The 60,948-nt window shown below is 40.1% G+C and overlaps 1 pseudogene; it reads left to right on the plus strand.

Annotated features, from left to right (window-relative positions):
- Positions 1–42,821: 42,821 nt before the first annotated feature.
- LOC101713782 (putative ATP-dependent RNA helicase DDX41 pseudogene) lies at positions 42,822–59,645 on the plus strand (annotated as a pseudogene).
- Positions 59,646–60,948: the final 1,303 nt, after the last annotated feature.

Consider the following 60,948-nt stretch of genomic DNA (forward strand, 5'->3'; position numbering starts at 1 on the left):
GAAAAGAGTGAAATTACAACACACCCAGCAGAAATCCAGAGGATCATCAATACCTACTTCCAGAACCTATACGCCAATAAGATGGACAACACAGAAGAAATGGACAGATTCCTAGATACATATGAATTACCAAAGTTGAACAAAGAAAACCTAAAAATTCTAAACAACCCAATATCAACCAACAAAATTGAAAATGTAATTAAAACTTAACAACTAAGAAAAGCGCAGCCCTGATGGCTTCACTGCTGAATTCTACAAGACATTTAGGGAAGAACTATTACCACTACTCTTTAAACTCTTCAATGAAATTGAAAGGGAAGCAATATTCTCAAATTCATTCCTGGAAGCAAGCATCATTTTGATCCCAAAAGCAGAGAAAGACCCAACTGAAAAAGAGAACTATAAGCCAATCTCACTAATGAACATAAATGCAAAAAACCTTAATAAGATACTGCCAAAAAGAATGTAGAAGATCATCAAGAAGATCACACACCCTGACCAAGTGGGGTTCATCCCAGGGATGCAGGGGTGGTTCAGCATGTTCAAATCAATCAATGTAATATACTATATCAATAGAGCCAAGGACAAAAACTAATATGATCATCTCAATAGATGCAGAAAAAGCATTTGACAAAATCCAACATGCATTTATGATAAAAACCCTACAAAAAATTGGAATAGATGGTCTCTACCTCAACCTGATAAAAGCTATCTATGAAAAACCAACAGCCAATATCATACTAAATGGTCAAAAACTGAAATCCTTCACACTAAAATCAGGAACAAGGCAAGGATGTCCACTATCACCACCCCTGTTCATTACAGTTTGGAAACATTAGCCACGGCAATTATACAAGAGAAAGAAATAAAAGGAATAAAGATAGGAAATGAAGAAGTTAAATTGTCATTATTTGCAGATGACATGATACTCTATACTGAAGACCCCAAGAACTCCACCAAAAGTCTTCTAGACTTAATAACCAAATTCAGGAAAGTAGCTGGATACAAGATCAGCACACAAAAGATCAATAGCTTTCCTGTATACAAACAACAGACTCACTGAAAAAGGAACTCGAGAAACAACTTCCTTCACAATAGCATCCAAAAAAATGAAATATCTAGGAATCAACCCAATGAAAGAAATCAAAGACCTCTACTCTGAAAACTATAGCACTCTGAAAAAAAAGATCAAAGAAGGTATCAGAAAATGAAAAGACATCCCTTGCTCATGGGTAGGAAGAACCAATATAGTAAAAATGGTCATACTTCCAAAACTGTTATATAGATTCAGTGCCATCCCAATTGAAACTCCAACATCATACTTCACAGACCTTGCGAAAACAGTCCAAAAATTCATTTGGAACAAGAAGAGACCCAGAATAGCAAAAGCAATTCTAGGCAACAGAGACAAGGTAGGAGGTATCACAATCCCCAACCTGAAACTATACTACAAAGCTACTGTGATTAAAAACAGCATGGTACTGGCAAAGAAACAGACCTGAGGACCAGTGGAACAGATTAGAAGATGCAGAAACAACTCCAGACACACTCAGCCAACTCATCTTTGATGAAGGAGACAAACACCCTCACTGGAGGAAAGATCATATCTTTAATAAATGGTGCTGGAAAAACTGAATTTCAACTTGCCAAGGATTAAAACTAGATCTATATATACTCTTATATATCTATATATACTCTTAAGTGAACTAAATAGGACACACATGTGTAAATACCAAATAGTTTCTCTAGTGTGAGAAACTGAAAGTGTAAATAAGGATTAAAAGGATTAGAAAGTATAATTAATAATTTGAAATAGGAAGAAAAAGTCCAAAGGGGTAGGGGTGGTGGGAGGGGAGGGAGAAAGGAAAGTAGGGAAAGGAAAAATTATGAGAAAAGGAAAAAAATGGAAATGAAGTCTGTGTAAATAGGGAAGGGTGGAGGAGGTGAAGGGTGCACAGGTAATGGGGCAAAAATAAGAACCAAGATACATCAGGTACAGGTACAAGCACCCAATGACAAATGTAAATGTATTGTATACCTAAAAGGTACCAATAAAAGAATTTAAGCAAAAATAAATAGATCTACATCTCTCACCATACACTAAACTAAAATTGAAATGGAGTAGAGATCTAAATATTAAAACAGAAACTCTAAACCGGCTAGAAGAGAGGTTAGGTAGAACTCTTGAAGACATTGGTGTAGGAAAAGATTTCATGAACAAAACTTCAGTTGCATATGAACTAGCACAAACAATCAACAAGTGGGATCTCTTCTTATTAAAAAGCTTCTGGGGCCGGGGATTTAGCTCAGTGGTTCCATCGCCTACCTCGCAAGCACAAGGTTCTAAGTTCAATCCCCAGTACCAAAAAAAAAAAGCTTCTGCACAGCAAGAGAAACCATCAACAGCATGAAGAGACAACCCACAATGTGGGAAAAAAATTTTACCAGCTGTTCCTCAGACATATTTAGAATATATAAAGAACTTTAAAAAATCAGACTTCCCAAATTTAAAGACCCAGTCCAGAAATGGGCATCTGAAATGAACAGACATTTCTCACACAAAGCAGTAGAAATAGCAAATAAACATATGAAAAAATGTTCAACATAATTGGCCATTCGAGAGATGCAAATGAAAACAATACTGAGATTCCACCTCATCCCAGAAAGAATGGCTGCTATCAAGAAATCAACCAAAAATATATGCTGGTGGGGCTGTGGGGAAAAAGGAACCCTTCTCCACTGTTGGTGGGAGTGTCAACTGGTGCAACCATTGTGGAAATCAGTATGGAGATACCTCAAAGAACTAGGATTAGAGGTCTCATTTGACCCGTCTATTCCCCTGCTGAGTATCTTCCCAAAAGAATTAAAAGAATCATACCACAATGATATATGTGCACCCATGTTTATAGCGGCACAGTTTTTAATACCTAAAACTTGGAAACAGCCCAATTGCCCATCAACTAGAGACTGGATTAAAAAATTGTGTTTTTTTTAATAAAATGGAGTACTACTCAGCCATAAAGAACGAGAAACTAGAGAAATTTATAACTAAATGGATGCACATTGATACTCAAGTAAAATAAATAGGACACACACGTGTAAATACTGAATAGTTTCTCTGGTGTAGGAAACTTAAGATGTAAATAAGGATCAAAATGTACAATGGATTGGGCCAGGGATTTAGCTCAGTGGTTCCACCACCTGCCTCACAAGCACAAGGACCTGAGTTTGATCCCTGGTACCAAAAAACAATGTAAAATAGATCATGTGAAATAGGAAGAAAAGATGCAAAAGGGAAGGGGAAGTGGGAGGGGTAGGGGAAAGGAAAGAAGGGAATGGAATTAATATGAGAAAATGAAAAAATGGAAAAAAGTCTTTGTAAATGTGGAGGGGTGGAGGGGTTGAAGGGTGGGCAGGGGAATGGGGAAAAATAAGAATCAAGACATATTATGTAAAGGTACAAATCTCCAATGATGAATGTCATTATATTGTATACCTAAAATGTACCAATAAAATTAATTTTAAAAATTGTGAGTCTGGGCCAGGGATTTAGCTCAGTGGTTCCACCGCCTGCCTTGCAAGCTCAAGGTTCCAAGTTCGATCTCTGGTACCAAAAAAAAAAAAAAATTGTGAGTCTATAGTAAAATAAACACAAAAACCAAGGGCAATAGGGGAGACAGTGAACTCCTATTTTTATAGAAGTTGGCTAATAAATGTACAAAAAAATGACAGAATTTTAAATTCCTTTTGAAACGTGCAATAATTGGCTCAAGTAAAGATGATCGATGGATGATAAGATCACTAGGGGAAAGTGTGTTGGGAAACAGGCTATTCACATGGTCTCAAAGTATCATTCCATATATCACTTATTAATTGTACACAGAAAAAAGGTGCATTAACAATAGGCAGGTGTGAGGAACAGCACCTGAACCAAGCAATCAAATTGGCATCATCAAATACAATGCAAGATCTCTAATAGAATCTTGAGTGTAAAAAAGAAATTACTGTAACAGCTTGGGGCACAGGGCAGTTACAGAAATTTGAATATGGATTGTGTCTCAGATAGTATCATGTCAATATTAATTTTTTGTATGAGGTGTAACTGAAAAATATGGTGAATGTTTAAATTTTTCAAAATTATAACAAAAGATACATTGCCATTAATCTTCAAAATACTGAAAAGAGGCGGGGACCAGTGACCAGCCCCGGTGAGACAAGGCAAGCAGCTTGGGGTTCCTGCGGGGGTCCTGGGCGTCCTGGGCCACGCCCACGGCACGGTGAGTTCCTCTTAGTCGCACGGGCGCCTCCAACACTCAGTCCTGTCCCCTCCCCATGCACCGCCTACTTTCTGGCTTTTTTCCTACCTCATCTCACACTACAGAGGCAAAGGAGACTATAAAGACCCTTGTCCTGAGCGCCATAAGATAGAGCAGAAATTAGTAACAGAAAGAGGGCTTCTCAGGCTTCTGGAAGAAAACTGAAGCTCAGCAGAAAAGTAAAGAGAACCTCTACAATAAAGGTACATCAGACCACTGTACTTGGTCTGCTGCTGGTTTGCTGAGACTCATTGACTTGTGTATGCACAGAGATTCCTACATTGCCTACTGTGACAACAGAGACATACCCTGAAGGAGGCCCATAATTTCTATTGCTTTTTTTTTTAATTTTAAAATTGTTTTTCTTATTTTAATTCTTAATTTTTACTTTTTTTCTACTCTTCAAAGTTTTTCTTTTCTTTCTTTTCTTTCTTTTATCTTTTCTTTCTCTCTCTCTCTCATTCTCTCACTGTCCCACATTGCCCCTCATCTCCCCATTTGTTCCTTTCTGCACTGAAGTCAGATTTCTCCCTTACTGTTCTTTTCTTCTCTTTTTCCTTCTCTTGATTATCATTAGGTTTAAAGGAAAGTAAATTTGGTATCTAGCCTCCCTGTTGCTGTTAGGTGGTTCTATTCACATCTTTGTTCTTTCATTCTGCCATTTTCTCTTGCCTTTGACAACTTTTTAGAGTTTGTGTGATCTTTCTGTGTCTTCTGGCCTCACTGCTAATCTTACCTGTTCTTTCTACCTGTCCCTCCCTCCCCAACTCCATTTAGCTCCCCACCCCGAAGGGGAAAGATGCTATAATGAAGAGTTTATTCATTATAAACTTACATTGGGTTGGTCCTTGGTTTTAATTTAACTCACATAGTTAAAAATGAAAGTTGAATAATTACCACAAAGTGTCATTTTCTAAGCTGAGCTTGATGCTATGGTATTGCTGACTATATCATTTGGGCTAACATGTTGTGATTGATCTAATTAGTTTTCCTTCCTGGTATAAGAAAAATATAATAGCTTCACAGTCATAAGAGTCTCAAAATCCAAACACAAGCCATATCTAGAAGACACCTCTGAAAAGCAATCATTCCACAAAGGGTTTTTAAACTCGACCAACAAAGATACCTACATTAAGCAATCTTGAAATACCAACACAGGAATTAAGCCAAGGACAGTACCAAAAACAAAAATGAGAAGACATTTAAGCAAGGCAAAAACTCAGGCTTCCACCCCAGAAAAGGCAAATTCTGGGGGAAATGAGGTGGAAAAGTCTGATAATCAACCACCTGGACATCCTGAACTGATAGCACAGGAAGTAACAAAACAGACGCATGAGCCTCTAGAAAAATTCAAAGCAGAAATAATTTCCCAGATAACTACAGAGATGGTGAGCAGAGTGAAAGACATGATTAGAGGCTCTAGAACAGAAACAGATAAGAAGCTAGATGAGATGAGAAACATGCTGGAAGCCATGAATGCCCAGCATAAGAAAGAAATGGAAACCATGATCACCCAACATAAGAAAGAAATGGAATCCATGAAACAGATTCAAACAGATATTCAGGAGATTAAAAACTCCATTGAAAGCATGCAGAGCAGACTAAGAGAATCTGAAGACAGAATATCAGATATAGAAGACAGGTTTGTGGTTAAGGACCATGAAAACAGAGATTTCTTAAAGATAGTAAGGGACCATGAGAAATCAATCCAACAGCTGCTAGATGATGCAAAGAAAAATAACATAAGACTCATAGGAGTCCATAAAAAACAGGAGAAAGCACAACAGACATAAAAAACTGTTCACAGAAATAATAGTAAGTAACTTCCCAGACAGAGGTAAAGAGTTGGATGTACAGATAAGTGAGACATATAGAACTCCATCCAGCCATGACCAAAAAAAATCTACACCTAGACATATAATAGTAAAGATCCCAGAAACCCAACAGAAGAACAAAATTCTACAGGCAATTAGAGAAAAGAAACAAATCACCTACAAAGGAAAGCACATCAGAATCACGGCAGATTTCTCAACACAAACCGGCAAATCAAGGAGAACTTGGAGTGAAGTATTTCAAGCCCTAAAAGAAAATAACTTCCAACCTAGACTGTTGTATCCTGCAAAATTATCTTTCAAAATCAATGGGGAAATTAGATATTTTCACAACAAAGAACACCTGAGAAATTTCATGAACACCAAACCAGCACTCCAAACAATTTTATGCAATATCCTAGAAAAAGACAATGAAGGTCACAACTCCATGAGGGCCAACAGAGAGAAGACACCATGCAAGGTAAGGCATTAAAGGGAAAGGGGGAAAAATAAGAAAAGAGCCAACAACAATAAAACCTCATGGCAAGAATGAGTCAATATCTCTCAAGTATAACTATCAATGTTAATGGCCTCAATTCACCAATCAAAAGAAACAGACTGACAGAATGGATTAAGAAGCAAAACCCAGCAATATGCTGTACATAAGAAACACACCTAACTCAAAAGGAAATTCATGGACTGAAAGTAAAAGGATGGAAAACAGTTCTCCATGCCACAGGATCCCAGAAAAAAGCAGGCATAGTAATCTTATTTGCAGACAAGGTAGATTTCAAACCAAAACTAATTAAGAGAGACAAAGATGGTCACTACATCCTTGTGAAAGGAACAATCCAAGAGGAAGAGATGACAATCCTAAATACATATACACCAAACACAAATGCCCCCAACTATAAAAAACAAATATTAATGGACATGAAAAACCAAATAGGCACTAATACAATTGTAATGGGGGACCTCAACCTCCCTCTATCACAAATAGACAGATCAACTAGGAAAAAAATTAACAATGAAATTCTAGAACTAAATGAAGCTATTGAACAAATGGACTTAATAGATGTTTATAGAGTGTTCCACCCCACAAAATCAGAATACACATTCTTTTCAGCTGCACACAGGTCATTCTCCAAAATAGATCACATGCCAGCCCATAGGACATAGCTAAGTAAATGTAAAAGAATCGAAGTTGTCCCCTGTATATTATCAGACCATAGTGCAATACAATTGGAGATCAATAACATAAGAAACCGCAAAACACCCACAACCACATGGAAATTGAACGACACCCTCCTGAACAACCAATGGGTCACAGAGGAAATTAAAGAAGAAATTAGACAGTTTCTACAAGTAAATGAAAATGCCAGTACAACATACAGGAATCTGTGGGATACAATGAAAGCAGTACTATGCAGGAAATTCATAACAGTGAATGCCCATATTAGAACAACAGAGAAAACTCAATTAAATAACCCAATGCAGAACCTCAAGCTCCTAGAAAAAGGACAGCATAACAAACCCAAAGCTTGTACAAGAAAGGAAATTATAAAGATCTGAGCAGAAATCAATGCAATAGAGACTAAGAGAATGATACAAAAAAATCAATGAATCAAAGAGTTGGTTTTTTGAAAGAATAAATAAAATTGATAAACCTTTAGCCAACCTTATCAAAAAAAGGAAAGAAAAGGCTCATATCCATGCAATTAAGAATGAAAAAGGTGAAGCCATAACAAATCCAGCAGAAATCCAGAGAATCATCAATACTTACTTTGAGAACCTGTACTCTAATAAAGTGGAAAACACAGAAGAAATGGACAGATTCCTAGATACATATGAATTGCCAAAATTAAATGAAGAAGATATAGAAATTCTAAACACCCCAATTACAATGAGTGAAATTGAAAGTGTAATTAAAAACTTACCAACAAAAAAAGCCCAGGTCCTGATGGCTTCACTGTTGAATTCTACAAGACATTTAAAGAAGAACTATCACCACTACTATTCAAACTCATCAAGGAAATTGAAAGGGAAGCAAGGCTTCCAAATTCATTCCTGGAAGCAAGTGTTACTTTGATCCCAAAACCAGGGAAAGACCCAACCCAAAAAGAGAACTACAGACCAATCTCCCTAATGAACATAGATGCAAAAATCCTCAACAAGATACTGGCAAACAGAATACAGAGGGTCATCAAGAAGATCATACACCCTGACCAAGTTGGATTTATCCCAGGGATGCAAGGATGGTTCAACATTCGTAAATCAATAAATGTAATACACTATATTAACAGAGTGAAGGACAAAAACCACATGATCATCTCAATAGATGCAGAAAAAGCATTTGACAAAATCCTACACCCATTCATGATAAAAACGCTACAGAAAATTGGAATAGAAGGTCTTTATCTCAACCTGATTAAGGCTATCTATGAAAAACCAACAGCCAACATCATACTAAATGGTCAAACCTGGAAAACTTTCATGCTAAAATCAGGAACAAGACAAGGATGCCCACTATCACCACTCCTGTTCAATATTGTTCTGGAAACATTAGCCATAGCAATTAGAAAAGAGAAAGAAATAAAAGGAATAAAGATAGGAAAGGAAGAAGTGAAACTATCATTATTTGCTGATGATATGATACTTTACATAGAAGATCCAAAAAACTCAGTCAAAAGTCTTCTAGACCTAATTGACAGATTCAGTAGAGTAGCTGGATACAAGGTTAACACTCAAAAAACAATAGCCTTTTTATATGCAAATAGCAGACCCATTGACAGAGAAATTCGGGAAATAATTCCTTTTACAATAGCATCTAAAATAATGAAATATCTAGCAATCAACCTAACAAAGGAAGCAAAAGACTTCTACACTGAAAACTACAGCACTCTGAAGAAGGAGATTGAAGAGGATATAAGAAAATGGAAAGATATCACTTGTTCCTGGGTAGGAAGAATGAATATAGTGAAAATGGCCATACTTCCAAAACTACTATATAGATTCAATGCAATGCCAATTGAAATTCCAACAATATACTTCAGAGAACTAGAGAAAACAATCCAAAAATTCATTTGGAAGCAGAAGAAACCTAGAATAGCAAAAGCAATTCTAGGCAACAGAGACATGGCTGGGGGCATCACAATCCCCAATTTGAAACTATACTACAAAGCTACTGTGATAAAAAAACAGCATGGTACTGGCAAAGAAACAGACCTGAACATCAGTGGAATAGATTAGAAGATGCAGAAGCAACTCCAGACATACTCAGTCATCTCATCTTTGACAAAGGAGTCAACCACCCTCGTTGGAGGAAAGATACCCTATTTAATAAATGGTGTTGGAAAAACTGGATTTCAACCTGCCAAAGATTAAAACTAGACCCATACCTATCACTGTGCACTAAACTTAGATCAAAGTGGATCAAAGATCTAAATATTAAGCCAGAAACACTAAACTTGCTGGAAGATAAGTTAGGTAGAACTCTTGACGACATTGGCATAGGAAAAAACTTTATGAACAAATCTTCAGTAGCACAGGAGCTAGCACAAAGAATCAACAACTGGGATCTCATCATATTAAAAAGCTTCTGCACTGCAAGAGAAACTACCAACAGAGCTAAGAGACAACCTATGATGTGGGAAGAAATATTTAGCAGCTGTAACTCAGACAAAGGTCTACTATCAAGAATATATAAAGAACTGAAAAAACTCAGACCTCCCAAATTCAAAGACCCAATTCAAAAATAGGCAACCAAAATGAACAGACATTTCTCAGACAAAGAAGTAAAAACAGCAAGTAAATATATGAAAAAAGTTCAACATCACTGATCATTTGAGAGATGCACATGGAGACAACACTGAGATTCCACCTCACCCCACAAAGAATGGCTGCTATCAAGAAATCAACTAATAAAAAATGCTGGCGGGGGTGTGGAGAGAAAGGAACCCTTCTCCATTGTTGGTGGGAGTGCAGACTGGTGCAACCACTGTGGAAATCAGTATGGAGATACCTCAAAGAACTAGGACTACAGGTCCCATTTGACCCAGCTATTCCCCTGCTGGGTATCTTCCCCAAAGAATTAAAAGAATCATACCACAGCGATATATGTGCACCTATGTTTATAGCGGCACAGTTTGTAATAGCTAAAGCTTGGAAACAGCCCAAGTGCCCATCGACTGGAGAATGGATAAAGAAGATGTGGTTTTTTTATAAAATGGAGTACTAGTCAGCCATAAAGAATGAGAAACTAGAGACATTTATAGCTAAATGGATGCATATTGAGGCCATACTCTTAAGTGAAATAAATAGGACACACATGTGTAAATACAGAATAGTTTCTCTAGTGTGAGAAATTGAAAGTGTAACTAAGGATGAAAATGATTAAAATGAATAATTGATAATTTGAAATAAGAAAAGGTTCAAGGGTTTGGGGATGGTGGAAGGGAAAGGGGAAAGGGAAGAAGGGAAAGAAAAAAATTATGAGAAAAAAAATGGAATCATACTCTGTGTAGATAGGGAAGGGTGGAGGGGGTCAAGGGTGCACAAGTAATGGGAGAAAAAATAAAAACTAAGATCCATCATGTTCTGGTACAAACACCCAATGATAAATGTAAATGTATTTTATACCTAAAATGTACCAATAAATATATATATTTAAAAAATAAAAAATAAATTAAAAAATTTAGAAATCTTCAAAATACTTCCCTCACTTTGAATACACTTATCCCATTTTTTGCTGCTTGATGAAGCAGTTCTGGAAGTCCTTTTTCCTATGAGTCTTTAGTTGCCTTTTCCTGACTGCCTAGATGTCCTGAATCAGTTCAAAATATTTCCCTTTCATGGTCATTTTGATTTGGGGGGAGAGCTAGAAATCACAAGGCAGCAGATCAGGTGAACAAAGTGGATGAGGACACACCCTAAAGCTCTCACAAGTCTGCCTTCACATTGAATGGCATTTGCAGCAGCATTCACTGTACAGTATTTTGAACACACCTCATAAAGAAACTCACAAAAGAGGACTTCCAGAAGTGCTCCAGAAAAATGACAAGAACAATGGGATAAGTGTGTTTGAAGCAAAGGGGAGTATTTTGAGGGGAATTAATGGCAATATATCTTACTGAAATAATTTTTAATATTTAAATATTCACTGTATATTTTGATAACATCTCCTATATGATAATGATAATTAAGTGAAAGTATTCCAAGTGTTCATTTTATTATCCTTTCAACTTTCCTACAGTTAATAATTTTTAAATGAAAATTTGAATTATTCCAATCTCCTGGCTATTATGCATCACACAGTTTTGAACATTTACATAGAGATTTTTGTTCTTTTATGTGTTTTCATTTCCCTTCAGTATATACCTTGGAATGGAATTGCTTGGTTATATGATATATTTCATATTTTGGGAAGTATTACATTTGTTTGCTAAAGTGACTGTATCATTTTACATTGTCACCAGGAATATAAGAAGGTTCCAATTTCTCCATATTCTTCCCAGCATTGTTGTCCTTCCTAGTATAGCCATACTAGAGGGTACAAAGTGGTATGTCACTGTGGGGTTTTGTTCGTTTGCTTGCTTGCTTTGGTTATTTTTGCAGTGCTGGAGATCAAATCCAGAGGCTCACATGTGTAGGCAAGCATTCTACCATGGAACTACATCCCTAGCCCTGTCATTGTGATTTTGATTTTGGTGATAGACCATCTTTCTATGTCCTTATTGCCCATTTATGTACCTTCTTTGAAGAAATGTCTATTTAAATTCACTGCCCATTTTTCAATGGGGTTATTTCTCTTTTTTCACTGTGTTCTAAACTTCATTATATGTGCTGGATACAAGTCCTTTAGGTGAAATATAACTTACAAATCCTGTATTCTCTCAAATTCTGTGAGTTTTCCCTAAATTTTTTTATGTCATTTGAAGCACAAATGTTTTTAATTTTGATAAAATCCAATGTACCTATTACTTATTTTGTCATTTACGCTTTTGATTTTGTGCCAAAGAAGCCATTGCCCAAATCCAAGGTCAAGAGGATTTGCTCCTATAATTTTTTTAGAAGTTGTATAGTTTAAGCTCTTCTATCAACAATATTGAGTTTATTTTTGTGAATAGTGAGAGGGAGAGCTCTAATTTCATTCATTTGTGTCAGTATTATTTCTTAGATTGAATGGAAAGTATTACTTCTCCATTAAGTATTTTGGCTCTGTTATCAAAACTTAGTTGAGCATAACATAAAGGACTCTAGACTCTTAATTCTATTGCATTTATCTATATGTCTATCATTATGCTAGTAACACACTGTCTTGATTACTTAGGTTTTCAGTAAATTTTAAAATTTGAAATGTAAGCTTTCATTTATTTTCAAAGTTGCTTTGTTTCAGCTTGGTCTTTTCATATTTCTATAGAAATACTACAATCAGCTTGTCAATTTGTGCAACAACAAAAAAAGAAAAGCCAGATAAAATTTTGATAAGGACTATGTTGAATCTGCAGAACAGTTTGAGTAGTGTTACCATCTTAACAATATTAATGAACATGGATATCTTCCCATTTACTTGGATCTTTAATTTCTTTCAGTAGTGTTTTGCAATTTTCATTAAATAAGTTTTATACTTTTTAATAATTTTATTCATAAGTATTTTATTCTTGTTGATGCTATTGTAAATGGAATTGTTTTCTTAATTTTGTTTTTGGATTATTCATTGCAAATGTAAGGAAATACAACTAAAATTTGTATATTGACCTTAAATCTTGCTCCTTGTTAAATTCATTATTATGGTTTTAATATATTGCCCCAAAGTTCTTGTGTTACAAATTTAAACCCCAAATTCATAGGTCGATGGTACCTGGAGGTCAGCCTTTGGGAGTAATTAAGGTTAGAGGAGATCATGACAGTGGAACCCCTGTAATGAAATTAGTGGCTTTATAGAGGAAGAAGGGAACCAAGTTTGCATGCCCCACTCCCTGCCATATGATATCTTCCTTTCTCTGACATAGCAAGAGGGACTTCACCAGATTCAGCCCCGTAGCCTTGGCTTCCTAGCCTCCAGAACTATGAGAAATAAATTTCTGCTCTTTATAAATTAGTCTCAGGTATTCTGTTATAGAAAATAAACTAAGACACTTGTTTATTAGTTCTAATACTGTTGTAAATTCATTAGGATTTTCTATATATAAGATCATGTCATCTGCAAATAGAATTTCTTACTTGTTCCTTCCCAGTATGGATGCTATTTGTTTCTTTTACTTCCCTAATTGTTCTGGCGTGAATCTTCAGTACCATGTTGAACAGAAACAATGAGAATGGATATCCTTGCCTTGTTCATGAGCTTGGAGGGAAAGCAGGTGATCTTTTATCATTAAATATGATGTTCACTATAGATTTTTCATACAAATCCTTCATGAGGTTGAGGAAATTCTCTTCTATCTCTAGTTGATGAGTGCTTTTATCATAACAGAACCTTAGATTTCGTAAGATGATTTTCTATGTCTTCTGTGCTTTTGTATCAGTTTTCTGTTGCTATGAAACAAACAATCCAGAACTCAATGACTTAAAACAATGTCCTTTTTACTGACTTTTAATTCTATGGAACAGAAATTTGGCCTGGACTTGGCTGCTTTTTTAACCTTGTCTTGCCCATGACTGGCACTGGATAGTCTAAAATGTCCTCACTCACATGTATGATAGTTGGTGCTAACTGCCAGCTGGGCCTCTTTTCTTGTGGTCTCTCATCAGTGAGACAACCACACTGTGCCTCTTCCCATGGAAGTCTCAGAGCAACGATGCAAGAACACAAGAGCAGAAAGTTTTAGTCCTCTTGAATCCTTGCTTAGAAACCATACTCTAGTCTCCTGTGTTTACTGGCCAAATCTAGTTCCAAGTAGAACTCAGTTCAGCTCAGATTCATGGGGTGGGGCACTGGGTTCCACATCCTTATGGAAGAAGTGTCATTTTAATTCACCACACCCATCAAAGGTGTGTTCCACTGGTTCGTTCTTCCTCCTGCAATGAGTTGCAGCTTCCCTCAGTCATTCTTCTTCACTGTACTGTACTTGAATTTCCAAGTGCAGCATTTTCTTTGATAGATGAGAACCAATAAAGATTGTTTGCTCTATGATTTATCACTTTCTCCCCAAGAGATAGAAAGAAGATAAATAAATTTTGCTCTTGGAATATAAGTAGAGATGTCAGAACAGAGCAGTGATAAAGTACAAATTACTGTTTTGTATAAGCTCCCATAAATTCAATAGAAAAGCAGAATCTGGGATATTGTAAACAGAATTCAGCTTCTCTTGTTTGAAGCATGATATTTCTCCTAACTAATTACATTTACATGATCTGTCTATTAATTGTTTTGAAGCAACCGGTCCATAACTAAATGGAGACAATGATAGTAATTTGCATATTTTAAAACTATAATTAAAGTTCCAGAAACAATTTTGACTCTTTATAGTATAGAGTAGTTATATAAGTGTGTGTTTTATAGAATGTGTTCATGGAAAATAAAGAATGCTAACACATTAGATTGTCCAGTTGTCTAGAATCTGAAAGTTAAGTGAAGTATTTAGCCCACCATTTTAAAGAAAAAGAAAGGAAAATTATTAGAGAACACTGGCATAACTAATTAAAAATAAAACAAAATTTCTTCCTAGAGGCAATTTACATTCAATTCCAATCTTCTGCAATTAAAGAGAAGCATTTGGGCCTGTATATTAAAAAAGAAAAAGCTTAAACATTCTATTCTAATCAATATAAGGATAGATGAAACATGTTTAAAAGATTTAAGCACTGGAATGGAAACAAAGGATCCTCTGACAGTTAACCAGAAAAGTTAATTAACTTTGATGCCCTTAACAATCTGATAATGCAAGTGAAGATTTGTTCTTAAAGTAGAGCCCAATTTACTGTTATTGATCATTATAACTACCATATAATGAATATTATCATATGCTTTAGTGCACTGTATAAACTAGATTTCTTTGATCTCTGAGATGCCTCTGTGGTTTTGCTAGGACCGTCATAACCAAGTACTACAGACCAATGACTTAAGAAAACAAAGCTTGGGCCGGGGATTTAGCTCAGTTGTTCTGCCACCTGCTGCACAAGTGCAAGGACCCGAGTTCGATCCCCGGTACCAAAACAAGAAAGAAAACAAAGCTTTATTTTCTCAAAGTTCTGAAGATCCAGTTAGCCACAGGATTAGTTCCTTCCAAGGCCCGTGAGGGAAAAATCCATGCCAGGCTTCTCCTTGGTTGGGAGATGGCTGTCTTCAGTCTTCTCCCTGTGTCTCCACATTATTTTCCCTCTGTATATATCTAATATATAGTATACGTCCAAATTTTCTCTTTTTATGAGGATACCAATCACATTAGATAAGGGCCCGCCCTAATAGCCTCATTCTAACTTAATTTCCTCTTAAAAGACCCTATTTCCAAATACAATCATATTCTGCGGTACTAGGTGTTGGGATTTCAATGTAAGAATTTGAGGGGAAGGGATAGGACACCCTTCATCCCACATATATAATTCTCATTTTACAACTGAGGAAACAGTCCCAGATGATTGATACTTATCCAGAGTCTCCAGTTAATGGTGGTGGAGACAAGACAAACCCTGATCTACTGGTTTCCAAAGCCCTGCTGCTAACTGTGACATGTACTCCTGCCCTTAATAACAGGTGATTCATTAAGGTCTCCATCGGTGTCCCCACCCAGTTTCAGGTCCTGAGGACCACATGCTCATGGGTTCCTAACAGGCCTCAGTTATCCCTTCTGCACTGGCCTCTTTCCCCACCCTGTGCAGCTGAATGTTCTCACTGGGCCTTTCCTCCCCTGAGGGTTCTGTGTGGTGCCCTGCTCCCCTCACTGCCACCCTCCAGGGGTCATAAGTGGGATTTATGGGCCTTCCTTAATCATATTTGCATTATATTCTACACTAGCTCTCCAGGTCCCACGGGTCTCCACAAACTGGTCAATAAATTAAGCCAAGATATTGGACTCTGGAGTAGTCCTCTAAAGTAATGTGTCTGTTCACTGCACACCCATCTCTCACAACTCACCTCCTTCAAGAGCCTTTTGTAACCCCTTTCACTGCTGTGTATGCTGCAGGATGTATATAGACTTTTATCAAATGCCAGCAATACCTTATTGTGAGTATTTTCTGTCTGTCTGTCCATCCAACTGTGAGGTGAAAACCATGTCTCGTCTCTGAAACCCCAGTGCTTAGCAGTTTGCCTGGTATTTATTGGTGGGTACTCAGTAAGTGCTTGATAAATGAATGAATGCTCTACACTATGCTTCAAAATCCTTTCCCTACCCACCCAAATGATGCACAAAATCATAATATTAAATGCGATGATATGGTCTTTTCTTCCTTTGGCTTAAGAATGCATGCCTCATTAAAAGACACAGGCTCTGAGGGCAACAAAGCAGGAAAGTGCTTGTGTCCTTCAGGCAGTGGTGTGAATGACTTCGAAAGTAGGAATGAGAATCACTTGAGGAGCTTAACAAGGGCTGAAGGAAGGGGAGGATACGAAAAGATAGATCAAAAGACCAGAAGAGCTTTTTCCTCTTCAACAGCTTTTCTAAGGAGCAGCTGGGGTTGCCATAGTAACAGCAGCAATTTGTGGTACCTCCTTGAAGCCCCCTACCTGCTGGTGAGGAGGAGCTGAAAGGATGGGCAATCTCCTGGCATCTCCTGAGAGTAGGAACCCAGGGCAGGTCACCCAGAGACAACAGCCAGGGCTGAACCAATAAGGAGAGGGAAGGAAAGAAGGCAAAGGGCGGGAGAGAAACACTTCTGCCAGGAGGTGAAGGCTAAAGCGTGGGCACAAGTGACACAGGAATAAAGGGATAAACTGCCACCACTGGCAAATAATCACAGCTGGGGCAACAGTTCTCAGAGCCGATTACCTAGAGAGCTTCTGGTTTAATAGATTTTATACAACCTCCTGACTGCGAAATTGGGCGCCTCAAACAATAAAGGCAATTTTCAAAGGACAGCTGCTTGCTCAAATGGACACCCCACACAGAATTGTTTACTGGAGCTCTTAATGACTTATTCTTCTCAAGCAAGCCAGAAAATATCTTTCTAAACGAGAAATGGGAAGAATGCCAGCCCCATGAATAGGAGATTGCACATGAGGGTGTCTCTACGGTGTGTAATTATTAGTCTTCCTAATCAAATCAGAAGCTTTGTTGTAAGATTTGCTCATTTCTCCAGCAGGAATATGATTAGGAAATGCTAATAGATAATAGCATCTTTCTAGGTTTTTCTTTCAATCCATTCTAAGTCCTGAGTAGAACTCAAATCAATATTATTCTTTTGCAAGTTTTGAGGAAAGACAAGAAAGAATTAGGGGTAATCATAAACTAATATGATAAATTTATTAATCAATTTCATTGATGAAGACCTAAATAAATTGCAAATTCAGAAAAATATTGGGCTAATCAAAGTTTTCTTTTAGGAGAATTATTTTCTCTGTCAACCCCAAAGAGAAAAGTTATACAAACAATTCCTAGAGTTGATCATGATTCATTAAACAACAAAACAGCAGAAACATGTAATTTCATGGACTCCCACCAAGCACTGCCTCTCATTACCAGCAACAAGCCAAATAATTTACTTAGCAATCCCTGCTGCTGGCATTTAGCCTTTATCTTCCTCACATCTGGTGCTCCAAGGATGAAGCATTTAATAAATATGTTTATAAGCCAGTAATTTATTTTTGGCACTATTTTTGCTTCTTTTTACACAAAACTTCATTCATGGAGAGGAAAAATGTTAAATGTCTCATTGTTGAGTGACCTTTGTTACTATGTTGTTATGAGACTTTACAGAGCCTGAGAATGACACAGTCTTAGATAAATCTTTGCACATAATTCAGATGTGAAACATAGAGTCAAGGTTGAGGGAGCACCTCAAAACATCCCGTTATGCCTTCCTGGGGAGTCAAAATACCAGCATGTTCTCCTGACCTCTAGATGACAAGGATAGTGTTCATATTATTGCTACATGTTAAGATAAGATGGAAAATCAAATAGAATTAATTTGTTTATTGTTTATGAAAATTTTATGTAAAAAACACAGGCAGATGGAGATGCTACACAGTTGCAAACAAAATACTGTTTGATATACCTCCTTAAATAGAGATCCATCCAAAATTTAAATAGATCTTCTTTGCATAAGAATGCACATGTTCCATATGACCACTACTGACTCTCTGAGGTATCAGAAGGCACAGGAGATGACTTTTCAGAGAACAGGAGGTCAGCTCATCAAGGGGACCACAGACAGATAGAGTCAGAAGGAGAGGATGATAGACAAACCTTTACCAAGAATAAGTAAGAGCCTGATTCCACATTAGCTCTGCCACCAACAAACTGTCATGTAACCTGAATCTCTGTATAGGTTTGCTACTGCCATATAACAAACTACCCAAAAACTTAGTGGATGAAAATAATGGCCCTTTATTACTTCTCACAATGTATGGCTAGGGATTCCCGCTGATCTGGGCGTGCTCATCCACCTGTGGTCAGCTGATAAACCGCTTAGGGGTTGAAGAGTTTTTGCATTATTTGAATTGTAAAATAGTTGATATAAAACTAGTCTTTCCGGTAGCGATCTAATCACAGGATGAATCATGTGCAGAGGCCACATCTGGGTTGTGACATTAATATTATTATGCAGGAGGGAACTTATTTGATTATTTTCTATGGCCAGGGAAATTAACCAAAGTCAGTTCCAAATCACTGATATTTAATTTACACAAAATTAAAAGAAGAACACAACCCTGCTCTATGCCACCAGACACTGGAGTTGTGCCATCAAAGGTAAGACACCGAGGCTACCTCTCTCTGCTGTGCACATCGCTGGCTGATGGGAGCACTGGCCATGTATAGAACCCACTGCCAGCATAGGTTTCTAGTAAGGTGGAGGGTACATAGCAGCTTTGAGTGGCCAAGCAGAGATTGGAGTTCATTTACTCCTGACCCACAGGATAGAGAGAAGAAAGATATAATGCTGCAGCAAAGTGCCTAACATGCATGACATGATTGCCATTGTTAAAAATGTGGTCTGAGAATTGTGGACTTATATGAAGGACAATGGAATACAAGGTATGGAACAATTTTATGAACTTTGGCTAAAAAGTGAAAAAAATGAAAAAAGTGATGACATAGCCAGTCAATCAAACAAGGAAAATGGAAAACAAATTCACATGCCAACCGATTATGCTGAAGTGACTGGATTTTCACTGCTGAATGTGCGGGAAGAACTGTAACAGTGAGAAGCAGTGGCAGGGCCACATCTCTTCAGAGAAGCACAAGGAGAAGGTTTTCCACAACGAAGATGACCAGTACTGCTTCCCAACAGGATATTTCAGTATTTGTGAGAGATATATGAATAGAACCTGCACTGAAGTAAGCAGCTGTAAATTTGCACATGGGAGCACTGAGCTCCACGAATGGGAAGAAAGAAGAAATGCCCTAAAAATGAAGCTCAGCAAAGCAAGGAAAGATCACTTAATTGCCCCAAAAGATAATGATTTTGGAAAATACAGTTTTTTGTTTAAAGATTTAAGCTAATATGCTGACTTTTATGTAACCCAATCAGAACATTGAGCAGAAAAATTGAAAATGTTCTGAGGCACATAGCAGAGGAGCTGCAGGCTTTCTGCTAGTATTGATGTATATCGTTCCTCCCAAGCAGCACCCAGTAGGTTGGAAAATGGGTTGGTTAGCAGGTCTGGCCAAGCTCTCATGGAGCCATTGGCCTCAAATGGCAAAGTGACTGCTGCCTGGTTGCCATTTGTTGAACAGACTTTGGATGAAGTGTTGGGGAAAAGGATAAGGTTATGTCTAGGGCAGCTCTTTGAGTTGGTCCTTCAAGTAAGAACAATGACAGTAAGAGAATAAACACTTGTACTGGGGTCAGAATATATGATGGATGAAAATCTTTACGTGATTTAGTGGAATGAATTTAATATAATAAAGTTTGCTACTTATCTGTATGTAGGTTGCTAAAAAGGATTTTCTTTTTTTTTTTTTAAGAGTTTTGTGTATTTCATTTAACATATTTGGACCACAAAAACTTAAATCTCTTCCATACACTGTATTCATGTATCTTGGCCTGAAGTAAATGCTTACCGAGAAGCTTGTTTTCATAATTTCCTTTTTTTTTTTTTTTTGGTACCAGGGATCAAACTCGGGACCTTGCGCTTGTGAGACAGGTGACTGCTCATAATTTCTAAAAAGAATTTTCTTAACTCAGATTTTAAGCCAAATAACCATTTAACACTAGTATAGGTTAAATGGGGTATCTTTCTGTATTTATATGTTTCACTATAATAAGGGAAATGAGATAATATGAATTGAGAATATTTTGAAAAATAATCAATTGATTCAAATTTTATTTCCTGATATTTTGCTGTTTCAACGATGATTTTGAAAGATTAAACTTGTACTGTTGGTATTGTGTAGTGTCTGGACCAATATTGCCTGTAATAAAAGATTTTATATATATATAAAAAAATGTGCTCTGGCTTGCTGATTTAGTGGTTCTTTTTTATTTAGTGTTGTTATAACAAAGTATCTGAGTATGAGGGTTGCGTTTTGTTTTTAAGCATTTTACCTGCAAGAAAGTTCATTTTTGCCTTTATTTTATTTTTAAAATTTCTGGCCTCATCTGACTCAAGTACCGTAGAGCTATTTTCAACAATCATTAGCCTATGATGTTGACTAGTGCCTTTAGGCATTTAAGGGATAAAAATAAAATGATCAAGGGCTGGGTGTTTAGCTCAGTGGTTCTGCTGCCTGCTTTGCAACCACAAGGTCCCAAGTTCGATCTCTGGTACCAATAAAATAAAATAAAATGATCAAGTTGTCTTGTTTGGAAAAGTGTGTCTGTACATGGGCTGAATTTTTTCTCTCCAGAAATATTTCATAACTCTTCTTAAAACATAGCCTTACTCTTCAGCACATATTAGGGGTCTGACTTTAAACCAACCATGGAGGATGTCCTAGAGCTCAGATTCCAGCATTCAGAACCAAATTCCACTTTTCTGAAGGATCTCAAATACAGAGAACAGAAAATGCAAGGGTCCTGAAGTAGGAACATGCTTGACATGTTTGAGGAAGAATTAAAGAGAAATGAGTAAAGAAAATATTTGCACATGAAGCAGTAAAGGTGATGAGGCCACAGGGAATAGAGGGGCAGATAGGCAGACTGTATAGATCCTTGGGTCCATTGCTATCACTTTAATTTTCACTCAGGGTGAGATGGGAAGCCACTGAGGGATAACAAAAGAGGAGCAACACACAACCAAACAGATTTGCTGTTGAATAAGAGTCAAGAGTGACCTTTAAATAGTTGAGCCTGAACAATTAAAGGATGGATGTTGTAGTTACTTTCCCATTGCTGGGACAAAACACCCAACACCCAGAAGTTAAAGGAGCAATGGTTTATTTTGCCTCACAGTTTGTAGAGGTTTCAGGCCATAGCTGGCTAGCTCCAAGGCAGAGAGACATGGCAGAGGAGAAACATGCATAGCATGGCAGGCAGGAAGCAGAGAGAGAGATCAAAAGAGGATACATACCCTTCCTGGCCATGGCCACAGTGTCCCACCTCTTCCCACCAGGCTTCACCTCCCAACATCACACCCAGCTATAAACCCATCAGTGGACTAATATAGTAATGAGTGTCACATGCCCACGATCCAGTCACTCCCCAAAGCCCTACCTATGAAGGCATATGGCTTTGGGGGGACATCTAGTTATAAACCAAAACAACGAAGCTGCCCTTAACAGATGTTGAGGACAAGGTTAAGAGCAGGCTGAGAACCAAGGTGAGACCAGGAATTTGTTTCTGAGCATGTTAGGTGCAAATGTCTAAAGGACATCCCAGTGGAGATGACAGGTAGGCAGATGATTCATGAGCTGGAATTCAAAATGGGAAGTCAAGGCAAGAGATATAAATTTAGGAATGTCAGCATTTAGATGATATCAAAGCCACAAGACGGAAAAATTCACTAGTCAGTTTAGGAAAAGGAAAGTGGTCCAAAGACTGAGGCCTAGGACAATCCAACACTTAAGGCCAAAGCACTAAGGAGAAACCAGCGAAGGAAGCTGATAAGGAGTGGCTAATGAGGCAAGAGCAAAAGCAAGAGCATGGTGCCCAGAACCCAGCCCAGAAGGTGCTTAACCTGGTTCTGTTTTTGCTTTAATGCCCACCTACAAAAAAGAATTGCTCTGTCAGAGAGGCAAACTCCAGGAGCACCCAGCAGGCTGCCCTCCTCCCACTTCCCAGAAGGAGTAGGTAGAGTTAGGGTACAGACTTGAGCTGAGGGGTTAGGGACCACATGGACTTGTCATAAGGAAGTCAGGAAGATGACAGGGTGTTGAGTACATGGCAAACAAATCCAAAGGATCCAGGGGAGGTAGGTCCCACCAGGGAGCAGAGGGAGGAGAATCCAGGTAGAGATTGGGCTATGACATAGTGGCCCCCTTCAGTGCCTGCTCTGCCCCAATCAGCTGCATACCCTCAAGCAAGTTTGGAACTTCTATCAAAAGCATAGAACCAAATTGCCTTTTCCTGAATTCCTCCTAATCTCCAAATTTCTTTTTAAAGAGGAAAGAAACTACACAATTTCCCATTGAAAACCCTGATTCAGCTGCAGCTACTTAAATATAATATTTCATGGGTGATCAACAGCTCAAAAATCTTTTAAAAAATGAAATTCCATAGAAATTTTTAAAAATTAATGGGACTTTTAAACCAAGTTCTGATTTTTCAATAAACATCAATTTGCTTACTTTTCTCAGTTCTCTGATGCTCTGCGTGGTTGGTCCAAAGTGACCAAGAGCTGCAGATCCCCGTTCATACAACCCTCTACTCTGTGAATATTTACAATTTTCTGTCCTCTTGTGGAGGGTAGGGAGTGTATAAAAAAGTAGTTTACAAAGGTTTGCTCTGGGGGGGTATCTAACCAAACTTTTTGAGAAAATAAATCTTAGGAGACAGAACCAGATCATTTAATTTGAACCTAACTAAACATTTAAATGCTAAAGTAGATACTATATCAACACCACGGGATTTTGGATAAATCCAAGAAATCTGAATTGGTTATATTTCAGTAGTGCTTTAATTATAAATAAATTTTAGTTCAAACCAGTCCAATAGATTGTGTTTATGAGCCAGAAGGAGCATAATAAACAAGTCTGCTTAAATGTCCATTCTAAAAGGATTTGACTAGTGCATGAAGAAATCTGACCTGGAGCATAGATATGCTACATGGTCAGCAACTGCACTGACCTGGGTTCCATGAGTCTGCAGTAAAGAAAGGCAAGTGTAATTCATCAAAGAAAATCTCTTTCTTTGCATCTTTTGGGATAGTGGTGCTGGGACTGCACAGTCACCCACACCCAAGACAGCCCTTGTTTGAGGGATGCCCTGTTTGGATAGTCCCATAGAAAAGTCAGGTAGGAGTTTGTGTTCCGTGATCCCTGCCAGTTAGGGGCATTAGTGAGAGAAGACAAAGTTTAAATCCATCTCTATCTCTTACTAGAGCCAGCTGCATAACCCTTCTGAGGCTCAAATATTTCATCTGTAAAATGGGGATAATGCATAACACTACCAGAACAAGGTCACACACAATGAAAAAAAATCCAAGGAAAATAACATTCTGTTGGTGTCTTGGACAGAGTAAGAACTCAATAGTATTAGTCTCCTTCCTTCCAAGTTAAGTCTATATTTACAAAGCCACTAGATACCAGGGTAGACTTAGGAACCATCTGACAGTTCTGGTCTGATGATTTTCTAAGGCAGAATTTGATAGGGTACACAGAGGCATATTTAAGACCACCTGAGCAGGCAAAAAGTAAGCAACAAGCAAGGTTTTATTGTCAGCCTGGGTGCAGGTAGGTCAAAGGCAACAAGACTGTTGATTCCAGGGGCTTGGGTGAGGAAAAACTTTATAGGGGAGTTTGGGTAGGGGAGGGGTACTGCCGAGAGGAGTGGAAAAATTTTGTCTTGGGGTGGAGGAGGTCTTGCAGTCTCCAGGGTACCTAGGCCTGCAGGTGTTGCCATGTGGTTTGGTTGCTATTTATCTTGGACTCATGTCTTGGCTTCCTGTTATTTTTCACACCTTCCAGGGTGAATAATTGTGTTTTATGGGGAATTTTCTCTTCAGCCTGGGTGGGGGTCTGACATTCCTGTCTTCTTGTTATAAAATAAAGGGAAGGGAGAAAAGGGTAAGGAAGATTTTTGCATAGTTTCTCATGGCTACTTCAAACACAGCTGGGTGGGCTGCATGGACATCCTGTCAGAAAAAGAGGGCAGGGGGAAGTATTTGTTTAGTTGATTTTTTTTCCCTCAGGGGTCAGGGATAGGATCTTGTAGTAGGGTTGTGTAGCAGGAGGTTAGTAAGAGCTGTCTAATTGTTATGGCCTGGATTTCGTCTTGAATAAATTTTGTTAAGAATTTTTAAATGGGGCCAGGGATTTAGCTCAGTGGCACAGCACCTGCCTTGCAAGTGCAAGGTCCTGAGTTTGATCCCCAGGACTGGGGGAAAAAAAGAGTTTTAAAAGGCAGGGTCTAGGGCCAGGGATTTAGCCCAGTGGTTTCACCACCTGCTGCACAAGCAGAAGGACCCGAGTTCAAGCCCTTGCACCAAAAAAAAAAAAAAAGGCAGGGTCCAAAGAGGAGGATCATGACAATTGTGCCTAGGGGGCCTATTATGGGCAGGAGCCGAGGGGCCGATGAACCCCATAGGCCCCTCCAAAAGGGTGTATTTTGTTTCTCTAGGTGGTTGGCTTGTTTATGCATGTCTGTTACTATCTCCTGGATAATTCCTTATTGGTTTATGTAGAAACAGCATTCTCCTTCTAAGAAGGAACATATTACTCCCTTTTTAACAGCTAAGAGGTCCAGTCATTTCCTGTTTTGGAGTACTACATGAGCTAGGGAATCAAGCTGAGGTTGGAGGGTAATGAGACCATCTGAGATGCATCTTAATCTTTTTGTTATTTCTTTGGAGAGTGAATCATAGTTAGTCAGGGAGGTTGTGAGTCCTGCAACTCCTGTGCCAATTCCTGTGAACATTCCTAATCCCACTAGAAGTGGGATTAAGAAGGGAGGTGCTCTGAGATGTCTGTGGTTGGAATCTTATCATTGTTATTTGGGGCTATGTTTATTTTAGGGCTAAGGTATGTTAGGATGCAGGTACTTGTCCAGTTGGTTGGTAAGCATGAATAATCTGAGGAGCCACACAACCAGGAGATGGGGGAGGGAAGACACCAGGTGCTGCTTGCCTCATATTTAAAGCTAAGGGATTGATATGCTTTGAGTCTGTGCCAGTACTGCAGGGTGAGGGATAGGATTACAGCAGCAAGATCAGGGGTGTGTGAGGACAGGGATGGGTAAGAAGCATTGTTGTTCTGTTCTCCCAATAGAGTCAGGAGTCAATTGGGTTTAGTCAGAGTTTCTCTGAGTGGTTTTTTTTTGGCATGGTAATGTTAAGCTGGATTTTAACTGGCTGGATTTTAGGGGGAGAGAGAATAACAAACAGGATGGCAGAGATTTTGCTGCTCTTGATGAACCTGTATTTTTCCTTTGCAGATAAGAGAGTTATTATCTAGGAGATCTTTTGTGGATAGGGTAGGATTTTTAGTCTCATACAGCTCTTGCAGGGGCCACTGTGTGGCTTGGTGGTTGAAAGGCAGATACTCTGATCCAGGGTCTGGGTTGTATTTGATTTGTGTCAGTGTTTGGGGGGCTTGGATAAACAGAGCAAAGTTAGAGAGTACTGGGGCAAGGTGCCCTACCATGGGCCTGGTCCCATGTTGTTAGCAAGGCAGATTGGGCCTGGAAGCACATGGAAATATCTCTGGTGGTGGGTTCAAAGGAAGAAAAGTTATTCTTGAAAGGAGTAAGTGCCCTTGAGTGAGAATGCCACCATTATTGATTTTTTTCTGTATTGTTCAGTAGTAATGTGAGGCTGGCCACAAAGTCAGGGAAATAGGAGGTATTGGTCATGACTCATGTTTTTAATGGGACTGGTGTGGCCTCTATGTTTGAGAGGGAGGCTGACATGCAGAGGCGGCATCTGTCGGCAAGCTGGGGGGATGGCCTTTTGAAGTAGTAAATAAGCACTTGTGAGGATGTCATCTGGGTAGTTGGGAAGGATTGGTAAAGCAGGGTTTTGCTTAGAGAGGGGTGTGAGACAAATCTGGAGGAGAAAGATAACCAAAGGGATGGAGATGTGTGGAATGGAGTAGCAGGTTGTTATGGTGTGGTCTTTAGTATGCACAGTGGCATACTGTGCATGAGCCCAGCCAGAAAGAGGAAGATAATAGCCAGGAGTCACTTCTTTGTGGTGTTTCACTTGGCTGGGGCAACTGAAGCTAGGCTCGCTGCAAAGGCAAGGGCTAGGAGTATATAAGCAAGTAGGGAAACAGGGTGACAGTTCATGTGAGGAGGTGGTGGGTTATGTGGGGAGGGGCAGCTTTGGTGCTTAAGTGTGAGGAGTGGCCAGGCAGAGGGCAAGAAAGAAGGCAAACAAGTAGAGTTCTTCTGGGGAAAAGTCAGCGAGGGCTCCCTGGAAAAAGAGGACTTCTATCCAGAGGAGGAGGGAATCTAAGGAATTAGATTGGGGGTGGAACCATGAGAGGTCATGGCAAATTTATCTTAGGAAATTGGCAAAGTGACAGAATAAGCAAGAGTAGGACATCTATTCTTTGGGTGTCCAGGTAAACCAGAGGGAGTTTGGAAAGACTACTTGCAATTTCCAGTTTTGTGAGCATTGAAAAACCTGGAATCTGGAGGTGGAAATATCCAAAGATTCCCAAGAAGGAAAGAAGTTGTTGTGCTATGAATGGAGTTGGGATCTGGGCAATTAAATGTATTCAGTCTGGAGGAAGATCTTGAGTGTGTTTGTGGAGGATGATGCCTAGATAGGTTATGGATGGGTAGCAAATTTGGGCCTTGGAGTGAGACTCCATATCCTCTCTTTTCCAGGTGTTCTAGGAGAGAGAGGATGTCTTGGTGACAGGACTCTAGAGAAGGGCTACAGAAGAGGATATCATGGACATATTGTAATAGGTGGGAGGTGGTGAGGTATAAGGAAAGGAGGTCTTGGGCAAGGGCTTGGCTAAAGTAATAAGGGCTATCTTGGGAGCCTTGGAGCAGGACTGTCCAGGTGAGCTGCTGTGATTGGTAGGTATCTGGATCTGTCCATGTGAAAACAAAAAGGAACTGCAAGTCAGGATGTAGAGCAATAGTAAAGATGGGATCCTTTACGTCAAGGACTGAATAATGGGTGGTGGTTGAAGGAATAGAGAAGTGTATATGGGTTTAGAACTATAGGACGAATGGCAAGGACAATTTGGTTTTTAGCTCGGAGATCTTGTACTAAGTGGTATGATTGATTGGACTTATGTAGAGCAAGGATGGGAGTGTTGAATGGGAAGTTAGTGGGAATCAGAAGGTTATATTTGAGATGGTGAGTAATGGTGAGTTTTAGCCCTTGGAGGGCTGGATTGGGTAAGGGGTGTTGGTGCTGTGGAGGGTAGGAGTGCTTTTTTAGGAGGATGCAGAGGAATAAGTGATGTCGAGCAACAGAGGGAATTGAGATATCCCACATGTGCGGGTTGAGTAAGGAAGATGATAAAGAGTAGGAGGACGGCGTAGGGGTATGTGTGAGGAGAGTGGTGATAGGGTGGGGAGCAGAGTGTGGAATAGTGAGGCCAGGAGAGAGGTAGGTCAAAATATCTCATCCAAGGAGCAGAATCAGAGAGGTTGGAATGACTAGGAATGAGTAAGTAAACATTTGGTTTCCTAATTGACATAAAAGCAGAGGAGTTTTAAGAGGTGTGGATACAGTGCCATCAATCCCTACAACAGTAATTGAAGCTAAGGTTACCTGAAAATGAGGAGAGAGTGGAATGAGTCACCCCAGTATTGATTAACAATGAAACAGTCTTACCTTCCACCACAAGATTTACCTGGAGTTTGGCAACTACAATGATCCAAGGGGCATGGAGACCTCTGGGATGTGCCAACCATCTCAGATCCAACCAATCAAGTCCTCAAGAGTGTCTGAGACCAGAGGATGACCCTGGGAGGGGACCCCTGGAGCAAGCCCAGCCACCACAGGACAGTGTGACTGCCAGTGAGGGCCTCCACATGTGGGGCATGGCTTGGGAGGTTGTCCTGGGTTGGAACACTGGCCCAGTGGCCAGTCTGATGACATTTAAAGCAGGGTCCTGGGGAATAGACCCCTTTTGGGGGCTCCTGGAGGTTTTGTTTTGCCTCTGATTGGCTTTTGGCTTTTTTGGTGGGTTCCTTATGGTGGATGGGAGCAATTGTAAATCAGAAATATATTGTTGGCAAGTGGCTTCATCTCAGTTATTGACAACCTTAAATGCTTGATTGATCAATTCCGTTGGGGGGGTCTGAGGGCCACATTCAATTTTTTGGAGGTTTCTGTGAATGTCAGGCAGATTGAGTAAGGACATGCATTTTTAAGATAACCTGCCCTTCTGGTCTCTCAGGGTGTAGAGCAGTAAATTTTCTGAGAGTGGAGGCTAAGCAAGACATAAGCTGGGCTAGATTTTCATCTTGCAGTTGAAGAATTTCCTTTAATTTGTTATACCTGATTTGTGGGCTGCCTTTTTAAGACCCTCGACCAGGCAAGTTACCATGTAGCTTCAGCTCTCCCTTGTGAGAACGTGACCCTCTGCATCAATGTGACTGAAATTCCATTTGGGCTTGGCCTGGGGAATGGCTGTGTCCATCCCTTAAACTGGGCTGAAGCCACCTGCATTTGTTGGCATAGGCTTGAGCTAGGAACCAAAACAGTTCTCACTCCTCAGAGGACAGTGCAGAAGTAAGGATGATATTAATATCATCCCAAGAGAGCTTGTAAGACTGAACAAGATATTGGAATTCTTGAACATAGTTGGAAGAATCAGAAAGGAAAGGGCTGAGATGGCGGCTAACCTGAGAGAGGTCAGTAAGAGAAAAGGATACATGGACTTGCATGATGCCTTCAGCACAAGCCACTTTACAGAGGGGAAGGAGGGGGGTTGGGGCTAGAATGGAGCTGAAATGGAGACCAGGCCAGGTATGGGAAGAAATGAGGAGTGAGGAGGGAGGCAGGGGCAATAGGAGGCTGTTGAGGTTGGGGTGGGTTAGGAGTGAGCTGAAGTTGTGGGAGCAAAGAGGGGGAGACCCAGGGAGGAAGGATCAGTGGTCAGAGAGGACTCATAGTTGGGAGGTGGAGGAGAGGGAGCTGATGGAGAGGTTGAGATTAGAAGTTCCATGGTGTCACAAGAAGTACAGAGAGGGGGGAGATGGCAGTGTGCAAAAAAAGCCTGGACATATGAGACCTCAGAAAATTTTTCCAGCCAGCAGCAATAATTGTTCAGATCTCAGAGGACTGAAAAGTTAAAAGTGCCATTTTCAGGCCAATGTGACTCATTATCTAATTTGTATTGTCACCAGACTGTATTTCAAAAGAAAATTAGGCATTTTGGCTTCAAGTTGGGGTAGAGATAAAGTGGCTTGAGATTTTTTAAAGACACAGGCAAATGAGAAAGAAGGAAGAATAGAGAAGTAGGAGTTGCGTATGGTGGGATCTGAGGCTGACAAAAGGGAAGCAACTTGAGAAAAAGAGAAGATGTCTCAGGCCTGTTTCTTTGTTTGTTTGTTTGTTTGTTTGTTTGGTACTGGGGACCAAACTCAGGACCTTGCATTTGATAAGCAGGCGGTGGCACCACTGAGCTAAATCCCTGGCCCTCTCAGGTCTGTTTCTTAAGGCCAAGGACGTAGGTGGGCGCCCAAGTGGGGCATCCCTGAAATTGGGTGACCCCCAGGGAGTCAGACTCCTGAAGGTGAGTGTGGCCAGTGCAGGGTTTGGGAACACAACTCAAAAGTCAGCTAGATAGACCTCCAAGATGGAGAAAAGAGGTACTGAGAAAGGGTCAGAGCAAGAAAGAGGGGAGGAAAAAAGAACTTACTTATCCAACCTGAAGAGGAGATCTAGACTAGCAACAGACCCACGGCAGGAAAGGGCTGGAGGACTGATGTCAGCGGTGGCCTCATTTGGGCCAGGGGGGTCCAGGAAGGGAGATTGGATCCTCCAGGGAGAGGGTCTTGTCTCCCAGGTTTCAGCACCAGATGATAGAGTAGACTGGGGGCACAATCAAGACCACTTGAGCAGACAAAAAATAAGCAACAAGCAAGGTTTTATTGTCAGCCTGGGTGCAAGTAGGTCAAAGGTGAAAAACTGTTGACCCCCATGGGCTTCTGTGAGGGAAAACTTTATAGGGGAGTTTGGGTAGGGGAGGGGTACTGCCAGGAGGAGTGGAAAATTTTTGTCTTGGGGTGGAGGAGGTCTTGCAGTCTCCGAGGTATCTGGGCCTGCAAGTGTTGCTGTGTAGGTTGGTTGCTGTTTATCTCAGACCCTTGTCTTAGCTTCCTGTTATCTTTCACACCTTGCAAGGTGAATAACAGCATTGTCTGAGGAGTTTTTCTCTTCTGCCTGGCAGGAGTCTGACAGAACTGACTAGTACATGTTCCTCACTAAATTGCTTAAGCTCTCCAAACTTTTTTTTTTTTTTTGGTACCAGGGATAGAACTCGGATCCTTGCGCTTGCGCAGCAGGTGGTGAAATTGCTGAGCTAAATCCCCAGCCCGAAATTTGTTTTCTTATTTGTATAATTGAGATAGTGTCTGCTTGGCAGCCATGAAGACTGAGACTTTCTATTTTCTATTTCTGTATAACAAAGTATTTACACAAGCATAAGCAATAACATCATTATTACTATGTCCTTCAAATAAAATGGCAGATAGTACTTAAAACACTAAGATGAGAAAGAACTTTATAGAATGTGTAACTGTGTCCTAGATATTCCTATTCAAAAACTGGACCTAGAGACATGAAGTGACCTATTTAGGATCATACAAATTGTGAAGGGCACAGTAATATTAGACCTTAGCCTTTGAATCTCTGAGCAGTGCAGGCACCAACAAGCTTCAGCCAGGATGGGAATTCAATCTTAATAACTCTTTGTACTCTGCACTCTATCTCAGAGTTCACTAGATAACCCATTCTGAAATACATACTCTGTCCAGATGCTCAAATGCCTGAAGAATGTAGTGTTTTACTGGTACATGTATTCCATAGGTCTCCACAGCAGGCTTAGAACAATGTCTAAAAGACAGGAGATATTAAAAAATATTTATCAAATGAATGAATGAATGAAAAATATTTACATGAATAATAAGAATCCCTAGAGAAGCTAGGTCTGTTGGCACATGCCAGTAGTCCCAGCACTCTGGAAGGCTGAGGCAGAAAAAGTTTGAGCCTGGCCTGGGAAACTTAATGATATAGCAAAACTCTGTCTCAAAATTTAAAAAGGGCTAGGGATATAGCCCAGTGCAAAGGCCCTGGGTTTGATCTCCAGTACAGAAAAAAACAAAACAAAATAAAATTTACCAGAGAAAGGACAAAGAATCCAATTAACTATATTTTTATACATGTTGGTTTGTATGGGTATATATAAAGTAAACCCTTTAGTTACCAATAATCAAAAGTATATAAATAAACTCTATTTAAGAGACTTATTTTGATTTCACTTGAAGAAAAAGCAGAGATAGGAGGGTGATAGCTTCAAAGTGACTCTACATATTTGTAAAGAAAAAAATTATTGTCTCATTTTCTGAGAATTGCTAATACATCACACAACCAGTTGAGAAAAGGTATGGTTGTTAGCTTCTTTGTTTTTCCCAAAGCAGAGAGTGCTTAGAAAAGAAAAGCAACTGTCTGCTAGAAATCTTAATTCCCTGGGACAGAAGAGATGAAAGACCTTGTACTTTACAGCTCATTTGACATTCCAGGAAATTTTACAATGAAAGAGGAAGCAAATAATCCATAAAATATATCTCACAAAAAAAAAAAGCATTTATGCTTTTCTCAGGGAGAGAAAAATCCCAGACTCAACTTTCAGGGCTCTGTGGCTGAAACACACTTGGTCAGGGAGGGGCAGAAGAGAGGAGAATTGGGAGCAGTGGTCAAGGGACTAGAGGAGGTCATCTGCAGCCCATCACCAAGCAACAGGGATAGGAAGGACCGACTGGGCCTCCTGGGTGACATCTCAACAGTGGTCTTTTGTAGATAATGGCTAGTGACAGAACTGTAGGTCAGGGGGTGGTGAAGATATTCAGGGACTCACTTGTCCCCTGGGGCTCCTGGGAACATCTTGTTTGTCCCTAGTCCTTGGGCCTTCGGCCTGCATTCAAATGAGCTCCATGAGGGAAAACAAATATAGATAGAATTCAAATTGAGAACATGGACAAGTGGCTTTTAATACAACAAGCCCCCAGAGAAATTTCCAGAAAGAAACAACGGTACCTTGAGCTCCTTCTGTGTAGAGCTGCTTTCCCCAGTGCAGTGTGTGCAGGGAAGCTGGTGCTCTGGAGCCCAGAGCTCAAACAGAACACTCTCTCTGCTTGCCCATTTCAACATGACTGGTTCATTTCCTGTCCAGCCTAAGACTGACAACAGAATATGCTTTTATTTTTCCTCCAGACAACAAACAATTGTAAGGATTTGCACAAGGGGAAGAAAAGGTGAATGTGGCTGTTACTCCTCATTAAAGTTTTAATGTTGAGCTCCAGACATCCAGGAGAAGACAGGGGCCCACAGATGGAGATGTGGAGGGGGTAAATAGCAAAAAGCCCCCTTTAAAAAAATTATGTTAGGACAGTTGAAACAGAGGCAGAACAGGGAAGAGGACAAAAAAGAAATGAAGTGATAGGAAGAGAAACAGAAAGATACAGCACAGAAGAACATCCATCAGAAAGAGAACAGTATAGATTTAGTTACAGATAATGAAAGGGCCAAGAGCCACCCTCAGTCACAGGACAGTAGATGTAGAGATACAGGTCCTGCAAGCGGCATTCACAAAAGCTGAAACAGGAGGAAGGATGGAACACACAGGGAAGAGTGGAATGAGGCATACAAAAAGAAAGAAAACAGCAGTCTTTCACAGGACAGTATCCCTTTTAGGCTAGCACCAAGAAAAGCCATATTGCATTTAAAGAAATGTGGCACAGCCAGGCATAGTGGTGCATGCTTGTAATCCCAGCTACTTAGGACTCTGAGGCAGGAGGATCACAAGTTCAGCCAGGCATGGTGGCACATACCTATAATCCCAGCATTTGGAAGACAAGGAGGATCCCTGCGAGTGTAAGGCCAGCCTGAACTACATTATGAGACCCTGTCTCAAAAACACAAAACAAATAAGCAGAAAGTAAAACTTAAGTTTGAGGCCAGACCGGACAACTTAGTGAGACTACAACAGTCTCCTCTCCCACATTAAACAGGGAGGGGGGAAGGAGGTATGGTGGTGCACGCCTGTAATCCTGGCACTCAGAAGGCTGAGGCAGGAGGGTCACCTCAAGTTTGATGGGAGCCTGGGCTACATAGTTCAAGGCCAGCCTAAACTACATAGTAAGACCCTGTCTCAAAAAAGCAACCAACCAAATTCTATATATACATACGTACATAAAAACGATTCCTCCATCTGCCTCACAGCATAGCTGGGAGAACTAGGTGAGAATATTTTTTAAAATACATATGAGGGGGCCAGGGATTTAGCTCAGTGGTTCCGTCACCTGCCTCGAAAGCACAAGGACCTGAGTTCAATCCCTGGTACCAAAAAAAACCCCACATATTAGGGCTGGGAATTTAGCTCAGTGGCCCTGTGCCTGCCTTGAAAGTGTAACGTCCTGAGTTTAATCCATGGTACCAAAAAAAACATATTAAACTACATGCTGCACATAAAAAATAAAAAATAAAAAATAAAAAATAATTATGTTAGCTGGCTATAGTGGCATATGCCTGTATCCCAGCACCTTGGGAGGCTGAGGTGGGAGGATCACATGTTCAAGTACAGCATGGACAAATTAGTAACTTAGAGAGAACTTGCATCAAAAAATTTTTTAAAACTTTAACATTTCATGTGAATGCACTGGCTTCCATCCTCAATACCACACACAAAAAAAGAAAAAAGTTTATGTCCCTTTAGAACAAAACAACTATGCCTCCTACATTTTCTACTTGTGGAGAGTAACAGGAGAGGGAGCTACTCTGAGAATGCATGAGGAGAGAATATAATAAGGTACGGTGGCACCTGTGAATCACCACTGATTAAGACTCTATCCCTGTAGAAACTGGTATCTTCCCCTTCTCACCCATGGGAGAATGGGACTTCCCTGAGTCACAACAGCCCACCAAGCTTCTGGCTGGAATCTCTGGAAAGAAAGCCCATTTCAAGCAGCCTTTCCCCTTCCTGCCTCCCTGAGTGGCCTCCACAGACCCTCCTGCACTCCCACCGTGTACCTCAAATTGTGTATTATTGTATTTGATATACATAAGAGCCAGCTGAAGATAGTATTGTATTGTTGTGCATTAAGAATTACCCATGTCAGGTCTGGGGATTTAGCTGAGTGGTTCTGCTGCCTCCCTTGCAAGCGCAAGGTCCCAAGTTCAATATCCGGTACCAAAAAAAAAAAAAAGAATTACCATGTTCGAGCTTTGAGATGTCCAAATGGAATGCACTCAGCTCTACTTTTCAGTCTTCTGCTATTACCAAGATTTGGGCACTCAAAACAGTCAGGCAGAGAACATATTGCACACTTTTTACAATATTTCAGTTCTGGGGCAGAGAAGAACTGTGTTAGAAGGGAGGAGGGATCATATAAAATGGGTAGAAGAGTAGTTGTATGAGTGTTCAAAAAGTAAAACAATAAAAGAAAGAGAGAAAGTGAATGTGTATTTTTCATATGATCCAACAGCTCAGGGACAACACCTCAGCTCACCTTTCTCACCAAGTAGCTTACTGAAACCCACAGACTACCTCTCAAAACCTTGTCTTTACTCATTTGAAGCTAGCACTGAGGTTATCTTCAGTAATGTTTAAGTGCTTTTATCCACCACGATAGAACTATGCTTCTGAGCATTCCGTATAACACTGAGTTCTGGGGATGAGCTGTGAGTCAGGATGGAGGCTAACTTTGCGGCTCCAAGTGCTCAATGTTCTCAGTGAAAGTCTCCTATCTAGTAACACATACCTCTGCTGTGCTCAGTTTGGTAGACCTTTGAGGCTAAAAACCAAGGGAAAATGTAAAATCTCACCTTCAGAGGGTAGAATAGAGAGAATGTTAAGGGTAGGGTTCTACACTTTGTCTATGATCCTCAATGGCATTGTGCATAAGATGCTCTTTCTTGGAGGGGGTGGTAATGGGTGGAGGCGTGTGGAGATCCTGTCTTGCTGGCAGATTTCCAGGTCTTGTTCAGGGGAAGCCTACAGGTAAGAGCTACAACAGTTCATTAAGCTGTCCATTTGTTTTGTGCAGTTTTCTATGTTTGTGTTATTTTTAACAATTTTAAAGACATTTTAGTTGTTTTTAAAAAGCCCACTATGGGCAAGGCAGGTTGCTTGCTCCTTGAGTTTAAGATCCCTGCATTTGTTTTGTTCATACCCGACTCTTTAGAACCTAACAAAGTGCTTGGCAGATAGTAGGAACCCAACAAAAGTTGAACATTATGAAAATTACACACATGGAAAAGGTATTTATCATTAGACCTTTGTCCAAACCTATAGAGTGTGCAACACCAAGTGTGAACCGTAGTGCAAACTTACAGTCTCAGGCTGATAATGCTACAGTAATTCATGTTACACTATGCAGTGGGCCAAGTGTACCACCCTGGTGTGGGATGTTGAGCGTGAGGTAGGTTTTGGGGCTGTGGGTGTGGCCACGTGGAAACTCTATACCATCCTCTCAATGTCCTGTGAACCTAAAACTACTCTAAAAATAAAGTCTATTTTAAAGCTGGGCATGATGGCACACCTGTAATCCTACCATTCAAAAGGCTGACCCAAGCAGATCACCTCGAGTTCAAGGTCAGTGTGGGCTACATAAAAAGACCCTGTCTCAAAAAACTTTTTTAAAACAAAGGTTGCAAAAAGTCTATGTTTCTTTTATTCCTCCTATATTTATTAGCTATCAATCTTTAAGAAAAAAAGGAAGAGAGAAAAAGAGGAGAGAGAGAGAGGTTTATCTTATCAACTGCTCCTACTGGAAAGGCAAGTTAATCATTAATTTTGAATTATCAGTTTTCAGAGTAAAGAGTGACAAGTTCTGTTTCTTCTTTTATGGGTATCACTTTACAGACTTACAAGGTTTGTTTTTTAATATATTCAGTATATATTCCCCATTACCATTACCTTTTTGAACTTCAAATAGTGCCAGCTTCAGTCAATATGAGGTCCTCAGACTGGGTCTTTTTCTGGCACAATGCAAAGTATCTAGGCTCAATTGGCCCAATGTCTCCCCAGACCCAGAATAAGCCATTTCTTTAAAGATTCTTGATTCCTCTTAGTGGGGAATGGTAATTAGAAACCAGAACCTGGGTGGTAGGACTACTCATTGCTTCTGGTTGCCAATTTTTGTAGCCCCTTCCGATGGACAGAGGTGAAGGGAAATATATTTGCATATATTTAAAATCATATATTTATGTTGAAATTTCCAATTCAAATGTAACATTCTGAGGATTTTAATTTAAATTTAAAATATTTTAGTCTTACATTTTTCTTTCATACTAAAAATCTCAGTTGCTAACAAAATTAACATATTACTTGTTCTATCTTGCAATATATATAAAATAGTTTCAAAAAAAGAATAATAATATTATGACTTGCTTTATATTCTTAGATTAAGTTTAGGATCTCTTTTGTCCTGAGACTGTATCCCACTAAGCATGTCCAGTTAAAGTATTATCTTCTAAAACATTTAAAATAATTATTTTCTTGCTGCTTGTTACCAATTTATACATAATTAGATTTATTTTTCATTTTAGAGGCTCCATTTTGAGTAAGATATATTTAGTCAAAAAATAAAAATTTTATAAGCATGAATTTTTATTCTATTGCCGTCTCCGCTATCTTCCAATTTTTTTAAGTTTACACATTTTCACTTTTTCACCTCCCTCCTCCCTCTCTCCCCTCCCTTCCTTCCAAACTCTTTGGTCCTAATGTGTCTACAGCCATACCATACCATGTAGACCCGACTGCTCCTGATTTCCTCTACTGTCCTTAGGCAGAGGAGGAATCCAGGTGGCTCTGAGAGGGAGCGAAGGGAAATGTGCTCCACAGTAGAGGCCAGAGCCCACACAGGGTCCACAACTGCAATGCCCCTGCGTGGGCTGCGAGAGCCACAGCAGGATGAAGTGCGCTTCCACAGAGTTTCCTCCCCATGTCAGTGTCAGAGACCAGAGGCAGTGAGGACCACATCTGTACAGAGTAGAGGCATGAAGGGGGAGAGGCTTTATAGGGGAAGACTGAACAAATCAGCAAGTACATTAATGAAAATGGAACCAGGTCGCTCACTGTCAGAGGATGGAGTTACCAATATAGAAAGGGAGTACATTACAATCTTGTGACTAGATAGAAAGGAAAGATAACAGGTGAACTCAGTTTTTGAAAGCTATACATAGAAAGAGTAATGAGGTGAAAATTAAACACACGCAAACACATACATTTATTCACCTGTCCACTGAGACAGCCTGAGAGCAATGACACTCCAATAGTAATGAGCCTGCCTGTCACTTACACACCTTCATTGCTCCACCAAACAGAGCCAGGGATCCTTTGAGAAATGGCAGCATCAAAGGCAGGGCAGAGGAGGGACAGCATTAGTTTAGAGCATCTTGTACCAGGAAACAGGGAAGGACTCCAAAAATAATGAAAACATCTCAAAAGGACACACAAGCCAGCTCAAAGGGGCCCCCACTAGTCAAATCTGGGACAATGTGGGCCTCAAACTAATGACAGTAATCTGAGAATGAAGTAGGAAATCATTAATTAATCTACAGTGTATTGAGGAACAGGCCATTTACATATTCCCAAAGTACCTTCCTGCAGATATGTATTATTGACAAGGGGGAAAGGGTAACTGCAGTAGAGAGCCTGACTGACACCACCTCAATCAAGGCAATGGGACAACTCAAAGCTGTGCACCATCTGATAAGATGCAATAGGAACTCACATCCTTTGCGTGATACCCCTGCCAAAATGGCACATCTTGAACCTCTAACCATGAGGGAATCTCAGATGAGAACAAACTGAGGGACTCTCTTCAACATAACTGGCCTGTAACCTTCAAAAGGTCACAAAAGTAAAGGAAAGTCTGAGGAACTGATCCAGACCATAGAAGACTAAAGAAACTTGACACTAACTGCAACGTGTGTGTCTCAAGTTGGTGATTTGGGGCTAAAGGACACTGTGGACCCAAGTGGTGAAATGTGGACGGAGTCTGGGGGCTCAACAGTAGCCATGTTCCAGCACTGATATCCTGACAAGTGTATTACCTTCCTCGTGCACACTGAAGCTTTTGAGAGAGAGGGAGCAGCATTTCAGCAACTTATTCACTATGTTTGTGGAAAGGGTTATTTGTGCCAAACTTGCAACTTTTCTTCACCTTGGAGATTATTTTAAAATAAAGGGGTATTTTTAAAGTTTTAGGGATGATAACATTTTATTAGTTTCTGATTTAATCTTCTAGTGATTTGAGGGGAGCAAATATAAGAAAAAATACATAAATTCTTATTGCTCCCCTTCTCGTACAAAAACAGCACACCCCACGATTCTGCACCCTCCCTATTTAACAACATAGGCTGGCTCCCATTCCACATCAGCAAAAACAGAGCTCCTCCTCATTCTTTTATATGGTTGCATTCTGTTCTGTTCCCTCTGTTGAGGCTCATTTGAGATAGTTCCAACATTTCCCTATTTTTCAGAGTCATAATGAATAGCCTTGGTGCATGTTTCATTTTGTACTTACACAGCTGTAGGTTTAAAATACATTTCTAGGGGCTGGGGATTTAGCTCAGTGGTTTCACCACCTGCTGCGCAAGTGCAAAGACCGAGTTCAATCCCCGGGACCAAAAATAAAATAAAATAAAATAAAATAAAATAAAATACATTTCTAGGCTGGGGATTTAGTTCAGTGGTTCCGCCACCTGCCTCACAGGCTCAAGATCCTGAGTTCGATCCCTGGTACCAAAAAAAAAATAATACATTTCTAAGAGTGGGATTCTTAGGTAAAAAAGAAAATGTTTCTTTCACTTACGATATTGCCATAATCCCTTGCAGAATGGTGGTTTCCATTCCCATCACCAACATGATTACAAAAATTTTGCCAACTCTCAGAAATGTTTTGAGGTCTCCTCTCCCCAGCTGAATCTCACAGGTACCAGGTTTGGAAACTGTTTCATCATTTTCTAAAGTTTAGGTAGCTGAGAACCAACACTGAACTAGTAAGTGTTGCTCGTGGGTATTGGTTTTCATCAGAGTTGAGACAACATTGGAAGAGAAGTCTATCTATTGTGTTGTCTCCCCTGTGAAATCTCCCCCACCACCTCCAGCTGCCCTGGGCATGGTCCCTCTAGCATTTTGTGCATCTGCCTATTAGCACATGTCTTGCCATATGTATCAGTCAGTGCTTACTAAAGAAACAGATTTAATGCAAGATATATAGCTATATGAGGATTTGAGATTAGCTTACAATGGCCACCCAGAGTCAGGTGTGGAAGAGTACAAAAGGGCTGTCTGTGCACTGGAGACCTGAAGGATCCAGACGAAGGCCTGGAGCTCAGTGTAATGTCCTGTGTGAGTCCATATCAGAAGGCCGAAGAGTCTGGGCTGGAAGCCAGGAGACAATATCCAAAGAGAAAGTGAAGACTGGAGCTTCTCCAAAGAAGCAGAAGTGAGCGTTCCTTCTTCCTTTCCCTTTTATTCCGCTCAAATGATAAGTCTATTGGCTGGTGTCACTCACACTCAGGGTAGGTCCTCTATCTTCCGTAAATCCCTTCTTCTCCACCCAGAACTATGCTGATGCAGTTTAGTTGGGCATTTCTTACTCAAATTGATACCATCAGTTAAATATCACACCGTATCAGACCTATCTGGTTAAATGACTTTTCCACTGTGGTTTTGAACGTTGGAAGATAAAACACTATACCTTATTATTTTCCATATCATTAAGCTCAAGTCTCATTCCTGGCACATAGTAGAAATTCAGTAATATAAAACAGGTGATTGAGAAATAACACTGGTGTTAAAGTCATATTGAGGCATAGTGTGTCCTCTGAAAAAACACATACAGCAAGAAAGGAATGATTCTTCTTTCTCAGACACCATGAACTTTGAAGGACTTTATTTCAGGCTTTATTCTGCCTCTGTGGGAACATAAATTACTTTCCTCTAGAGTCCCTGATCCCTTTTTCTAGCTGGTTAGAGTGGGTTTAGAGTGGGGGCCCAGATCCTTCACAGAGAGAGTTTCTGGTGCTGCCCCCAGAGAAGACTGCACACCTGAACCATGTTTTCAGAAAGAGTGAATGCCCTTGTCACAGGATGCCTCTCTGCTATGATTTTTCCATCCTCCTTCTATGGTCTAAGGAGCTGCACTTCTGGCAGCTCATTTCATCTTTAAACTTTTCATTTCATTCATGTTAGAGCCCCATCATTTGTTCTGTCTTGACTCTTCTGGCTCCATATTTTGCCCTAAAGAGGGGAGGTCCTAAAGACAAAGCATTTGCTTACTAATGATACACTTGAGGAAACCAACCTGTCCTTCTAACAGTCTCCTCAGTCATACCATATCTATTCTGAGAGGTATTTTAAATCTCTTTTGGAAGATGGCTATATTTCTATAGAGAGTTACAATAAGAGGGTTTGCTAAAAATGTCAGGAACCACAGCTGCTGACAAAGCTCTGATGAGAGAGCCAAGTGTAGTTACATCATTCATAAGTTAATTTAAAAACATATGAAGACTGTAGCTCTGGTCTTCAGGGAAGCTGTTCTATGCAAAAATAATAGCATTTGTTATATCAGTCTCCTTTTCTTTACTTCTTCCCTTCCCCAACCTCCACAATCTATCTGTACACTTCTGGACTAATGCATTGGTTCTAAGCTACCCATTGCTATTTATTTTTTAAATTTTTTAATTCAAAATCAAAGATGTCAGTTAAATTTCCAACTTGATAATGAAGCATGCCCATTTCAGAAGCCAGACCATTTTAGAACAAAAGAAAATGGAGATGGAATTAGATGTAAAGAAAGGACAGGACAATGTGAGCTTGGCTGCAGTTGGCTCAGAGTCTCATGAACTCACAGAAGGTTATGAGGTGGCTTCCTCATACTGTTCTGTACTAGCTCCCAGTTGGGCAGCTTCAAAGGCTACCACCACCCATGCAGATGCTCCACAAAAAGCAGTGCATGTGTACACTCAGAAGCCAGCAGCTCTTCACTTGCTAGTTCCTAGCTATGTGTTCTTGAACCTCAGTTTCCTCACCTGTAATGTGGAGAAGATAAGACTTACTTTGCAAAGGAATACATCTATGTGCTCAGCAAATGTAGATACTATTACCTATCAACACCCAACAACTAACCAGAGTTTAAGCTCTAAATATGAAATAGGTATTATGCAAAGTACATCCACGATTTCATTTATTTCTCTAAATAAAGCAATGAGGTAAATAGCACTGAATTGGATTACCATTCTACAGAGGAGAAAATGAAGCTGGGAAATGTCATGTTACATAGCTAGTAAGCAGTAGAGGCTGACTTCCAGCAAAGCTGGGGAAGAGCCAACTGTGGGGGTGGCAGAGAGGCCTGAATTGTATCCTTTGTCAATTTCCAAGGTGTAAGTGGTCCCACTGATATAGGAGAAAATAACTCCCAACCTGCTAGATGTCAGATGTGCTAAGATTGTGTCCCCTGATATCAAAGAATGAATTTCAAAGGACAAAGGAGGTTAAGAATAGGAAAGATTTGTTGAGAGATAGCTCCAGAAATAGAAGAGGTCCCAAGTTCATTGCCACTGAGACCCTTGGTTAGGAGTAATATATACAGCAAAGTCACAGTGTGGATAAATTATGGGTCAAAATTGAATCAACCAATATGATTACAAGTATACCTACTTAGCTAATATTGATCCAATAGGGAACCGGGGCACATAGCAAGGGTATATGGCTGACATTATTAACTTTGGCTTATCTATGACTTTTAAAACAGGAACATTTTTTTGGAAGGGTTAGGTCCAGGTGCTCTGGCTGCCCATGTGGGTGTCTGGTGTATATCTGGACTTAATGGACTAGGTGGTACTAATTATAGTATACAAGTTACAGTCTCAAGTTCTGCTTATCCCTTTAGGGAAGTATGCAAGTCTGGCCATTGTGACTTTATCTTGACACCTTGCCTTCTTCAGATTCATCTGCAACCACAATTATGATGTCTTTATTTTTCACTGACTTCCTTGAGAGCCCAGCCCCCCTCTAACTCTACATTAATTTCTATCTCACTTAGCTGCCTATAATACCACCATGGCTGATTTCTAGTAACCAATGGTAAAACAACTGGCTTTCAAAATGTCAAAATATTTAACAATTGGCCTCAGAAGCCTGTACAAGCTGGCTCCAGTAGTGTACTGCTTTAAACCTAAATCTAACTGGCCACTGCCGAATGCTACAATCTCCTGCTGTATCAGTCAGTGATTCCTAGAGAAACAGATTTAATGCAAGATATACAAATACATAGGAATTTACAAGATTGGCTTACAATGGCCACCCAGAGTCTGGTGTGCAAGAGTGCAAAGGGCTGTCTGGGCACTGGAGAGCCAAAGGACCCAGTTGAAGGCCTGGAGCTCAGTGTGGAGCCCCATGCAAGTCCGCATCAGGAGGCTCAAGGGTCTGAAGAGTCTGAGTTGGAAGCCAGGAGATAATGTCCAAAGTGAAGGTGAAGATGATGCTCCTCCAAAGAAACAGAAGCGAGCCTTCCTTCTTTGTTTCCCTTTTATTCCATTCTGGCAACAATCTTCCCTAGGGTGGGGTCTTCCACCCCCAGAACTATGCTGAACCAATTTAGTTGGGTGTTTCTTACTCAGTCAGTTAACCATCATATCTACTGTCCCAGCAGCCTAATACAGAGGCATATTATTGGTGTGTAATAAATACCTGTCAAGCTATAAAACAGCAAGTGTCTATGTTACCAAGCACAGAAAGTCACAGTCCTGTCTCAGTGCTACTGTTCTCCTCAAAGTAACTACAGACACCTCCCCTGCCCACGAGGTGCACAGTTGTGCTCTACTGAACTGCTATGAAAACCTGCAAATTCAATTTATCACTACAAATTATGTCTTTTTGTGTTTATCTGCTGAATACAAATTATAGGAAGTCATTGTTTGAACTAAGCTCCTACACTAGGTCCCAACAGATCAAACTAAAAATTAAAATGGAGTTACTCAGGCTAAAGTTCTACCAATCCAAAAGAAAGTTGTTATCTGACCTTCAGAAAAATCAGGAGAGAGCTAACAGCCACATTTTCCAAAAAGGCCAGTTTCAAATGGCATCATAATTAAGTTCCCTCCTCCTTCATCTTTACCCCTAAAAAGTAGTCTGCAGTTACCTGATGTCCACCTATCACTTAAGTTTATATTGTTCCATTTCCCTGTCTCTGCTTTACAAGGAAAGTAACTTTGAAAAGAATAATCTTCTCTTTGTTCTGTTTCTGCTTGCTTCAACACTTTTCTGCCTATAAATCGCACCTCTTCTGCTCAGTCTATTGAAATATATTTTACAGAAGGAAGTGTTTCCCAACTCTAGATTGCAAAGAAATCCAACTAAAATCTTTATTAAATTAAATTTTTGTTTTGTTTGCAGTACGAGGAATTAAACTCAGGGCCTTCACACTGAGCTACATGCCCAGCCCTTTTTTAATTTTTTATTTTGAGACAAGGTCTCTCTAAGTCACTGTATTACCCAGTCTAGGATCAAACTTGTGATCCTCCTGCCCCAGCTTCCCAGAATTCTGGGATTACAAACTACAGACATTTACCACCACACCTGGATGTAGTTTTGTTTTGTTTTGTTTTGTGAAAGGGTCTCCCTAGCCTCAAACTTGCAATTCTCCTGCCTCAGCCTCCTGGGTAGCTGGGATTAAAGCCATGCACCACTATACCTGCCTGTAATTTTGTCTTTGACACATCAAAATATACCAGATGTGGGTGTGGCCTATTAGAAACTCTGCAGTAGATCCTAATCTCCTTCTTAGTATTACAGTGCAAGGCAAGAAGAAAGACTCAGAGACAAAATTAAAGTGAGAAATGGAGAGCTAGGATGGTCAGTGCTGAGCAAGCAGCAAAGACCCTGAATAGCCAGAACTGGTGATATTTATTAGTTACACAATCATTTCTCAAATTGGGGCAAAGGGGCTACATGAGGTTGCTAGGGATAAGTTACTGATGCAGGCAAGGCTTGTAAACGAAGACACAAAGCATTCTTGTGTTAGGAACAGAGTAGACCAGACATAGGTCATGGTTAACAAATAACCTTGTCAGGCCGGGGATTTAGCTCAGTGGTTTCGGCCCCTGCTGTGTAAGCATAAGGACCCAAGTTCAATCCCCAGTACCAAAAAAAACAAATAACCTTATCTTTTCAGTTAAGGTTTTACTTTGGGGAATGGAATTTGGGTGTGAATCACCCTGACCTCAACTGCCATGTTATTTCATATTAAGCCTGACAGTTTCATGGGCCATTTCTCTGGATTCTACCATGGCCATTGGTAGGGGGCTGGATAATGACTCAAGAGCCATCCACATTACTCCTGTGAGTCACATAGGCTTTAGCCAGATTCACTTCTTTTTTTTTTTTTTATTGGTACATTTTAGGTATACAATATAATGACATTTATCATTGGAAATTTGCACATTTACATACTCTCTTGGTTCTTATTTTTTCCCCTTCAACTGCCCTCCCTTCAACCCCTCCATCCCTCCCTATCTACAAAGACTTTGTTTCCATTTTTTCATTTTCTCATATTAATTCCATTCCCTTCTTTCCTTTCCCCTACCTCTCCCACTTCCCCTTCCCTTTCACCCCTTTTCTTCCTATTTCACATTATCTATTATACCTTTTAGTCCTTATTTACACTTTCACTTTCTCACACTAGAGAAACGATTTGGTATTTACACATGTGTGTCCTGTTTATTTCACTTAAGAGTATGGCCTCAATCTGCATCCATTTAGCTATAAATGTCTCTAATTTTTTATTTTTTATGTCTGAGCAGTACTCCATTTTATTTTTTTAAAAACACATTTTCTTTATCAAGTCTCCAGTTGATGGGCATTTGGGCTGTTTCCAAGTTTTAGCTATTACAAATTGTGCTGCTATGAACATGGGTACACATATATCACTATGGTATGATTCTTTTAATTCTTTGGGGAAGATCCCCAGCAGGGGAATAGCTGGGTCAAATGGGGACTTCCAGTCCTAGTTCTTTGAGGTATCTCCATACTGATTTCCACAGTGGTTACACCAGTCTACACTCCAACCAGCAGTGGAGCAGGTTTCCTCTTTCCCCACAGCCTTGCCAGCATTTGTTATTGGTTGATTTCATGATAGCAGCCATTCTTTCTGGAGTGAGGTGGAATCTCAGTGTTGTTTCCATTTGCACCTCTTGAATGACCGGTGATGTGGAACACTTTTTCATATGTTTATTTGCTATTTCTACTTCTTTGTGTGAGAAATGTCTGTTCATTTCAGATGCCCATTTTTGGATTGGGTCTTTAAATTTGGGAGGTCTGATTTTTTTAAAGTTCATTATATAATGTAGATAGTAGACTTTGTCTGAGGTACAGCAAGTGAAGATTTTTTCCCACATTGTGGGTTTTCTCATCACTCTGTTGGTGGTTTCTCTTGCTGTGCAGAAGCTTTTTAATAAGAAGAGACCCCACTTGTTGATTGTTTGTGCTAGTTTACGGGCAACTGAGGTTTTGTTCATGAAATCTTTTCCTACACCGATGTCTTCAAGGGTTCTACCTAACCTCTGTTCCAACTGGTTCAGTGTTTCTGGTTTAATATTTAGATCTTTACTCCATTTCGATTTTAGTGCATGGTGAGAGATATACGTCTAGATGTAATCTTTGGCAAGTTGAAACCCAATTTTTCCAGCACCATTTATTAAAGGGACTATCTTTTCTCTGGTGAGGGTGTTTGGCTCCTTTGTCAAAGATGAGGTGGCTGAGTGTGTCTGGAGTTGTTTCTTCATCTTCTAATCTGTTCCACTGGTCCTCAGGACTGTTTCTTTGCCAGTAGCATGCTGTTTTTTATCACAGTAGCTTTGTAGTATAGTTGCAGGTTGAGGATTGTGATACCCCCTGCCATGTCTCTGTTACCTAGAATTGCTTTTGCTATTCTGGGTCTCTTCTTGTTCCAAATGAATTTTTGGATTGTTTTCCCAAGGTCCATGAAATATGCTGCTGGGATTTCAATTGGGATTGCACTGAATCTATATAGCAGTTTTGAGAGTATGGCCATTTTCACTATGTTGATCCTTCCTACCCAGGAGCAAGGGCTGTCTTTCCATTTTCTGTTATCATCTTCCATCTCTCTTTTCAGAGTGCTATAGTTTTCAGAGAAGAAGTCTTTGATTTCTTTTGTTAGGTTGATTCCTAGGTATTTCCATTTTCTGGATGCTATTGTGAAAGGAATTTTTTGCCCTATTTCTGTCTCAGTGAGTCCATTGTTCATGTAGAGGAAAGCTATTGATTTTTGTGTGTTGACCTTGTATCCAGCTACTTTACTGAAATTGGTTATTAAGTCTAGAAGTGTAGGGAACAGGGGAAGGGGACGTTACCAGAACCTCTGCAGTAAGTCCTAGTCTCCTGTGAGCCGCAGCAGCACACGGCGAATTACAGGAAAGGTAGAAAAATGAGACTGAGAAGAAGCCGAGCTTTGGGTCTGATCAGTGCTGCTCTGGGAAGCAAAGACAAAAGACCCCTAGCTTGCAGCACCCTTTATTCAGTACATGGGGAAATAGATGTAACAAGTGAAATATAGAGTTCAGTACTTCACATTGGGATAAACAAGGTGTAACAAAAGGCTGGGTGGGGGCGACAGAAATCTAAGAACAATGAGGAACTATGCAGATGAAGATTTGGTTCCTCCCAGGCCATCTCCCGCAGGTGTGGTCTTGTCCTGGAGCATTACAGCATCACGGGATCATTGAGATCTCCCGTGTGACCTGAGGCCAAAATGGAATTATGTCTTGGAGTGTTATAGCTGGCCTGTAGGTCGGAGAACCAGGCCTACTCAAATGATTTTTCCCTAGAATTATGTAGCATTGCTCCCAACATAGAAGACTTTTGGTGGAGTTCTTGGGGTCTTCTATATAGAGTATCATGTCATCTGCAAATAATGACAATTTGACTTCTTCATTTCCTATCTTTATTCCTTTCATTTCTTTCTCTTGTCTAATTGCAGTGGCTAATGTTTGCAAAACTATATTGAACAAGAGTGGTGACAGTAGACATCCTTGCCTTGTTCCTGATTTTAGTGTGAAGGATTTCAGTTTTTGACCATTTAGTATGATATTGGCTGTTGGTTTTCCATAGATGGCTTTTATCAGGTTGAGGTAGAGACCATCTATTCCAATTTTGGGGGGGTTTTATCATAAATGCGTGTTGGATTTTGTCAAATGTTTTTTCTCCATCTATGGAGATAATCATATGGTTTTCATCCTTGGTTCTATTGATATAGTGTGTTACATTGATTGATTTCTGTATGTTGGACCACCCCTGAATCCCTGTGATGAATCCCACTTGGTCAGGTTGTATGATCTTCTTGATGATATTCTGCATTCTATTTGCCAGTATCTTAGTAAGGATTTTTGCATCTATGTTCCTTAGTGAGATTGGCCTATAGTTCTCCTTTTCGGTTGGGTCTTTCTCTGCTTTGGGGATCAAGGTGATGCTTGCTTCCAGGAATGAATTTGGGAGTATTGTTTCCCTTTCAATTTCATTGAAGAGTTTAAACAGTAGTGGCAGTAGTTCCTCTCTAAATGTCTTGCAGAATTCAGCATTAAAGCCATCAGGACCTGGGCTTTTCTTAGTTGGTAAGTTTTTTATTATGTTTTCAATTTCATTGGTTGATATTGGGTTGTTTAGAATTTTTAGGTCTTCATTCAACCTTGGTAAATCATATGTATCTAGGAATCTGTCCATTTCTTCAGTGTTTTCCATCTTATTGGCATATAGGTTCTGGAAGTAGGTATTGAAGATCCTCTGGATTTCTGCTGGGTCTGTTTTCATTTCAGCCTTTTCATTCCTAATTGCATGGATTTGGGCCTTTTCTTTCCTTTTTCTGACAAGGTTGGCTAAAGGTTTGTCAATTTTGTTGATTCTTTCAAAGAACCAACTCTTGGCTTCATTGATTTTTTGTATCGTTCTCTTAGTCTCCATTGCATTGATTTCTCCTCTGATCTTTATAATTTCCTCCCTTGTATGAGCTTTGGGGTTGTCCTGTTCTTCTTTTTCTAGAAGCTTGAGGTTCAGCATCAGGGTTTTTAATTGAGCCCATTCTGTTTTTCTAATATGAGTATTCACTGCTATGAGTTTCCCTCATAAGACTGCTTTTATGGTGTTCCATAAATACTGATATGTTGTATTGTCATTGTCATTTAAGTGAAGGAACTGTCTGATTTCTTCTTTAATTTCCTCTATGATCCATTGGTTGTTCAGAAGTGTGTTGTTCAATTTCCATGTGTTTATGTAATTTTTGTGGTTTCTTTTGCTATTGATCTCCAATTTCATGCACTATGGTCTAATAATATACAGGGGATAACTTCAATTCCTTTGCACTTACTTAAACACATTCTATGAGTGAGTATGTGGTCTATTTTGGAGAACCACCCATGTGCAGCTGAGAAGAATGTGCATTCCGATTTTGTGGGGTGGAAGACTCTGTAAACATCTGTTAAGTCCATTTGTTCAAGAGTTCGATTGAGTTCTAGCATTTCATTATTTATTTTTTGTGTAGTTGATCTATCTATTTGTGACAGTGGGGTATTGAGGTCCCCCACTACTATTGTATTAGTGCATATATGACTTTTCATGTCCATCAGTATTTGTTTTATATAGTTGAGTGCACTAGTGTTTGGTGCATAGATATTTATGATTGTCATCTCTTCCTCTTGGATTCTTCCCTTTACAAGGATGTAGTATCCTTCTTTGTCTCTCTTAATCAGTGTTGGTTTGAAATCTACTTGATCTGCAAAGAGGATAGCTACTCCTGCTTTTTTTTGGGTTCCCGTTGCATGGAGTATTGTTTTCCACCCTTTAACTTTCAGTCTATGAGTTTCCTTTTGAATGAAGTGTGTTTCTTGTATGCAGCATATTGTTGGATTTTGCTTCTTGACCCATTCTGCCAGTCTATTTCTTTTGATTGTTGAATTGAGACCATTAACATTGATGGTTATAACTGATATGTATTGACTTATCATTGTCATGACTTTTTCTTTTTGTTGGATTTTCCCCCTTTACATTTAATTTCTTGTTTCTACATTTAATTTCTAATTCATTCTGTTGTGCTTCCTCGTGTTATGATGCTCATTGTCTGTTCCTAGGATATTATCTAAAATGTTTTGGAGTGCTGGTTTGGTATTCATGAAGTTCCTCAGGTGCTCTTTGTCGTGAAAGTATCTTATTTCTCCATCAATTTTGAAAGATAGTTTTGCAGGGTACATCAATCTTGGTTGGAAGCTGTTTTCCTTTAGGGCTTGGAATAAGTCACTCCAAGCTCTTCTTGCCTTGAGGGTTTGCATTGAGAAGTCTTCTGTGATTCTGATGGGCTTTCCTTTGTATGTGATTTGTTTCTTTTCTCTAACTGCTTGTAGAACTTTGTTCTTCTGTTAGGTTTCTGGAATCTTAAAAATTATATGCCTATATGTAGATTTTTTTTTGATCAAGGCTATTCGGAGTCCTACATGCCTCCCTTGTCTGTATGTCCAATTCTTTTCCCCTGCTTGGGAAGTTTTCTGCCATCACTTCTGTGAACAGTTTTTTATGCCATCTTCACTCTCTCCTGTTTCTTCATTGACTCTGGTCAGTCTTATGTTATTCTTCTTTGCATCGTCTATCAGCTGCTGGATTGGTTTCTCATCGTCCCTTACAATTTTGAAGCAATTTTTCTTTTCCTGGTCACTAATTGCAATCTTATCTTCTATATCTGAAATTCTGTCCTCACATTGGCTCATTCTGCTGTGTAGACTTTCAATGGAGTTTTTAATCTCCTGGAAATCTGTTTGTATCTGTTTTATGGATTCCATTTTTTTCCTATGTTGGGATTCCATCATGTTCCTCAGCTCCTCTATTTTTTTATCTGTGTCCTTTCTAAATTTCTTAATCATGTCTTGCACTATGAACACAATCTCTGCTGTTATCAGAGAAATTATTTCTGATTTCATTTTTTCCAATTCCTCTTTTTTTGCCAGATCAGGGAATCCAGGTGGTTGAGTGTCACAGTGTTCCATCTCCTTTCCCTTTAGGGTTGCTGTAGGTGATCTGGAAGTCAGTTTTTGAGGCTTGTTTATGTGTCTTCTCATTTAGATGGGGTGGGAGGTTGTGCTGTTGGCACCCTCACAGCTCATCTCCTGTGCGCTGGGAGCAGTGGAATGGCGGCCCAGCCGCCCCTTCCTCTGGGCTGGGAGCAGTGAAACAGTGGCCCAGAAGTCCCTTCCTCTGGGCTGGGTGTGGTGGAACAGCAGCCCGGAATACCCTTCCTCTGGGCTGAGAGCGGTGGAATGGCAGCCTGGAAGCCCACAGATTCACTTCTTAAATTAAGCCAGTTGTGAGGTTAATTCTTCACAGTATGCACTGCTTACAGTCTGCTTTGTGCATAATCAACAGGGCAGCCTCCCACAGTGGTCCATATCCTCTTCCCAAAGCTCCTTAAAGAATGAAAAGCCTTTTCTTGGTTGACCTTTGCTACCTTCTGAACTTTCATCATTCTTCCCTCTTCCTCCACTACTTCCAATCCCTAGTATGCACCCTTTCCCCAAACCTACTTGTAGATATGAAGCTCCTGACACATAACACGCTGTTTGATTTTTTGAGTGGTGTATTTATTTCCTGGTTTCTTATTGTCTACCCCCTCTCACTAGCAGACAAGGTAATAAGACTAGGAAACTTGTCTGTATATATGTACATATATTATAATAATTAATAATACAATCGATTAATTATGTAATAATTAATAATTAATTGTTTAATTAATTAATAGTTATATATATATTTTGCTAGCATATGGAATGAATCCAAACACTCATTTCGAACACCTGTAAGACACTTCTTATCTTTGACACAGAGTATTGCTATGGACCCCAGGCTGGCATTAAATATGCAGTCTTCCTTCCTTAGCCTCCCTGAGTGCTAGGATTACAGGCATGTGCCACTATGTCTGGCTTGAAAGGCACTTCTATACAGATTTGTTGAATGGATAAATGGATGAATGAATGCCTCAGTCCCTTTGCACATGCTGTTTTTCTATTTAAAAAGTCCTTTCTCACTTCCCTTCATTATTTAAATCATGTTTCTCTTCTAAAATTCAGTTTAAATATCAAATCTTCTGGGAAGTTTTGCTGTAATTTCCTTTCCTTCTCTCACTACCCACCCACACCCAACCTCTTCCATACACCAGGGTTTAATTCTCTTCTGAGCTCTTGCTATATCCCTGCCTTTTGCATAAGTTTTAGAGACAACCAGCTGCTATCCAGCAAAATCTTTAAATGTTCTCCTTCCATATAGTTCAGAGCTATTGCCAGAAAGTGGCTGTCCAGTGTGACATTGCACAGAGCCAGTATGACTAAGCTCTGACAAACAGCTTCCATCCCAGCCCCCCAAATCTTCCTGGGCAACACTCCCATTTCCACATTCTTCCATCTGCTCACTGGTGGCAGGGCAGCCAGAAGAGAACTGGGAGGTGATGAGAATTGTTGGAGCCATATGAGTACTGCTTACCACATACCTCCAGTCTCCTGAAGCAGGAGGGGAATATTCACCTCTGTACCAAGTCATGAGGTTCGGGGAGCTGTTTGTCACACTAGTTACCACACCCAATCTACATCGCATACCTGTACACAGTGCAGAGGACCATCACTGTCCATGTGTCTGTCTCCTCTGCAGCCTGTGCTCCTTGAGCAGGAACTCTGAGTCACTTGTCTGCTTTTCCAAGACCTGACACGGGGGCTGGCAAACAACTGTGTGCAGCTAATATGTCTGGCAGCTGGTATGTGACTCCAGGAAAAGAAAAAACAGATGAAGCCAACCCTTGGCTTTCTCTCTAACCAACTTCCCTATAAATTTTTATTCTATTTCCATCACAGAGAATTTCACACCTATGATGTCTTACTGAGGAATGAGCCTTGGATCCCTTCCTCTCTACTAAGAGATCTCTGCTGTCCACCCCAGGACCTCTGCCCTGTGGATTTTTATCACGAGGATGTTCAGCTTTCACCCTCTACCCAAAGAACTGATTGATGAGAATTACTATTGAAAGCACAATCTATGCCTGTGATTAATTCTACTTTTTCATAAAATATTTTCTTTGTTTTGTTTGTGTGGGTTTTTTTTTTTTTTGGTACCGGGGATTGAACTCAGGACCTTGAGCTTGTGAGGCAGCTGAGGTACCACTGAGCTAAATCCGCAGCCCTTGTGTTTTTAAACAGCACTTTTTCCTGTTAAAAATGAAATAAATGATACCTAACTTCTCTTCTCTTTTCCAAACTAAACTAATCCTAACTAATTCTGATTTAGGCGAGTTAATCCTAGTGAGACAATCTACATTCCATTGACATTCTTAAAACCTAGATGGGAGTTAATCACATTCCTGAAGCAAAGAATAAAACCTAAATGGACCCTGGAATACAAAATGGAAATGAACTTTTCCATTTTAAATTAATGCTCAGATTCACGAGCATTGTCTCAGTCCATTTTGTGGTGCTATAGCAGGATATCTGGGTAATTTATACAGAAGAGGAACTTATTTCTTATAGTTTTGGATCCTGAGAATTCCAAGACCGAGGCATGAGGAGCTTAGAAGCTGATCTCTCTGCTTCCAAGATGGCACTCCAAACACTGCATTTTCTGGATGGAAGAGCACCATGTCCTCACATGGCAGAAGAAAGAGAGTTGTAGGGAAAGTTGGGGGATGGGCAGGAGAAGATAAAGGGCCTCAGTTAGGTTTCTGGAAATAAAAGAGCTAAATGCCTGCCTGAGAGAGTAGCTAAGAAAAACAGAGAGCTGATAAGGCTGGCCTGGCTCACTTCATGCCAAGGCTCCATTCCCTCCTCCCTCCACCTCCAGTTAAGTGCAAAAGAAACAAAATGGAGGAAGGGGGCTATATTATAAAAAAACCTCAGTATATAAAATATACACTAATGCCTAGACACTCATGTACCTATATATATGTATATACAAATTTTGTTATTTTCTCACCATATTAATATACCAAAATGCACATGTATCCTTTTTACTAACTCGGCTTTGAATATAACTGTGCTATAAATCTCACAAAACAAGCACCTGGACAGCACTTAGAGACCACAGAAGGGCTTATTCAAGAATGCACACGTAAGTAATGGAAAGGCCAAGGGCCAAATCAGGGGTCACAGAGTCCAAAATAGCAAATCGAGTTATAATAACTCTCAAGGGGGAGAGTCCCTTTCTTGTCATGTAATAAAAGAGGCTGAGAACAAAGACTCAGGAGTTCTGGCTCTGGACTCCCTACCTTACTCAGATAAGGTAGCTATCTATCTCCTTATTTCTCTCCTTTTTCTAATAAAGTGATTTTGTTCCCTAGTTCTCTTCCCTTTCCAATAAAGTAATTTTGTTTCTCCTTCTGAACTTATATCTCTTTTATTGATATAGGTTTTTTATGAACCCTAGATAAAAATCCACCTCACAAGATGTAACAAGATGACCCAGTTCCACAAGTCCTTCTGGTAGCAGTATAACACACATCTTCCCAAAGGCCACACCTCCAACAGTGCTGCATTGAGAAATACATTTCCAGTACATGAATTTTTAGAGACACATTCAAACCATAACACATTCCTAATTTCCTTCCAAGACCTCATCAGAATGGCCCTTCCCATCCCTGTGCTGCCAATATTCTATTCATATTTATATATTCTCTTAGAGGATGGAAACTTTATGACTCTCCTCTTCTCTTTCTAGCCCTCACCAGAATCACTTTTAAAATTCCCTTTATATACTGGGTGTGGTGGTGTACACTGCAGTTCCTGGTTCCTGCTCATGGGATGGCTGGAGAACTGGAGACTTCCTCGCTGTTACTGGTTCACTTTTCCAGTGACTCTCTGAGGTCCCTGAGAAGTCAACACTGATAGTCTAAGAGATTCAGTTACACCAATATGCACACTTTTTAAATAAACTCAAAAATTGTTTACAACTGCAGCTAGTGCGACTAACATCTAGTTCCTATTTCTACCTTTCTGTGTGGTTACATCTTAATGTTTTCCTGCTTTGGAAGGTACCAGAGTCTCCCTTGAAACTGCCTTGCCAGAATTTGCTTGATTAATTCTTTTTTCTCTCTCATTGCTCAGGGATCTCGAGAAGTCTGGCAGGGCTGGCTCATCACTGACTAATACCATGACCTAGATTGGATCTGTTTCATTTAATAACAGAGAAAGTTTGGGCCTCAGGCCATCAATACATCTAAGGCTGCAGTGGGCCCACAGTTTGTTTATGAGGGATGTTTTTGCCTGGAGTAAAACAGGCATCAGCTGTTGACTTCTTCTGAGTTTGTAGAACTGGGCCAAGATCTGGGCAAATTTTTTAGACTTTTTTGAGAAATACTTATGAAGGTGTTACCTTTGTCTCTTGTGATACTCAGGAAAATTGTAAATTTCTCCTCTGATCAACTGTTAACCAACCCTCTCTGTTAATTAACTGGAAGTAAAAGATACTGCCCTCACCACTTAGCGTGAAACAACACTCAATAAATCATTCTTGGTTCATGATTTATTTCCAAATCTCCTTTTTTATTTTGATAATATTACATCATATTTGCACAACTGCAGTAATAATTAATTTTTATTTATTGGGCATTTTTCATGTACCATGCTCAGGGCTAAATTCTTCCCATTTGTTAACTCATGGAAGCCCAATAAGCATGCCACAAGGTAATGAGGTTATAATCCCATTTTATAGATAGCCAATAACATACATCAATTAAGTAGAACAATTAAAAGCCAAGTTTGTCTTATTCCACATAGGCTTAACTATGATAACACTATTTAGGAGTGTGTAGAACTACAGATCCTGAATCATTTTAACCACTGTGATCTCATTTAATCTATTCTTCAGCACTCTAGTGTAAATAGTATTATGCTCTGTACTCCAGATGAAGAAATTGAAACTGTACTGGTTGGAATGAGTTGCCCTAACTAGGGTTGCCAGACTTTGGATTTAGGGAAGGGGATAAGGGGTGCAAGATATCCAATTAAATTTGAATTTCACATAATGTTTATTCTTTTTTTTTTTTTTTGGTACCAGGTATTGAACTAGGGTCCTTGCGCTTGCGCAGCAGGCGGTGAAACCACTGAGCTAAATCCCTGGCCCATATAATGTTTAATATTTGGGACATAGTTATATTAAAAAATACTTGTTACGTATTTGAAATTGAATAAGTAATCTGAGATTGATGATAAATACCAAACAAACCTTTCACATAAGTATGTTCCAACTATTGTTTATTATCTGAAATTCAGATTTAACTGAGTATAATGTATTTATATGACAGCCTTACCCTAGAGTCACATTCCTGGTGTGGGACTGCATGATAGCTTTCCTCTCCTGAGCCTGGGATTCTTTCTACCACACCCAGAAGACAGGTCTAAGCTCCCACCCAGATTTGCAAATGGATTGTTACAGAAAACTGCCTCTAATCAGTTATTCAAATAGCTGTGGAAAATAATATTTTCACTATAGCTGAATTAACCTCATAGCACATGTGACTCTCAGTCCATACATGCTGATGTCAAAAACTATAACTTTATTTCCTTTTTTTCGGTACCAGGGATCGAACTTAGGACCTTGCACTTGGGAAACAGGCAGAGGCACCATTGAGCTAAATCCCTGGTCAATATAACTTTATTTTCTACAACTCAACTCAGTTTCTATTTAAAATTCTCCTCTGGTCATCACGTTGTCACCCACTAAGTTTGCTGCCTATGAAACCCGCCAAGTCCCATAGCTCTCACACTGCAGTGACCACCTGGAGTCACAGGCCTTGGCAGCATACTCTCCACGAAGTCTCTAGGAGACAGCCTGTCTCTGTGAGCCCTGCCCAGAGACAAGGACAGGATCTCTCTGCTCTTGTCACCTTTCACCCTCTCCCCAACCTAGAGACAAGATGATTTATACTTTACTCGTCCTTAAGAAATCACATTTCCCTTCTATCTCTAGCCAGGAAATTTTAGCAATTATTTGGAATCATTTGTTTGTTTCTTGAGGTTTGGACTTGCTAAAACAAAAACCAGAAAGATTCCCATACATCTCTACCACACTGCTTTCCCTGGATAAAGAGCATGAAATCAAAGAATTATTTCAACGCAGAAGAAACAGAAGGAAATTTGGGCTAAAAAAAAAATCCATTAATATTTTAAAATACTCTCCTGCCACAATATAAAAGTCATGCTTTTGCAAGGAAAATGTTTATATGTTATGGGTTATCCATTTAACACACTGCTATCTATAACTCTGTAATTACAATTAATATAATTATCCTACACAGATTGGTCAGACCAATTTCCAAAGGCAGGCTCATCAGATTATTTCATAGGTCATTCCCTGTAAAATCTCCCCCTGGTCTCCAGAATCTAGTTTACCCTCCTCCGATTGGCATTTGAGGATGCCCACAATCTGCCAAATCCATCTTTCAGGCACATAGGCAATCACTCCCACATTTCTATGTTGCCTACAATGCCTGCCTTCTTCCTCTGTGCCTCTCCAGAATTACCAAACTGTTGGCCTAACATTGAGTTCATGTCCCTCCATCCCTCAACTACACCAGTCCACAGCACCTCATTTCAGTGCATATCAACCAGCTTCTCCTCTAACCATCTTGCTTGGTGACTTGGTGCCTTGTCACACTGCTACTTTAAATACAAAACATCATATATGCTAGCAGAGCATAGGTGAACTAGCAAGTCCAAGTTTCTCTGATGGCACTGAAATTTTTCCATCTCACTGTGGTAACACTGGTTATCATAATGATAATTGCTGACCAGGTCTTGGGTCAAGAAGAAGTGAGAAAGCAAATGCTTTATTTGATGCCATGTGTCTGCCAGAAAAGTGTAAGGACCACTAAGTAGAAAATACGTTAAAGGTTACCCAGCTCTGGAACCCCCTACACCTTGGAGTGGCTTTGTACCACTTTCTTCTGCAAATAAATTTACTTTTACTTTTTTCCTTTTTCTACAGGTGGAAAGAGAGTCCAGTCCAGGGAAAGTTGAGGGAACTGAAGACCACCTGTCACAGCCCCTACAACTCCACCCACTTGAGCTTGGGTACCACCCTAGGGCCACCCCTACCTAATCACTCCACTCATCCACTTGAGTACCACCCTAGGAGCATTCTACATAAACCCAGACCAAAGCACATTGAGCCCTCTTTTTCTCATTCACTCTTGATCCAGCAAAGTATGGAATTGTCAGAACCCCAAAGGAAGGGGAGCTTGCAGCGAGGCTGAGGGTGAGAATGACAAGGGCTATGTATGCTATGTGCAACAGTGCTAGCAACTACTGTTCCAGAAGCCACTGCAATGAAGATTCAAGGAACAGTGGGACAATGGCAGTGAACACCAGGGAGACGAGGATAACATCCAGCTGGATCCTCAGTCCATTGTCGGCCTCCTGGATCAGCACCAGCACCTCAAAGAAAAGGCTGTAGCCTGCAAGGAGTCTGTGAAAGAGGAGCAATTGAAAGAAGAAGAGAAAATTCTGGAGAATGTGGCTAAGGGCAGAGCCTTGATGTCAATGACAGAGATGGACAAGGGGATCACATATGATGACCCAATCAAAACAAGTTGGACACTGCCCCATTATGTTCTCAGCATGTCTGAGGAGTGCCATGAGTGCATAAGGAAGAAGTACCATATCTTGGTGGAAAGAGATGGTATCCCACCACCTATCAAGAGCTTCAAGGAATGAAGTTTCCTGCAACCATCCTTTGAGGCCTGAAGAGGAAAATCATCCTTTGCCCAACACCCATCCAGATCCAGGGCATTCCCACCATTTGATCCAGCTGGGACATGATTGGCATTGCCTTGCCAGGGTCAGGAAAGACCCTGTGTTCATGCTGCCCATCACATTCTGTCTGGAACAAGATAAGTGGTTGCCTTTCTCTAAGCATAAAAAGGCCCTATGGACTCATTATCTCCCGCCCCCCCCCGCCCCCGCCGGAAGCTACCTGAGCAGACCCATGGCATCCTGGACTATTACTGCCACCTGATGCAAGAGGACAGTTCACCCCTCCTGTGCTGTGCTCTCTGGATTAGGGGCATGTCCTTCAAAGAGCACATGGAGACCATCTGAACAGTGCACACATGATGGACCACCCTTGGGCACCTCATGGATAACATGGTGTAACAATACACCAGAAGATGGTCACCCTAGACACCTGTCACTACCTGACCTTGGATGAGGATGACTGCATGATTGACATGGGCTTCAAGGGTGACATCCACACTATCTTCTCCTATTTTAAAGGCCAGTAGCAGACTCTGCTCTTCAGTGCCATCATGCCAAAGAGGATTCAGAACTTTGCCAAGAGTGCCCTGATAATGCTTGTCACTATCAGTGGGGGGCATGATAGGGCTGCCAGATTGGATGCCATAGAGGAAGTGGAATACATGGAGGAGGAGGCTAAAAGGGTGTACCTTGAGTGCCCACAAGAGACAGCTCCACCTGTGCTCACCTTTTCAGAGAAGGCAGACATAGACACCACCCACGAGTACCTGCTGGTCAAAGGGTACAAGGCTGTGTTCATCCATGGGGGCAGAGACCAGGAAGGATGGATCAAGGCCATTGAAGTGTTTTGGGAGGACAGGAAAGATGTCCTGGTGGCCACAGATGTAGCCTCCAAAGGCCTGGACTTCCCTGCCATACAGCATGTCATCAATTACAATATGCCCAAGGAAACTAAGAATTACGTGCACTGGATTGGCTGTACTGGGCACTCAGGAAATGTTGGTGTTGACATCACTTTCATCAATAAGGCCTACAACAAGTCAGTGCTGATGGACCTCAAGGCCTTACTTTTGGAGGCAAAACAGAAGGTCCCACCTGTGCTGCAAGGACTGCATTGCAGGGACAAGTCCATGCTGGACATCAGAGGAGAGCGTGGCTATACTTTCTGTGGAGCTGTGGCCATTAGATCACTGACTGTCCCAAACTGCAGGCCATCCAGACCAAGAGGTCAGCAGCGTCAGCAGCAAGGACTGTTGACCCAAAGCTCTATGGACTTCTGAGCCATCTGTTTCCTCTCCTTCTAATGGCTGATTAGTAATATGTATAATATGTAAAATTAATTTAATTAATTAATAATTAGTTTACCATCTTTGTATGGCTTTGAATTGTATTATGAATAGATAAGTTAATGGGTTATGTGTTGTCTTAGTTCTATGTACAGTGGTATTTTGGTTCATGAACTTAATTCATTCCATGATTCTGGAAAAGATGGCCACGTTCATATTCATGAGGGAAAGATAGCTGTGGTCATGTTCATCACCCGATGCAGAGTTCACAAACAAGAACAAAATTTTGCCGAACACTTTTGTTTGAGAACTAAACTGTTTACAAACAAAAGTGTTCGTGAACTGAGGTACCACTGTACTTGTTTACAAGCCTGGAGATATTTTAATGTTGATTATATATATTATGTTTTACATAGTATATACATGTATAATATTTGCTACATTGGCAATGGGGCAATGCATTAATGCACAGTGTACATAAGGTAAAGAATAGCATGGATTAAGTTTGTAAAATGGTACAATATACGAATGCAATATCAGTGAGGGAACAGTTTAATTAGAATTAAAACTCTGTTTGTGGGTGGTGGAGCTGTGAGCTTCTTGCTTGATTTTGGTGTCCTAGGGCAAAGAATGTCCCATTTTTGGTTTACAAGACCACAGTAACACTTATACTACAAAGACTCATCATCTTCATAGTTTATTTTCTTGGAGGCTCATGAGTGGTATAAAGATTTAAATAATAGAAAAATACAAGACCGATGCTAGTTGACCAATAAGCGTAAATGGGCACTCTGCTTATAGCCTCCAATCCATGTTAGCACAGGTAAATTTGGGGGTAGAATTCAAATAGGCATTGACTCACAGGACCAAATGTGATGCTTCGTTGTTTTGATGAGTGAAGGGTAGGAATGATAGCTAACATTAGGATAGAAAATATTAGTGCTTGTACCTCTCCGAGTTTGCTGGGGATGGAAAGTAGGATTGCATATGCAAATATGACAATATTCTTGTTTAATATGTGAAGGAGTGTTAAGCAGGCATGTGAATATGTAATTATCTGGGTCTCCTATAAGTCTGGAGAGTACAAAACTAAAATTAGTAATGTTAAGAATCGGGCTGGGAATTTAGCTCAGTAGCACCGTGCTTGCCTCATAAGCACAAGGTCCTGAGTTCAATCCCCGATACAAAAAAAGAGACATAATCAAGAATGAATACAACACCTAAGATATCTTTAAGTGTATAATATGAATAAAATGGAATTTTACCTGAGTTGGTGCCTGGGATATCATTAGATCCAGTTTCATGAAGGAATAAATGAATTATTACTAAAGCTGTCATAATACATGGTAAAATGAAAA

The sequence above is a fragment of the Heterocephalus glaber genome, unplaced genomic scaffold (assembly GCF_053883595.1).
Source record: "Heterocephalus glaber isolate CG9 unplaced genomic scaffold, H.glaber_assembly_v1.0 deba00001733, whole genome shotgun sequence".
Taxonomy (NCBI): Eukaryota; Metazoa; Chordata; class Mammalia; order Rodentia; family Bathyergidae; genus Heterocephalus; species Heterocephalus glaber.